This window comes from Protopterus annectens, chromosome 4.part1 (genome assembly GCF_019279795.1).
Source record: "Protopterus annectens isolate FY-2018-M chromosome 4.part1, PAN1.0, whole genome shotgun sequence".
NCBI classification, from domain to species: Eukaryota; Metazoa; Chordata; order Ceratodontiformes; family Protopteridae; genus Protopterus; species Protopterus annectens.
The window spans coordinates 858329030-858401118 of NC_056734.1; positions in this window are offsets into that span (position 1 = coordinate 858329030).

Sequence of the window (72089 nt, forward strand, 5' to 3'; positions counted from 1 at the left end):
ACACTGGTGAAGGAAGGGGGCTGGTTCTTGAATCAGACTGAGTAATTTATATATCAGCGGGCTCTGTTTAGTAGAAGTTTGAGTCTGTTGCGATTGATGGAGGATCCTGCAGTCACATGTGGGAGGCCATATGTTTTGCTGGAAAAGTGGACTTTTTGTGATTTTTTTTCTTGCCTTAGATGTTAACAGGTAGTAGGTTTTATGTCTGATAGCTAGGAGGCTCTTTAGTCTAGCATTTACATAAAAACATATGAGAAAAAATATCAACTTTGAATCAAGATGAGCAACAGATATTTAAATTACCAGAAAGAATATAAGTTATCCCTTAATGCTGAGACAGTAGACCAATTTCTGGTGCCAACCATAGGCATGTAACTGTGCCATACAGTATGATTTCAGTTTTTTTGACATTCAGTGCAACTGCAAATCCTGTTGAAGAGATTAAAGAGTTTACTTCTTTGAGGCACTTTTCAAGTGTGAAGTTAATGGAGAAGTGAGATGAAGCTGAAGTCCAGATGACCATATTATCAATATAAAATAATGATATTTTAGTAAGTGTGGTAATGAAAGTGTTAATGAAAACAGTAAACAGCAAGGGACCAGAGCCAGAGAGAGAGAGAGAGAGAGAGTGAGAGAGAGACACTCCTGGGGGACTTCTAGGTCTAACCCACTAAAGAATAGACAGGAAATTCCATATTTTACCTTTGAAAAAAGTCAACATAAAATAACTGAATACATCGAAGACATTACAAATAGCTAATAATGTGTTAATTCTTGCAACAGAAGGCAGCACATTGAGTCAAAGACTTTGGTCAGCTTAAGAAAGACTGCACCAATATTTTTTTCTTGATCCATGCTAGTGACACTATGGTTAGTGAGGCAGAATGCCACCCTTGAACTACTATGACTATTTCTAAAACCAGGTTGTCAGAAGTTAAGAAGGCCAATGGAGTTAAAATGAAAAGTGAGTAAGGAAATGTGTTCTTTATCAAATGTATGAAAATTGGAAAGAAAAGCTATTGACTGATACATGAGAAAAGGACAAAGTATGTTTGCTTGAGTAGAGATGTTGTGGCTACCTTTCAAAGATGGGGGAAGTTGCCACTGGTTAATTGCTTGCTTATAAAAATACTTTTTAGGAATCTTGAGGCAAGACCATTTGCAAATATTGACCTATAATGGACAATTCATTGACTGTTATTTAAGTTTTGAAGAGTCACTTTTTAAAAGGAGCTGATGAAGTATTTTTTTAAGGTTCAAGACTGTAAAACAGAAATCATTGAATGTGCCAGAAAAAGGCTTCATCACTATTTTTTTCAGCTAGCTTGTGAAGCAGTGTATATATAAAATATATAAATAAAATATCTTAAAGAAAACATTTATCTTATAGTGATTTGTGGTAGAACAGTCAACTCTAGACTCCAAACAGAAAACCAGAAATGCATTCCAAGAGCAGCCACAGTAATGGATGCTGAAACAGCATATCACTGTTTTAATACAAATATGCATGAGCAAAAAACAAAGTTTTGCATGTGGACTTTTGCACAGACACACACATGCGCACACACACACACACACACACACACACGCACGCACGCATACACGCACACACACTCACGCGCACACATGTGCGCACACACACACACACACATATACACACACACACACACACACACACACACACACACACACACACACACACACACACACACACACACACACACATGCACACACACACACACACACACACACACACACATACACTTTGCAATTCACAATAGGCACGTTAAAAAAAAAAATCTCCCCCCAGCAAAGATAATAATGCATAAAATACCCAGAATCTATACTGTAGATAGCTGGAGCTCTGAATATAACCCAAAGAAGCTGAATCTGAGTAGGGAGTTGGGCACAGAATGATGAAGGACCCTGCCATCTGGGGTTGGAGTGAGCAGAATTTGAATCACTCATCTCAAATGGAAAGGGCATCCCGATCTTCTACATAAGTGAATACTGCTGAGGGCTATATAGCAGCACGTAGCACATCTGGGACATGTGATCAGATGCTTCCAAGCTGCTTCAGTGGTACTCTTCCCAAGACAGAAACCTTCCTTGGTAGGTCTTGTATGGGTTGGTGTACATCATCCCACAGCAGTGCAGTATTTTATTGCTGCTTGCATAAGCTGGAGGACATGGCAGCCAAGGGGCAAAGTGTTCAGATCATAATAAAAACTTCTGATGGCTGCCTTCATAATATCCCTCTTGGATGGTTCTCACCCTTGGTGAAGAAAAAATGAATGGATCAACTGACAAGGAGAGGGCTGATGATTGGCAGGCAGGTGAAGAGAAGAACAGAAGAGAAGAGAAGAACCTATATCAAAATAAGTAAAGAAAAAAAAAATAGTACCCCAAATTAATGAATCCAAAACTCCAAGACTAGGGAAAAATAGCAACATTCTAACCTGGGTTTCTTCTTTTGTATGAAGCAGCTTCAAGCACCAGAACACACTGTCTTCTCCACCATCTTCTTGCCTGAAACACTTCCATACCAAATTATCTTTTAAATATTCCCTCCTATCTCAGTGTTTCATTTCTACCTGCCCTGAGCTATTTGAAAGCTCCAGAACTTCATTATTTTATCTGTTTTTATCTCAAAATATTCAGCATGCTATACTTAGTGTATTGTTTTCAGTCTGAAGTCTAGGTAGAATGTAATAGATGAAAAGCATAATTCTCAGCTGTTGATCCCACATGAAGGGCCATCTTTGTAACTGGCTTGTGTTCTCTTTCTCCAATATGCATGGCTGTGGAGTCAAGATAATCCATTCCTTACTCTTCTACCTCCTCTCTGACTCAGTTCTGGGTAGTTCACTTCCTATCTTCCCTAGCTCCATAAAATACTTCACCCTCTGCATTTGCTAAAGTCCCTCATTTCTTCTGTGATACAGCTTTATTCATTTTTATTGCTCGTTGCCTTGTTAGGCCCTTGTAAGCAGATTTTTGCTTATGGTATGCACACTACTGAACAGTGCACAGGCCATATTTATCTCGTATTTGACTCAGTGTGCCCTTCTGATGCACATTGGTCTTCTATAATATGCTTCCCTTAAAGCTATTTCTCCATTCTATTATTCCCTTTTTTCCACCATGATATCCCATAATGCTTAAGGATTGTATCTCTTACTTGCTTCCAGATGTTTAATCATTCCCAGGCCTTATACACAAGACTTTCCTATTGCATTGTCTTGCTTTCATCTATCATTTTGTTTCTTGCAAATTTTTGTTTGTGTAGTATTTATCAAATTATATTCTCCTGGTCATGTTTTTCCACTTTCATTAATTTTGACCTAATGGGAAAGATTAAAAGCTAGGGTTTGTGTAGATGTGTGGAATAACCTGTATCTCCTTCGGATCAGTTTGGTTAGGCTGGAGTTATATTTTCCTTTAGTAAATTCCTCAAGATTATTTTGAATAAATAGGAGCCCATAGTGATTGGGATAAGTTTTTACAGATGCCAAGTATACAGACTGACGATTATGGTGGCTGCATTAATCTTCTCCATTATGATATTGAGAATACGGCCCCTTTATTAGCTGTTGTGTTGCGTTCTTTTTAAGTTCTCCATATATCTATTTATTATGCCCCCATATGTGTGCCCTGCTTCTAATCTTAAATACAAAAAGAAATCCCCTTCATTAATAGCCTCATACTGACTGTTTCCTTTACTTGCACCATTCTAAATAAAATACCTTGCTGTTATATTGGATACATAAAATGTGCATGGCAAAACATGGTCTATATTCTCAGGTAATAGCGCAATCATTCATTTAATGCCTGAAAAGCACTTTATCTATAGTGCTTTGATTGTCATTTATTACATATTTGGACCAGCAAGAATTTAACTTGGGATAATAGGTCAGTTTTGACAGGTACCTCTATGTATATCCCTTTAATGTGAAGTTGCCCATTAACCAATACATCTAAGTGAAGACTGTGATACAGTAGCCATATTCATTTAATGTAACATTTCACTGTCCCTCTGACTCTGAGGTGCTATTTCTTCTGGAAATACCTCTGTGTTTATGCATTTCTCAAAATCAAAACTTCAGTTACTTGATGAGCTAAACAAATTCCACTGTACTTCTCCTCCCATAGTTACCATAGCTAAAGCTGCAGCTGGTGCTTCTCACTTGTACTTCTGCTTAAATAATTGTATTGATAAAGTAGTCCCTGTCCATAAAGAGAAGGAAATCACTGAATGCCTATAAGATGACTCATTCTGCTCAGCATAACAGTACACTTGAACAAACTAGTAAACAGCTTATGGAAATAATCAGGAAGCTCATAATTGAATATGAATGGAAAATAACCACTACGGGAAGCACTAACTAGAAATCTTTAAGTATGTCATGAAGTTAAGAAGTAATGCCCAACAATGCTTGAAAATATAATGTTGCATATTCTGAACAAAATGACATAGATAATATCCTAGCTGACAAATTTAGTGCAAATTTTATTCTACTCATTGTTATAGCTATGATACAGGTTCCACAATACCAGTTACCCCTTTGGTTACTATGAAGCAAGTTATTTCAGCTATTTCAAAATCTAAGAACACCTCATCCATTATCCCCGATCATCATCTTCTTTCAGCTGTTCCCTTTAGGGGTCGCCACAGTGGATCATCTGTTTCTATTTCTTCCTGTCCTCTGCATATTGCTCTGTCACACCAACCACCTTCATGTCCTCTCTCACCACATCCATAAACCTTATCTTAGGCCTTCCTCTTTTCCTGTTACCTGGTAGCTTCATCCTTAGCATCTTTTTCCCAATATACTCAGCATCCCTCCTCAGTACATGTCCAAGCCAACGTAATCTTGCCTCTCTGGCTTTGTCTCCAAACCTTCTAACATGGGCTGACCCTCTAATATACTTATTCCTAATCCTGTCCACCCTCGTCACACCCAGTGCAAATCTTAACATCTTTAACTCTGCCACATCCAGCTCAAACTCCTGCCTTTTTGTCAATGCCACTGTCTCCAACCCATATAACATAGCTGGTCTCACTACCCTCTTGTAAACCTTCCCTTTTACTCTTTCTGGTACTCATCTGTCACAAATCACTCCCGACACTCTTCTCCACCCACTCCATCCTGCCTGTACTCTCTTCTTCACCTCTCTTCCACACTCACCGTTACTCTGAACTGTTGACCCCAAGTATTTAAACTCATCCACCTTCGCCACCTCTACTCCTTGCATCCTCACCATTCCTCTATCCTCCCTCTCATTCACACACATATATTCTATCTTAGTCCTGCTGACCTTCATTCCTCTTCTCTCTAGAGCATATCTCCATCTCTCCAGGATCTCCTCCACCTGTTCCCTACTCTCACTACAGATCACAATGTCATTTGCAAACATCATAGTCCACGGAGACTCCTGTTTGAACTCGTCTGTCAACCTGTCCATCACCATTGCAAATAAGAAAGGGCTCAGAGCTTATCCTTGATGTAACCCCACCTCCACCTTAAATGCATCCGTCACTCTCACCGCAGACCTCACCGCTGTCACACTACCCTCGTACATTTCCTGTACCACTCTTACATACTTCTCTGACACTCCTGACTTCCTCATACAATACCATAACTCCTCTCTACGCACCCTGTCATATGCTTTCTCTAAGTCTACAAAAACACAATGCAACTCCTTCTGACCTTCTCTGCACTTCTCCATCAACACTCTCAGAGAAAACATCGCATCTGTAGTGACGTTTACCGGCATGAAACCATACTGCTGATCACTAATCATCACGTCCCTTCTTAACCTAGTTTCCACTACTCTTTCCCATAACTTCATGCTGTGACTGATCAATTTAATCCCTCTGTAGTTACTACAGCTCTGCGCATCACCCTTAATCTTAAAAATCGGTACCAAAACACTTTTTCTCCATTCTTCAGGCATCCTCTCACTTTCCAAGATTTCATTAAACAATCTGGTTAAAAACTCCACTGCCATTTCACCTACAAACCTCCATGCTTCCACAGGTATGTCATCTGGACCAACAGCTTTTCCATTCTTCATCCTCTTCATAGCTATCCTTACTTCCTCCTTGTTAATCCATTGTACTTCATGATTCACTATCCCCACATCATCCAACCTTCTCTCTCTCTCATTCTCATCATTCAGCAACTCCTCAAAGTACTCATTCCATCTCCTCAACACACTCTCCTCGCTTGTGAGTATGTTTCCCTCATTATCCTTTATCACCTTTACCTGCTGCACATCTTTCCTAGCTTGGTCCCTCTGTCTAGCTAATCAGTGCGGTCCTTTTCTCCCTCCTTAGTGTCCAACCTTTCATACAACTCTTCATACGCCTTATCCTTAACCTTCGCCACGTCTCTCTTTGCCATGCACCTCATCTCCTTATACTCCTGTCTACTTTCTTCATCTCTCTGACAATCCCACTTCTTCTTTGCCAACCTCTTTCTCTGTATACTCTCCCGTACTTCCTCATTCCACCACCATGTCTCCTTGTCGGCCTTCCTCTCTCCAGATGTCATACCAAGCACCTTTCTAGCCGTCTCCCTTACTAGCTCTGCTGTAGTTACCCAGCTATTTGGTAACGCTTCACTTCCACCCAGTGCCTGTCTTAACTCATCCCTGAACTCCACCTCACAGTTACCCTTTTTCAATTTCCACCATTTGATCCTTGGTGCTGCCCTCACACTCTTCCTCTTCCTCTTGATCACCAATATCATTGCCTGACTAGCAATATCTAATTTGGACTATTTGAACCCTTATCTAACTTCCTTGGTTTTAAGCTCTCTACTGGTCACATTCATGATGCCTGGAAAATAACCAATGTAAAGCTGTTACACAAGGGTGGCCCAGCCGTAAACCCTGGAAATGACAGAACCATAAGTCTTACTAGCCCATATCTATAGCTATAGAGTCTATTACCTCATGTCTCGTTAATCCTGGCACTGAAAACTCTTTAACCTCATTCATTTCTTTGAAAAATGGACAAATCAGGTGACATAATTTGTATGTCCATCTTAATAGCCTGTCTAGTTCAAGTCTTACTTCTTTGAATATGTTCTCTGCAGAGTCTATATCATAACTTATTACCCGACTCATGCATTTAATTTCATACAAATAACAAAATTGCCCACCTTCAATGCCCAATGGAAGCATGGCATTGTTTTATTCACACTTTGTGTAAAGTCTGGCCTCTGGGACACCAAGATTGAGATCTCTTCCTGCTTCAATAATGCATTTGCAGTTCTTGAAACATTTTGCTTTGTATCATTGGTTATGCCACCAGCAACTTAACCTCCCACTCAATCAGTTCTCTATTCTGTGCAATTTCATTTCAGGAAGAATGCCCTCACTTCCCCTCATATGGGAGTACTATCCCATTCCCATCTCTCATGCTCTGCCTTAGTGCATCACCCAGTTTTGTCAGGGTTTAAATGTTTTTACTGTAAAAGACATTCTAACAAAAAAGGAGGAGGTGTTATGATACGGATTGAAGATAGTTATGAGACCTATGATTATTACATGTTCAGTGATAACACCAACACTATAGACTGTGTAACTGGGACAATAAAGACAACCCTGGAACATATAATAATTGTTGGTGTGTATAGACCACCAAAGTTCAGTGCTGATAATCTAGAGGAATTCATATATTTCTTGCATGAAACAAAGAAGGGAAAAATAATATCAGCTGGGGACTTACATTTACCAAAAACAGATTGGAATAATATTGACTCAATAACATTAGTAAGGAAATTATTTACAACATATATTGAGGAACAACAATTGCTTCAATTGCTTCAGACTGCAAAAAAAAAAAAAAAAAAAAAACTACCAGGGAACGGAACATACTAGACATTGCTTGTGTTCCTAAAGAAATTACTGTCACTTCAAGTCATGTTTTACTACTGCTGATGTGCAGAGATCATAGGGTTATAAAGGTTAACCTATTGCTAGATAATTCTGCCAAACTGAAATCTAAACCAATGCCCAGAAGATTAATTGCAGATTATACGGAAGCAAAACAGTCACTGTAAAACTAACTGGAGTGATGTTTTCAGTAGAAAAACTGCAGAAGGAATATGGAAAGTTTTGAAAAGAGAAACTGAGTGCAAAAAATCAAAAAAATGTTTAACATCAGGAACTAGGCGCATAACATCCAGGGGTTATATTTCCAGAAGAAAAAAAGACACCTTATTAAGGTGAGAGACAAAAAAATATAAGAATCTGAAGGCAGGTCAAGGTACAATTTTGAAAACTGAAATAAACAAGCTGGACAAACAAATTAAGCATAGTGTGAGGCAAGATCAAGAAAAATTTGAAGAAAAATTATATAAAGGTATTGAGCATAATAGGAAACCTTTTGCACAATTTTTGTGATGTGGAACATCCGAAAGCAGGGGTTATGTTTGGCATTCCTAAGATCAAAAAAAAACCTAACAACCCCCCCCTTTTTGGCCAATCATTTCTGCTCCTAACTATGTTACTAATGGTATTTCCATGATGGTTGATGCAGTGTTAAATCCACTTGTCAAAATGAAATCATTTTTAAAAGATTCTTGGGATTTCTTGAACAGCATTAGAGAGATCAATGAAGCACAGGCATTTGACCCAAATCAGCATATCATTTTCATCATCAATGTCGTTTCCCTATACACATCTATACCTCATGACAAAGGCATTGATTGTGTTAGAGCGTATTTACATCAGTACAGTGATATGCATAACACAGCAGTTAATTTTTACTGTGATGCCTTAGAAGTGCTACTTGAAAACAATTTCTTTGTTTTCAACAAAAAATATTACAAACAAACAAAGGGGGGGCTATGGGTTCCCCAGTAGCCCCCGCCTTTGCCAATATAGTGATGGGGTGGTGGGAACACATTATTCTAGAACCTTTGATATTTGAATTTAACATTATATATTATAAGAGATTTATAGACGACTTGGTTTTTGTATTAAGTGGGGGACATGAAGAAGTCAATTCGTTTTGTCACAAGCTAAAGGAAGTTTCTGACTTCTTGAAGTTTGTTTTGGGAAACAAAGGAAGTTGTATTGATTTTCTGGATGTCACGTTAACATGGAATGAAGCAAGTAGAAAGTTTCAGAGTAAGATTTTTTGTAAAAAAACCTTTAAGAACAACTATGTGCATTCAACCAGTCAACATCCTAGTTTTATGAGAAACAACATACCTAAAGGGCAGTTCATTAGAGAGAGCAAAATGACTAGTGATGACTAGTTTTTTTGAGGGTATTAGCAAAAAAGTATTTTGGACCAACGGGAGACTAGATATTCCCCCATTTTGATTAAGGGCTTAATGCCTAATGTAAAAAAGTCTTGTAATAAAGATGATTCCTTGTGTTTTAATATGAGCATGAATGTGGACAATATGAGTATACACAACATAATAGAACACAATTGGAAAATTATTGAGGTAATTATGACCTGTCAGTAGCCATAGGGGGTAGACTCAGGTTTATATACATGAATGATTATAATTTCAAAGGGTTATTTGAAAAAGGTAGGGACAAAAATAAAAATGTTATTAGTTCATCCACTAGTCACAAACCTAGGGGTATGTACAAGTGTTTTGACTGCACTATGTGCAGGTATATCTTAGAGGGACCGTACATTCAGTTGCCACACATCCCTTACACTATAGGAGGTCCAGGCAATTTTTGTTGTAAAACAAAAGGGGTGGTTTATATCGCAGTATGTGACAAATGTCAAGCTTTCTATGTTGGAATGACTACCAGGAGTTTGAATGCAAGGATGAGAGAACATACATACAACATAAAAAAGAAAGACAAAAACCAAGCACTTTACAAACATAGTTCTGAATGCTCAGGTTTCAGAAAGTTTTTGTTTTCCATCTTAGAACAATGCACTATAGACATCCGGGGAGGGAATTTTAAAAATTATTTGGAGCAAAGGAAAGCTAAATGGCAGATCAAGCTGCAGGAAGATCAGAGGCCTGGCTTGAATGATGCCATTAATATTAAGTGTTTTTTAAAAGATCATAAATTACAAATTAAAAAAATTATAGTGATTTTATGAGTCTTTTTATAAATTTTACACACACACACACTATATATATATATATATATATATATATATATATATATATATATATATATATATATATATATATATATATAATATTTTTGGATTATATTTTGTTTCATACAGTTTTTAGATAAGTTAAAATAGCATAATTGAATAATTAATTGTTATCAGTTAAAGTGTAGATATATATTGTGATGTATTTTTTATTGTCATGTGGTTCTGAAGAACTCATCTGACGAAAGCGTTAATTAAAGTGGAGGTATGCTATCCCTTTGCTGTTTGTTGTTTTAGCCTTGGATTTGGTGTTCTTGTTTTTTTCAGTACTAGTTTATGTATTTTTAAGAACGGCCTGGACACGTATTATGGGAACAAGTGTTTTGGTATATCGGCACACTAAAAGGGTATTAAAAGCTCCTGCTTGAAATATTTGCATGTATGTATCGATCAAATTCAGCCATGTATTAAAAGGTCAATTCCAGTTTTCCACTCCACTGATTCACTTCTGTAAAAACAAAATCAAAGTTAGTTTCCCCAGAAAAAAAAAAACATTTTAATTTTAACATTTGATCCTCTGCATTGCATACATTCCTTCATGCAGCCCAACAAAGCTGTTAGCTTTCAAAGTGACTACAGAAAATTAAACATCCTAACATTTAAAGCAATCAATAAATATTGCAGCAATAGTTCATTACGAAGTTGCTGTTATTTAAATCTGATGAAAAGAAACAATTGCTCTGCATTTTTCTTCAGTCATATTATTATTCTTACCTGCTCCCTATAATTTGTGGCATAAGGAAATAGATTTTGCCTGTGACTTTCTAATGACATATGACAAGGCCCCAAGAAAGCTAATGTGTTATTTGATGGCTCTAAGTCCCAACCACACTGGCAGAATTTGTTCACGCTATGCACAAGGACCCAATGGCACACGTATGAACAGTGTTCAGTGTCACGGAAGGGTTCCCAGTTGGAGTGGGAGTCATTCAGGGTTCAGCTCTGATCCCACTGCTGTTCATATTGGTTATGGTCTACATTATCAAACGGTAAGAGGGGATAGATCAACACAGCTGCTGTATGCAGATGATGTGGCATTACATGTAGACTCTGAACAAGAACTTCAGCAAATGATAAAGCAATAAAATGCAACATTGAAAGCACATGAGATGAAACAGGTAAGTACAGATTTTAATGGCAGCAATTGCTGGAAATCAGAAGAAGATGAAAATTGAAATATAATGAAAATAGTAGAACAGATAAACAGCTTCAAGTAACTGTGTGGTGTTTTTATTATTTTTAAGTTCACAGTGTATTAAAAGTGTATGTAAGTCATCAGGCGATGATTCCTTTGTGTCTGTGCTTTTATCGAGTGGGGTTGCTAAGCAAAAGGAAAGTCTGAATATGGAAGTCAAAGCTAGAACCAGAAGGGATATAGTCAACTGACACAGTGTGTGAGGGGCAGTATGTAACAGAAGAATGCAATAGAAGTTGAAAAGTAAGATATATAAAATAGTAGTGTGGCTACTGCCTATGTGTGGTACAGAAACCTGGGCTAAGAAATCAGATAAGTTGAGTAAGCTAGAGATGATGGAGATGAAGTGCCTGCAATTAGTGGTAGGAAGCATACTTTCAGACAGATGAAGAAATGAGAGCATCAGAGCTGGATCCTAAGTAGTCCCAATTCAGAGTAGGTCAAAGAGAACAGGCTATGGTGGTTCAAGCACATCTGCAGGAAAGCAGAAAACAATCTGGTGAAGAAGATTTAGGACAGACAGGGAGAAGGCAAAAGGAAATGAGGATCTTCAGGAAAGAGATGGATGGATTATGTGAGAAAAGATCTGCAACAGTCAGGCATGACTTCGAAGAAGGTAGTAGAATGTTACTGAATTGAGAGAGATGGTGATAGTTGACATGACACCCCAACCACAAGTGGAATAATGGTAACAAGGTGTTGATGATGATTGCCAAACCATTTGCCCAGGATTTCAGATGAAGATGGAGAGGTTCTTGCAGAATTAAAGCTGTTGTCAAGTCCCAGATCACACATGCCATATTCATTTTGGGAGTCGGAGTCTGATACACTCTCTGCTTACCAATTGTGCTCTGCTTTCTTGACCTCTGCTTTTGTATCTAATGTGTTCTTCACTTCTGTGAATGATGTCTGCTTCTTGTTAGCCCTGGTTGTCATGGACTTTTGACTGGGAAATAATCTGTCTTTTAATGGTGTTGTCTGTTTCAGTCTTATGCCTTCTCTTAGACCACCCAACTGATATTGGGTTGGGATTGGGGTGGGAGGTTGGCATAATGGTTAAGGTTGTTACCTTACAGACTCAAGGTGCAGCATTTGATTCTCACATGGGGTAATTGGCTAGGCTTGAAATGGCCCACAATGGCAGTTAGTCTAGTACTAACCTATGAAACCTATATGACTGTGTCTCTTGTATTTGCGGCACCTGTTCCACATTTTGTGACCTAACTCTCTTTCAATTCACCTGTGAACTAATCTGCTCTTCCAATCGCTTACCATTGCTAACTTCCAGGACCATTTCTTTGCAAAAGATAATATGGTGTAAACCACTCCAATTCTCATTAAACTTTTTTTTCTGATTCTTTCTTGAAGAAATCTATGCATTGGCTTAGTTTTCAGAATGGATTACTCTGTTCCAGAATGTGACCCGGATGGTTGTGGGATGTACCACTGTATCTGGGTAACCTTTGGTTATTGTATACTTTGCAGAAAATGCAGCCTCCCTTCTTTTTTGGTACAGCTGAAGCGAGTAATCTTCTGTAAACATTTTGTTATGACACTTCCATAATATGTCCCTTTGTTACAAACAGGCCTGCACTATCCAGTTCTTAGCATAGAAAGATGCAAGGACCATATTTATATGCCAAGTGAATGTGTTGTCTGGTTTTTTTCTCAACACTCCATATTATTTTCCCCTTCACAGATTCTTTCTGTCTCCCTAGTTCAGTGCACCTGTAAGTGCAATTATTCTTTCACAGCTGAAGTAATGAAGTGACAAAAATTGTCTTTGCTTACTGCTGACAGGAGATAACGATCCTTATATTGCAATGTTGTGACCTATTCTATAGGTAGACTACCTTGTCTTGTAATAATTGTACCAGTTTTTCCACGGATAGTTGTCATCAGTTTAATTTTTAAGTAACGATTTTTTAAGTAATGATTTTTGAGTATCACTGTCCTTTGTGAGTTCTGTAACCAGATGTGTTTTATCTGACTCCAGATTCAGCTGTTGCATAACACTTCCATGTCATGGATAAAGAAGGCTTATTTGCTGTTATAAAACCACCATTTTCTTTTCTGTATTGGCCTCATTGAAACGCTAAAGCAAGGTATTGCCCATTTGCTCACCCATGCTAAATATATATTATGACTTTTATTAGCGTCATTACTGGCTCATCTATTGCCCAGTGCCATTTTCTGATTGGGCACCCCTCAACTTTAATTTGAGAAGAAAAAAAAAGGCCGCTCTTCTCGATCTGGTACCCCTCAATCTTCACTCCTAAGCAGAAGTGCCAGGTCCGTGCTACTCCTCTATGACATGAATCTCAAGTGAGAACCAAAAACAAAAAATAAAGGTCACAACATTGCAATATAAGGATTGTTAATCTCCTGTCAGCATATTTTGCAATTCTGAAATTCCATCCGAAAATGTCACTTCACAATCTGACTGTCAGCCGGCTCCATGATGTTAAGGGCTAGCATCCTGACTATATACCAGTTGCTTTGGGGTCATATAGTGGCCCAGGCATTGGAAGAAGGGAGAAGAATGAAGAGGCAAAGAATGCTATCGAGAAGGTCATGTTGCTGGAAATGTCTTCTGCTAAAGTATCCCCTTTAGAGACCAGAGACCTAACAAGACCTATCCACTGAACAGAGTGTGGCACATTGGCACATACCTTCAGGAGTACATCACTAACAGAAATAAGTGACAGCTCCACCCTGCAGCCATGAAACAGTAAATGCGCAGGGGAAATGGCTAGGGACCATAACAAAATCTCCTGGATGGCAGCTTCACTGTGATTGATTCTTGTCTAGTTAGAGGCACAGCAATTAGTTAGATGCCTGACATGAGTAAGGGTGCCTTCCCCCCAAAAATGGGCAATGACAGTTAGTTCATGGGATAGGGACTCATACATTGCAGGCTGTAAATCATATGCCAAAATCTTAAGCAATTGTGAAGTTATGGGTGATCATTTTAACAGCAGAATTGTTAATGTTTTAATGGAGCTTTACTGAAAATAATCAAAAATAATAATGTGTTGGTTTATAAAAGAATAAGATTCTTTATACTAATAATTGTGCAATAATTTAAAAAAATAATAGCAAATCACAAACCTACTTTTAGTTTCTTTGAAGAAATAGCAGCTCCTTTCAACTCAAAATGCATTGGATGTCTGATTGCTGTACTTTAAAATGCTATGATTATGCAGTTGGTTTTACTATTTGCCCCATGGGAGCAAACTATTGGCTGCCACTATTGCTTCTTCTCAATGCCAGATGTTTAGAGTCACTCCTGATTCACCTCCCAATTTAATATGAATCCATTTCATTGGCTGAGAGGAGAATGAGGTGTACAGGTGCATCATCATGCTTGTAGCCATGGGGATTTTGCATTTATATGTCCTACCCATTACCCTTATGCCCAGTGTGCAATAATGTAAGGCCTGCACAGTGATGAACACCTGTCAATGCAGGCTCCTGGTGTTTGTAAGCATGGGATGCATGATCCGGGATCAACAACCGAGCTGCTGTCTTTGGTTATTATGCTCCTTCTCCCTGCAGGATAGGTGAGATAATAAAATGCCACAACTTTTCCTGTCCTACCAATTTAACTGATCAATTGCCAGGCTTGTTAGCTGAGCCTAGGGTCAAATCCAAGGTTTTCTTAATCTGCATCTTAGAACTGATGATCATACCTTAATTAAATGTGAAGTGTATCTTTTTTTCCTATAACTAACATAATTATCTAAATAAAATACTACTGACATGTTTAAATTTTTGTACATTTAATGCTTAGTTTTTTCATATTTATAACTTACTGTGCAGTAACCGTGAACATCATATTTCTGTTTCACAGCACAAATATAAACTGTGGAGAAAAAAAACATGCTGTCAAATAACATGCAATTAATTCTCTGTGGCTGTTATTTGTTGTGCTCTGTTGTTGGCAGTCGCTCACTCTGCTACCACAGTTATAGTCTGCTGTTGGTCTCATGAAGGAAAACAGAAAGCGTGAAATGCCATTGGCAGGCCTGGTTCTTTTCAAAACAGTTCACTTGAAAAGACAAGGAAATGTATGCTTTTTTCTTTGGTTTTCTCACCCCTACTTAGGATTTGTGAGATTGATTTCAGAAATGTGTAGCCTTGTTTTGAGCAACTGCCAAGTGTAATTGCTTCACACGCACTCCTTAAAATGCATTTTAAAAGATAGAAACAGATGATATATTCAAAAAACCCTTTCCTGCAGCAATATGTTTAAAGAAATTCATTTGAAGGGAATTAAGTGAAATGGTCTTAGGCAGCAGAAGCTGAATATTCAATTGCAATTTATGAAAGGCATCAATTCAGGCTAATTGAACATTTTATTTACGTCTAAGATGGTTTATGCCATTTCAGAGACCTAAGATTGTGGCTGTGGACTTTGCTGTTATGGAATTTGATTATCACTTAATGAGTAAATAAGTTTAAGCAATTAGCAGTAACACCCAAACACACACACACACACACACACACACACACACACACACACACACACACACACACACAAACACTCACATATATATATATATATATATATATATATATATATATATATATATATATATATATATATATATATAGCCATATCTATATCTATAGCTTATCTAATTCTAATGTGTGTATGTATATATATATATATATATATATAAAAATCACACAGACACACACATACATATATATATATATATATATATATATATATAAAATATAATATATATGTAGTCTAAAGATGATATGCATGTGTGTGTTTATGTGTGTGCAAACATACATGCATATACACACATACTTTTATCTATTTATGTCCTATGTCTGTCAATTTTGATGAAGTCTAGTAAAACACTAAAACACACATCTATTTAATATCATTTATTTTCAATAAAGAAGTATTGATTAGTCTGAAGTCTCAACCATACATCTCAAATGTGCAGACTTTCACAGAATGCCCAGATTTATCCCTCATATTTTTGGTCACAAACTTTGCCATTTTCTGGAAAATCATTGGAGATTAAAGTCACTAAATAATGAGAGAAGTTTGAGTTGCAGACTTCAAACCCTTCAGAAAATGCAGGTTAATGCAAAAACTGTTATCATATCGACTTTCTAAGTTTATAGGAGCAATGTTTAAAAATTGTTCCTGTTTTTAGACCTTTGTCCCCCATTATTTTGGCTTTGCCCAGATTAGAGGTTGAGGTATGGTCTCACCTGAGTTTCTCTATAGTTCATGTCTTTTTTTTTCAAATGTTACAACATGGTATCAATGGAGGTGATGGCCTACCATATCTCAGCTGATGCCCAAAAATCAGGCATTGAAGGCCTGGAAGGATATGTGGAATCCCAGAAATGTGAATTAAAAGTCTTAAAGGATGCTTCTTTAGGACTCAACAGGATGTTTTCTTGAAACAAGAACTATCTGCAGTGTACTCATCTGAACTTGACAATTTATACAATCGAGCCTGGAGGGTGGATGTGCATGTTAAGGGCATCACAGACAATATTCTGTTCAAGGATTTAATGACTTTATTAGGCCACATCAGTAATAAGCTTTTAAAACCTCTGCAGTTCCTAATCTAAATATCAAACAGATTCATAAAGTAGGCTTGCAGAAATGGATGAGTTAAGGGGAAAAAAGATTCAAGATGTTCTCATATCAATGCAGTCCACACAGTCTATGGACTGGTTAATAGACACAAACAGTATGGATGTGGCTATGAGGTTTGTGGCTGATTATTCACAGAGACTCTGTGCCTTAAGAAATTATATACTGGTGGTGAACAGCAGCTTATCTGAACTTGGATATAAATCTTCACTGATGCATCCTGCTTTGGTAGCCATGGAGAAAGGAAGTGTTCAAATCCCTTTGAGAAGAGTAGGGAAGCAATGAAATTCCTTGAGGGAGTGAAATGCTGAGTTAATAGATGCTCAAGTTGAAGGACAGACGACTGATAAGCAGATGGAATGGGAAATGGCTTGGAAGAGAGGGCAGAGTCACAAATTCTTCTGGTAGATGTCAAGCGCAGTGCATAAGAAACCTATAAAGTTCAGCAGCAGCAGCCTTCTCTAGGTTCATGAGGATGGGGCAGACTTAAGACAGATTTTGAGATACTGAGACTGTGTTAAATTAACCTTCCTGAGAGAAAGATAATTCAAGAAAAGATGGCTGAGGAAAAGGAAGGTCTGCAGTCACACCAAAGTATATCACAGCAAGGATGTTGATGTAGATGGAAGTTGATGGATTAGAATGTGTTCGTGGAGAAGGCAAATATTTCTAGCAGTAAAGAGATTTTATCAGCTTCATCAGACTGTGCAGGTTTAGCAAAGATAGACAAAAGTGACCGATGTTTTAGGAGCTCTTTTTTAATCATTTTTTTGGTACAAAATAAGCCCTTGAACTATTGAACATTTGCTTTTCTTGCAGAGTAGTGGAATTATTGTTTCTTCTTTTAGAGAGTATAAAAACAATGCTAACATATTTTTTTCAGTATTTGGCAATACAAACATACATCCATACATAAATACACACAAATATTTCAAGCACAGGCATTAATGCCTTTCTAGCATGAAAATACACCAAAACATTTGTTCCCATATGATGTATCCAAGCTGTTCTTAAAAATATCTAAACTACTACGTGCTTTAATGCAATTTGGTAGTCTGTTCCATGCATCAGCTGTTCTCTCAGAGAACCATTTAGTACACTTCTCATTCCTTTAGAATTTTTGTTTAATTTCATCAAGCCTTTTGGGTTTCTAATACTATGATGAAAATGGACCCCATTCCTAAGTCAAAGTATGATTAAAGTTAATGAAATTAGTATTGGTTCATTCTTTGATGTCAGCCAGAAGTGCTCCTCACAGCACCGGCAATGTGCCCAGTATTGACTCCTTCTGTAATTCGTATAGGGTTACATGTATTGGTAACATATCTAAATACGATTGTAGACTAGTTTTTATAAGACCAGTTGCTCCTACTACTATTGGAACTGTCTAGGTATCTTTCTTCCACATTGCTCTTGTTTTTACCTGCAAATCCTGATATTTTATGACTTTGTGTCTCTCTGTACGCAAGACACTGTATTCACTGGGTATGGCAATTTCATTGATTGAAGTGCAACTTTTTTCTTCTTTTCATGGACCACTATATCTGGTTTTCTAGCATCTATCTTTTGAACTGTTGGTAATGGATGATCCCATATGATATAAACTTCATCATTTTCTATGATGCTTTGTGGCTCATGTTTCCAGTGATTTTCAGCCAGTTCAATACTATAATATTTGCACAATCCCCTGTGCAACAGTCTTTCCGTATTTTTATGCCTTTCAGTGTACAGTCATTCGGCCATTAGTATGTCACAACCAGCAACGAGGTGTGCAACTGTTTCTAATTCTGTTTTACAAAACCTATATTTTTCTGTTTCTCCCACATATTCAATGGACTTTGTAAACCAAAGTATAGGTAGCCCACTATCTTGGGTGACCAATATTAACCTTTCATCTCTTGGTTTGTATTTGCCTGTCCTTAACCACTCCTGTGTTCAATCCTGATCAACATGAAGTTTTCTATATTTGCAATTATATTTATGCATTTTCCACATTTCTTGCCTTCTCATCTGGTCCTTCACCTTATATTCTTTCATCTGTTTTTTGGCGCATTCAGTTGCTGCCTGATTTTTATCTACTTCTGGTTTGATTTCCATTCCTGCTTGATGCCGATATCCTTCTGCTATACTAAGCAGAGAAGTCTCTTAGATTTATTCTCCTCGTGTTTCAAAACTTTCATTACATTTGGGTCTTATGAGGTCATCAGATATGTGCGCAGTCCCACAATTGCAGATTTATACGTGTAATCATTTTCAAGGAGGCCCATCAGAATGAATCTTCAGAATGGAGAATATATAATGTTGGTATGCACTGATTTTTATACATCATATGGTAACCATAAAGCATCCTTCTCATTTTCCTGTCTAATCTAGCCAAAACATTTTGGAGCCAGTCAATCACTCCAAAACTGTAAGTTAGGACAGCAAAAGCAAACTAGTTTATAGCTTGACTTTTGTTCCTAGATGTGAATGCAGTTTTCAGGATTAATTTAAGTCTTCTAAAGTATTCTTTAGTTAGCTTCATACACATTTGTTCATGTTTTATCTTTGATCCTTCATCAGTTCCCAAATATTCTTACACTCCCTCTTGCTCAAGTTCTTTTATAGCACTTTCTTGTCTCAAACTGATGTTTCCCTGGTGCTGCAGTTTTCCTGCTTTAAAGGTTGCTTTTGCACATTTATCAAGGCCAAATGATACTCTTATATCATCTGAAAAAGTTTTGACAACTTGCAGTTGTGCTTTCAGTTCCTCATCTGATGAGCTATATAGTTTTAAATCATCAACAAAGCGAAGATAAGAAGTCTTTACACTTTGTTTTTTCTAGGAGCCAAATTATAGCCATGGCCTAAGCTAATTATCATCATCATCATCATCATCATCATCAGCCCCCTTTTTCCCATTTTTTCTATATGGGATTGAAGTGTCATGTTAACTATCACCATCTCTCTCGATTCAGTGCCACACTCCTGCCTTCTTCAACACTCATGCCTGACTGTCGGAGATCTTCTTTCACACAATCCAGTCACCTTTTTGCTGTATGTCCTTGCTTCCTCTTACTTTCTTCTTGTCTGTCCCAAATCTTCCTCATGAGATTGTCTTCTGCTTTTTTCTGCACATGTCCAAACCACCGTAATCTGTTCTCTTTAATCTTTTCTGCAATTGGAGGTACTTTGGCTTCTGCTCTTATGTCCTTATTGCTTTGCCTGTCCCACAGTGTACAGCCTACCACTCTTCTCAGGAACTTCATCTCCATCACCTCTAGCTTCTTCAACTGCTCTGTCTTTACTGACCAGGTTTCTGTACCGTACAGTAGTACTGGCTGCACCACTGTCTTGAACACCTTACTTTTCAGCTACTTTGGCATTCTTCTGTCATAGACTACACCTGACACTCTATGCCAGTTGCCTGCAGCCCCCCTGATTCTAGCTTTGACTTCTTCATTCAGACTTCCCTTCTCTTCGACCACCCCTCCCAGATACTTGAAGCTGTTTACCTGCTCCACTATCTTCCCTTCTATCTCTGTTCTCAACTTCTTCTGATTTCCCCAATTTGCTGCCATTACCACCATCTTATCTGTGCTTAGTTTCATCCCATGTGCCTTCAATTTTGCATTCCATTCTCCTATCCTTTGCTGAAGTTCTAATTGAGAGTGTGCCTGTAATGCCACATCGCCTGCATAAAACAGCTTTGTTGATCTGCCCCATCCGACCTGTTGCTAATGTAGTCCATCACCAGTATGAACAGCAGTGGTCTCAGAGCTGAACCCTGGTGTACACCCACTCCCACTGGGAACCCCTCTGTGAGGCCAACCACTGTTCATACATGAGTCATTGGGTCCTTGTACATAGCTTGCACTATTTCTGCCAATGTTTCTGGGACTTCAAATCCCTGCAGTACTGCCCAGATCAGCTTTATTGGGACCTTGCCATGTGCTTTCTCCAAGTCTAGGAATGCACAGTTAGACTCTCTCCTCATCTCTAGCTTCTTCTCAAGTATCTGTCTCACTGCAAGCATCAGGTCAGTTGTGCTGCATCCTGATCTGAATCCGAACTGAGCATCTCCCAACTTACATTCAACTACTCTGCGTATCCATTTATCATTCAGTCTCTCAGAACTTTCATGCAATGTGTTAGGAGTTTGATTTCTCTGTACTGTCCACAATTTTGGATGTCCCCTTTGTTCTTGTACACTGGCACAGGTATGTTTATTCTCCAGTCATCTGGGATATGCCTTTCTCTCCACACTGCTATTAGTACCCTCAGGAGCCATTTCTTCCCTATATCACCCAGCATTTTAATCATATCTGCTGTGAGCTCATCTGAGCCTGCTGCTTTCCCTGACTTCATTTTCCTTAGTGCTGTTCTTACATCATAGGCTGTTTCTGGGGCAGTACAGCTTCTGTGGGATATTCTTCATTCACAAGCTGCTGGAAATACTCCTTCCATCTACCATCAGCTTTTCTTATGCACCTTATTTCCATACCTGGCTCGGCCACATATCTTTTTGTAGTCCTAACACATCTTGTCTAACTCAACCTATTTCCTCCTCTTCTTGTCGTGCTAGAGCCCTGAGTAATTCCTTGAACTGTTGCACTTTCTCTCCAGTCAACTTCCAGGTTTACAGCCTGATCTCTGCTGACCTTAGAGCCTTCTCTGACCACTGCTTAAAGCTGACTGTGGCAATTAGTGGTTTATGCTGTGGGCCGACTGTTTCACTGGGGATGACTTTGCAATCATGGACTCTACTCCAGTGCCTTTTTGTTACTAGGAGGAAGTCTACCTGAGCTGCATGTTGGCTACTCTTGTATGTGATCTTGTGACTGTCCCTCTATCTTTCTGAACCATGTGTTGGCTACTATCAAGCAATTTGCCAGACAGAAGTCTAGACTGGCTACTCCTCCTTTATTCCTGTTCCCCCACCATGTGAACCCAGGAAATCCTCATATCCTGTCCTGTCTGTCACGATATGTTCATTCAAGTCACGCATTATCAGCACCAGTTCATGTTTTCCTGCTTTATTTAGTAAATCCTGCAACTGCTGTCTGAATGCACTCTTTACCTCACTATCACAACCCTGCAGTGGGGCATAGGCTGGGATTATGAGTAATGCCCTATCATTACACTGGAGTTTGATTGCCATGAGTCTGTCATTAATTCTGATGATATCCCCGGCTGCCTTTTGAAGCATCTCTCTCACCACAATTCCCATACCATTCCTAGCCTGTCCCCCTCCTGAGTAGTAGAGTCTGGATCCCAAGCCAAGAGTCTTTGCTGCACTGCCCTTCCATCTCATTTCTTGGATACATAGGATGTCCAGCCTCTTCTGTATCATCATGCCATCCACTTCCAAGCTGCATCCTGCCAGTGAACCTACACTAAGCGTAGCATTTGTCAGTTCATGTTTGGCAGGTTGGTTGGTTTTACATCCAGCTTTCGCTCAACAGATCTATTCTGGGTAACCCATGCTGGGGTAACTGAGTAGGTCAGAGTAGGCCGGGTCCTCAACCCACTTATCACCAGTAACTACTTTTGCCCATTTTGGTGACATTAGTCAACATGACCAAATCACCTAGAGCCATAATTTACACCATCAAGTGGCTAGCCCTGCCATGGTGTGCAGTCTGTGACCCATGTCCTCCTGTCTTGAGGATACTGCGTACCACATTAGATGCCCAAAGCAATTGGTCTGTACAACTGTTCCCCCTACAGGGCACCATGATGAGTCTATGCTGCTGGCCACAGTGCTAATCATTGGTAGGTTTGAGATGGAAACACTTATCATGTTTTTTGGACATAGGAGAAACCTCACAAAGACACAGGGTTAATGTGCAAACTTAATCAGGCATTGGCCGGAGGTCAGGATCAAACCTTGTACTTTGTGCATTGGAGGTGAAGACCTTGACCATTATGCCAACTGGTCTCTTCTTCTGATAAGTAGACAACTTAATGGGTTAAGGGTAAGACAGAATAGCAGCAGTGACAAAGAGTCACAGTGGAATATCCCCTTTGAATTTTTATCCCTGGGATAATTATTTGTTCTTTATCATGGCTTAATTGTAAAGAGGTCTGCCACTGTTTCATGGTCACTGTAATGTAATCAGTCAGTGTAGGGTGTATCTTATATTCATCCCATTTCATATCCTGTACATTTGGACTTCTTATTCTTTTTTTTTACTTCTTCTGTCCATTTAGCATCTTTGTTTAGCACTCTTTTATCCACGAATGTTGGACACTATCAAATGCATTTTTGCAGTCAATATATTTCATACTAAGATTCTTCCCCTTTGTACAGTTCTGCCCTATGACTTTATTTAACAACAAATAATCCTTTGTTCCATATGACTTTCTTTTATTACCCTTTTGTTCTATTGCCATAATTGAGTTTTCTTCTAAGTGACTATAAACTCTGTCTGCATCAGTTTCAGTGTATAGTTTATATATCGTTGGAAGGCAATTTATTGGTCTATAATATTTAGAGTAGCTTGCAGGTTCACCCTTAAGCAGAAGCATTGTTTTTTCCTGTAATTAGCCAGGTTGATCATTGCTAAATCTCCATGCAAGTATGTTAATACTTTTAACTAGAAGTTGAGTACTGCATCTGGGTCTGGGGTTTTCCAATTTGAGGCTTTTCTTAACTTTGTTTCAATCTATCTGGCTGTTACTTCATCCCATTTCATATCCTGTACATTTGGATTTCTTATTCTTTCTTTTACTTCTTCTGTCCATTTAGCATCTTTGTTATGTTCCACAGGGTCTTCATAAATACTTCTCAAAAATATATCTATTTCTTCTTTTTTTTGGTGGTCTTTCAGTTCCTTTTACTTTCTTTGCCAATTCTCTATAAAACTGTTTTGGGTCATCGATAAATTGCTTATTTTGTACTTTTCATTTATATTTATCTACATATCTTCTAAGTTTTTCCACCTGTGCTGAGATTTTTAGTTTGCTATTTGCGATAGTGCATGGTAGAGCCTGATCTGTTCTAATACCAAGCATTGCTTTTATCACATCTAGATTTCTAAGTATTTTAGTTCTGTTTGTTTTGTTTGTTTGATCTTCTGCATAGGTTGTCTTTTTTTTTCAAAACAGGTTTATTGTTTTAACATACAAGAGAAATATCATAACAATTTTATACAAGTAATTAAAAATAGATATGATTATAACATTCAACAAAACAACTAAAGTATTTACAAAGACATCCACTACAATCAGATCAATTAATTAAACTAAAATACCATGCTATTGAAATTAGGATTTTTTAACAAATGTTGTAAATTATCCCATACAATATAATAAGATGTTTTTCTAGTTGTTCTTGACCTAATTGTGTTTATTTCCATATGGCACACTATATTCATAACATTTTTAAATTCATTGAATGAAGGAGGTGTATCTGAAATCCAATTTCTGGTTATTATTTTCCTAGCCACTGCTAGAATAGACCATAACAAGGGAAACTTAACCTTTTTAACACTTTGAGGTACAGGTGTGTTGAATAATATAAGAGATTTAGAAATAATGAAATTATCTGTAAAAAGAGCCTGCAAAAATTCATTAACTGACTTTCAGTATTCTTTCAATTTTATACAGTCATAAAACATATGAGCCCAGTCAGCATTAATTTCTACATTACATCTCTTACATAGATTATCTTTATTATTTATTGTATTCATCATCAAAGGTGTATAAAAAGATCTATGTAAAAATTTCCATGTATAAAGTCTCCAGACAATGGAAGACATAGTTCTATAGGCAGATTCCAATATATATTGTTTATCTTGTTGATTTGGTGGGTCCCCATTAATAGAAGTGAAATAATTCCAGTATGTATCTACACTGTAAAAAGTTTCTTGTCTGATAATTTTATGTATGTATGAAAGTTTACCTTTATCAGAAACTTTATGTTGTAAATTTAATATCAAGTAATCAATCAGTGTTGGAATAGATTCTTTAACTGTTATAGACATTAGATCTATTCTATCAATGAGATGTTGTCTCTGCATAGGTTGTCTGATGATTCTTCAGTACTTTTTGATAACCCCAAAAATTCCCAGAGATAGCTGTATCTAAATGTGCTATATACCTCAAAAAGATCTCCTCTTAGATATCTATAAGAGGCATTGTACAAGTTCAGATATTTTAGTCTTTGATAATAACTTAAATTTTCACATCCATGGATACCCTTGGTATAGTTCAGCTGTACTGTTTCTAGTTTACTCATGCTTGTTTTCTTATAAAGTTTCCATATTATTATTCCATAGTCATGTTTGGGTCTAATGTAACTAACAAACAATGACTTCATCATTTCTGATTTCCTATACTTTATAAATCGTTTTAGACAACCTATAGTTCTATAACTATCATTCACCAATTGGTTGATATGATTAGAAAAACTCAAAGCTGGATCTACCCATATACTCAGGTCCTTAAACAAATCAACAGTTTCAATTATTGTGCACTGTATTAAACATTCACCTTTCAATTTATGTCTCCCAAATCTCATATGCCTAGTTTTTTATGTATTTATCAACATATCATTTCCTGTGTCAAAATGGTCAATTTAGTCAAGTTCTTTTGCAGACATGCTTTATCTCTAACACATGTAATCAGTTTACCCAATTTTATGTCATCTGCATATAGACTGTAGAACCCCTCAAATAAAAAATAGGTCTGAAAGATACAATCTAAATAAGTAAGGGCCTAGGACAGATCTCTGCTGGACACACACAGACTATAACCAAAAATTTCACCTGTCCAATTGCTGTATGATACCTGTCATTTCATATTTGTAATCCATGCAACTATCCATCTTATCAAGAGTACATTGCTACCTAGTTGTAATTTATTCATCAGTGTTTTGTGTATGATCCTGTAAAATGCTGAAGTTAAATCTATAAATTACAACACAGCACAATTTTTCTTTCATAGCTGTTATCATAGTATTACAGAACACCATGTTACAGGTGGTAATCATTCCATTTTTAACATATGGATGCTGATATATGGTTTGGAGTCCCAACCTATCCAGTTCTGACAATAACTTATCCAATATTATCTTTGCCATTATTTTTCCACAACATGAAAGTAGACTTAAGGGTCTGTATGACTGTGGGTTAGTCCTTCTCCCTTTTCCCTTAAATATAGGTTTAGTAAGCATGTCTCCAATCTTGAGGCATCTCCCCATATTTATAGGACCAGGTAAATAATAGATATAATGGTACTGTAAGTTCTTGCTGAAGCATTCTCAGGTCATTATTATTAATAACATCTCCTCCCTCTGCCATGTTTGGATCCAGTTTGTGCAGTTCTTTTTCAACATAATCTAATTTGATTCCAGTATCTGAGGTTATCTGAATGCCACTAGGACAACTTATCACCCCCTTTGTGGAGCCAAACTGTTTTGCATACAGTTTTGTAATTATATCTATAATCTGTTAGTTTTGAGAATAAATTTTAGAATCTACACAGAGTTTATCAATTTGTACCTCTTTACTCCTTCCACATCTTATGTATTTATAAAAAGGTTTCCTATTATGCTCAATACCTTTATATAATTTTTCTTCAATTTTTTTCTTGATCTTGTCTCACACTATGCTTAATTTGTTTGTTCAGCTTGTTTATTTCAATTTTGAAAGTTGCAGTTCAACCTCTCTTCCAGTTCTTATATTTTTTGCCTCTCATCTTAATCAGGTATCTTGTTTTTATGGAAATATAACCCCCTGATGTTGTATGTCTAGATCCTGATTTTACACATTTTTTTTTTGTTTTTTTGTACTCAAACAATTTATCTTTCAAAACTTTATACATTCCATCTGCAGATTTTCCAGTGAACATCACTCCAGTTAATTTTACATAGTGACTATTTTGATTCCATGTAATTGGTTATTAATCTTCTGCGTATTGGTTTAGATTTCAGTTTGGCAGAATTATCTAGCAACAAATTAACTTTATAACACCATGAGCACTGCACATGAAAGGTTGCAAAACTTGACTTGAAGTGACAGTAATTTCTTTAGGAACACAAACAATGTCTAGTATGTTCCGTTCCCTGGTAGTTTTTTTTTTTTTTTTTTTTTTTTTTTTACAATCTGAAGCAATTGTTCACGGACATATGTTGTGAATAATTTCTTTACTAATGTTGTTAAATCAATATTATTCCAATCTGTTTCTGGTATATTTAAGTCCCCAGCTAATATTATTCTTCCCTCCTGTGTTTCCTGCAAGAAATATATGAATTCCTCTAGGTCATCGGCACTTGACTTTGGTGGTCTAAAAACTCCGACACTTGTATGTTTCGGAGTTGTCTTTATTTTCACAGTTACACAGTCTATAGTATTGCTGGTATCACTGAACGTGTAATAATCACAGGTCTCATGGCTATCTTTAATCCCTATCATAACACCTCCATCTGATTTTTTGTTAGAATGTCTGTTACAGTAAAACCATCTATCTCCTGACAGAATTGGTTTCCAAAAGATACACTCAGGAGGCAGTAACTGGAAACAAAATCCAACTTTAATGGTGCTTCTGGTACTTCAGCAAACAGCCTTCAAAGAATAACATAAGCCACCAACCATTCCCGTTTTATGTCAAGCTGCTCCAATTAAACAATCATCTCATCACCCAATAATCTACTACAAGAACCTGCTTAAAAAACATAGCCTTAAAAAAGGGGTAAAATATTTTTCCATATATACTAAGTTACAAAACAATATATATATATATATATATATATATATATATATATATATATATATATATATATATATATAAGGCTTGGCAACAAACCAATTTGTCCAGGGACATCTTCAGTAGGGGTTAGACAAATATATCAGTGAGATTTAAGAGGGTGGGGGGATAAAGGGTTAAATGGAAAGAAGGTTGATTGGGAGGAAATGAGGTAAGGGGTGGGGAGGGGCTTAAGGGGCTTAGGCAAGACCAGCTGGGTAAGGAAGCACACGTTGGCATGAACTTGAATAAGAAATAATGGTGACAGTGAGAAGAAAAGCTCAATAAGAGTACGAGGAGTAACGCAGGTTTGTTCTTCTTTCTACACTTTCTTCTTACCTGGTACAGTATATGTTGCAGATGTGTTCTGTATATTAAATCTTGCTAGCTGACCATGCGTGTCCATTTATTGAATAGGTATATATAGAGCTAAGGCTAGGATTAGACATTACTCACATTGCTTAATTGTTGGATGCGTAGCTTCAGATATAAGGTGCAGTGTTGTTCCTTATCTGTTTAATTTTCAGAGGCACTGCTGTCATGGGGAGGGAGGGGTTGGCACGCTTTCCTTGCATGATGGCTCATTGGTCTTTTTTCCCTTGGGTCCAGTTATAGAGTAGAAGGGGAGGTAGAAGGATGAATCAAGGGGAGCAATGGTCACTGTTGCAGCTGCTGTGGTTGTTGTGCAGGATTGTGGTTATTACTTGATTTTAATGGTGCCGTTTTTTTTTTGTTCAAGTCAGGCATAGTGGTGCTTGATTATTGTTATTGGCATCGGGATGGTTTTCCTCCTGGTTTTGTCATTAGTGTTGCTGAGTCGCAGTACAGCTTACACAGCTATTATACAGGATTGTGGTGGTTTTCCCCTCAGTTGGTTTGTTGGTGGTGTGGGTGTAATGTCACCTGGCTTTCTGTGGTTGGATTTATTGGGACAGAGTGGGCACTTGCCGTGGATCCTGTCTTCTTTGTGAAGCAGGGCAGGTATGGTATGTTGGAATGTTGTGCAGACTTTTTATAACAGGTACAATGCTCTGCTGGTGGGCTGGGAAGGCTTGCAGTGGTGAAATACTGACTCATGGTATTGGTTCTGTAGTGGCCAGCTCAGTGGTAATTTCGCGGGCTTTGAGGTACCTGTGAGTAACAGCTGCTTCCGCACATGCGCAGTGAATAAGATAGCTGTTGGGGGAGGGTGAAATGTACCTCGGAGCACATATGATTATTCCAAAAAAAAACCCCAAAAAAATGAGAGTCTGCTAAGGGGAGACCGATATTAATATAAATAAAAATATAGACGTATATATGACTGGCTGTTTGGTCCTGGATGCATGGTGCTTGACGGGCTGATCTTGTGATCGGTTGGGAGGGTTTGTTCACCGGTGTGCAATATTGGTGGCTTTTCCTGATTCCTTCCTACCATTCAGTAAATTCTTGCTACTGCTAATCTGGGGTACCCAGTAGTCATGATTTATTGGTGGCTTTTCAAGGTCACCTGTAATAAGGGGCAGTTTGTTTCCTATAGCCAAACTGATTCCAGCAATTTAGTTAATATTGTATTAATGGTTCATCTTTTGCATTCACTTCCATTTTGGTAATCTAGTATATATATTAAGCAATGTTTCTTAACATCATGTTTAACATAAATTCAATCATCATCGAAAAACAAATATATTCAGTCATTATCAAAAAACAAATATTCCCTATTGAATAATCAACATTATTCATTTATTTATTTTTATTTATTAATGAAGTAAGCAAGCTGGTCATTGGTCCCTTGTTATTCAGCACCACAATCACAAACCAAAGATAATCCAAATACCCTACACTCTCGGAGGGGAGGTCTGTTGCCTTGCGACTTACAAATACAAGCTCGGTGATCGCTATACCTTGAAAAAGAGGAATTACTTCCAAGGAAAAGGCAATGTCAGCGTTCCCCATAATCTTTCTTAAATTCTTGCAGTTCTAAAAATCACAGTTACCTTCTAACTACACAATGGGAACCCCAGTAGTCTTCAGTAAGAAAAGGGTACACTAGCAGGACATAAGTACATATCAGCTACAGATACAGCTTAGGGGTGCACTTTTATTTAAAATCCATTAGAAGGAAGTTGTAGAAGCATTACTCAACTATCGACTCAGACCTTTTAATTGATCTTCATTTCACCACTGGTGTTATACTAGATGATTAGGGATGTCCCTAACTTTGACAGAAATTTCATCTCTGACTCCTTTAGTCCCTCCAAAAGCTGGTGTCTGTGGTAGGAAGGTGGTGAATTACACTTAATAATGGCAACAATTAACAGTATAAATTTCCTTATTGTCAAGTTACATTCTTCAAAAATCTGAAAAGTAGTACCTGACAGATTGGGAGGACATTCTGGTAATTTATTTGGTGACAATGCCAGGTCCAGTTCAAAGTCTTCTGGGTACAAATGTATGGCAGGTGTCCCTGATAGTTTTAACTAGTTGGGTTTTGTCCTGCATTCGGTTGTGACTGGTCCTTGTTTGATGGAGAGTTTAGGGTTCTGTTAGGTTCGTGTGAGTAACGGTTAGCAGTATAGGGCATCCATGCAGGTAATTTGTAGTCTACAGTGGATTGTTCTCAGGGCAGGCCTTTACCCAAACTGTCAAAGGAGTTAGCATGTGGTATAGTTTTAATGGTACAAGTTTTCACAGTAGGTTCAGGGTTAGGTTTCTATCTTGGGCAGTCTTCATGGTTGGGTGGTTTATAGGAAAGTGAAGTAGTTCATTAAAGAGGGAATTGGCAAAAGTTACTCAGGCACATTTCTGTGTTCCTGTTTAATTGCCTGGGAAGTCATAATGGCACTGGAGGGGGGTTGGAGTCTCTCTGCATGCCTCTCAACTGTACAGATTTACAGAATTGGCTAGACTTTTTCATGTTTTGGTGCTGTTTATATATTGCAGATGGTGGATTTCTGGCAACTAATGGCAATTCCACAAGGATGGCAGTTAGAAAATAAGGACAGACTATAATTCAGTTGATACTCTGAGGTGTCAGAGGGTAACTGTTGGGGTTATGTACATACCATTCAACTGTGACATGGCTGCAGCATCTCTAGGGTTTCTGCTCAATGTTTTGGGCTATTTGCATAACATGGTGAGTTTAGGGCAAATCAAGGGTAGTGCATTCAGAAAGTGGGATCTACCATTTGTGTTTCAGCTTTCATACACCCTAAGAAACTTCAATATTACAAAGAGCAAGTGAAAATAAAAGGTGGGTAAATACGTGGGGGGGGGGAATTAAAAGGTGTCCTTATATTAAGGTGTTGTCATAACTTTCAATTGTATAGATTTTCATAGAATATCCAGATTTTGCTTCATATCTGGGTGTGTTTTTCATAGAGTTCTGGCTTTGGCAATTAGTGGCAAAACATTAAAGACTGACATTAGAAAACAATGACAGACATTTAAGTTGCTCACTTTATACCATTCAGAGGATACCACGGCCCCTCTTTTATTTATGCCTTGTGAACACTTATCACTCTAAGAGGTTGAGAAGTATGGGCTTTGTCCACGTTACCCAGGCTAAGAGGTTGAGAAGTATGTGTGTTGCTAGAGCTTTTCACTTGTGTCATTGCTTGCAAGCTAAGGGGAGCAGATGAGCAAAATGTGATACATATACTAATGGAATATTATGGCATATTAACAGCTTCAACGGGGAAGATTTAGCAGGATATATATATATATATATATGTAAAGGGGGAGAGTAGAAGGGGAGCCCTAACTCATAATTACATTGGAAAGAGTTGATGGGAAATATGGCGGTGGGTCCCCTTGATAGCACTCAATGTTAAGATATTTTGGTTTATGGCAGTGCATTAACAGTTTCTTTTCTTTCACAGAGCAATGAGGGATGAGCGCACAGTGGACAATGTGCCAGTAGCTGGAATGATGGACAGTGAAGTCATAGAAGGATGTGCGTATAGGCACATCAGTCGGTGACCTGAAGGTGATAGATGCTGCTTGGCTGGAGTGGTGAAAAAGGAGGGCACAGGTGATCTATCATTAGGTGCTCATTAATCCATGTCAGGCTTGTTGCGGTAGGGAGTAGCATGGAGGCAAGTGAGGCTGAGGTGAGTTAAGGGCAGAGTAAAGGGGGTAGATTTTTTTAGGGGGAGTTTGGAATTGCCCATAGGTGTGGTGGAGTCACAATATAGTTATTATGTATTGGATTTAGGTGGCATGGTAGTTTGAGTGACCTTTCTGTGGTAAGTTTAAGCAGAGGGGTTGTCAGTGGCCAGTGCTACTTTGATTGGATGTGTCATTTGGGGGGCTAGTAGATGCATGTGATCGGGTTCCCCTTTATGGTTAAGTGAAGGGTTGGACAGAGCATTGTAAGGAGGGGAAGGGGGTTCATTGGGATTTGCTTTTGTTACAACTATGACCGGAGGTTTTGGGTGGAGGGTATAATTTGGGTGGGTTGGATGGCAGGAAGGATCATTAGATTATTTTAACCATTTAGTCAACTGGTGTTTTTTGCTAATTATATGAGTTTTGGTTGACAGGGGTCCAGTTTGGTCTACAGTGGATGGGTACACAGAATAATGTTTGGCTTAGTGGTAGGTTGTTGGAAATTTTGGTAAGAGTGAATGGGAACAGCCTGGTCAGGCTTGTGGGCAGACAAGAGGGACAGGTTTGTCCTCTTCTGTTCCCCTTCTGGTGTGTGGATGCTTGTTTCAATAAGTTGGGGAAGGAAAGTGAGCAGTTGGAGGCAATAAGTTGTAAATATAAGTGAGCGGAGGTAAGGATGATGCTTATTTGGTTGGAGGGGTAATTCAATAAATGGTATATGAAGTGAGTTGTTGGATGCTGCTTCATAAGTAAAGGACTTGGTGGGATGTGTAATTCAATAAATGGTATATGAAGTGAGTTGTTGGACACTGCTTCATTTAAAGGACTTGGTGGGATGTGTAATTCAATAAATGGTATATGAAGTGAGTTGTTGGACGCTGCTTCATATAAAGGACTTGGTGGGATGTGTAATTCAATAAATGGTATATGAAGTGAGTTGTTGGACGCTGCTTCATATAAAGGACTTGGTGGGATGTGTAATTCAGTAAATGGTATATGAAGTGAGTTTTTGGATGCTGCTTCATAAGTAAAGGACTTGGTGGGATGTGTAATTCAATAAATGGTATATGAAGTGAGTTGCTGGATGCTGCTTCATATAAAGGACTTGGTGGGATGTGTAATTCAATAAATGGTATATGAAGTGAGTTGTTGGACACTGCTTCATATAAAGGACTTGGTGGGATTTGTAATTCAATAAATGGTATATGAAGTGAGTTGTTGGACTCTGCTTCATATAAAGGACTTGGTGGGATGTATAATTTAATAAGTGGTATATGAAGTGAGTTGTTGGACGCTGCTTCATATAAAGGACTTGGTGGGATGTGGAATTCAATAAATGGTATATGAAGTGAGTTGTTGGACGCTGCTTCATATAAAGGACTTGGTGGGATGTGGAATTCAGTAAATGGTATATGAAGTGAGTTGTTGGACGCTGCTTCATATAAAGGACTTGGTGGGATGTGTAATTCAGTAAATGGTATATGAAGTGAGTTGTTGGACGCTGCTTTATATAAAGGACTTGGTGGGATGTGTAATTCAATAAGTGGTATATGAAGTGAGTTGTTCGATGCTGCTTCATAACTAAAGGACTTGGTGGGATGTGTAATTCAATAAATGGTATATGAAGTGAGTTGTTGGACTCTGCTTCATATAAAGGACTTGGTGGGATGTGTAATTCAGTAAATGGTATATGAAGTGAGTTGTTGGATGCTGCTTCATAACTAAAGGACTTGGTGGGATGTGTAATTCAATAAATGGTATATGAAGTGAGTTGTTGGACACTGCTTCATATAAAGGACTTGGTGGGATGTGTAATTCAATAAATGGTATATGAAGTGAGTTGTTGGATGCTGCTTCATAACTAAAGGACTTGATGGGATGTGTAATTCAATAAATGGTATATGAAGTGAGTTGTTGGATGCTGCTTCATAACTAAAGGACTTGGTGGGATGTGTAATTCAATAAGTGGTGTATGAAGTGAGTTGTTGGATGCTGCTTCATAAGTAAAGGACTTGGTGGGATGTGTAATTCAATAAATGGTATATGAAGTGAGTTGTTGGATGCTGCTTCATAAGTAAAGGACTTGGTGGGATGTATAATTCAATAAATGGTATATGAAGTGAGTTGTTGGATGCTGCTTCATAAGTAAAGGACTTGGTGGGATGTGTAATTCAATAAGTGGTGTATGAAGTGAGTTGTTGGATGCTGCTTCATAAGTAAAGGACTTGGGATGTGTAATTCAATAAATGGTATATGAATTGAGTTGCTGACACTGCTTCATAACTAAAGTAAGTGAGTAGAGGTATGGACGCTGCTTACTGGGTCAGGATGAGTAAAGTCACGGTGTCCTGATTAACATTACAGGGATGTTTATGCTGTGATTAAAATCAGCTGTACTATGTTCAGTTGTAATTAATAACATTGGTTATCAAAGCCATGTTATGGAAGCTTAATAAAGGGCATCAAATGTAATTCAGTGCGATGTGTTTTTATTGAAGGGGACTGGGACAAATGAGGGTTGGCAGTAAACCAATTATTCCAAGGACATTTTCAATAGGAGTTAGACAAATATATCAGTGAGAGGTAACAGGGTGGAGGGGATAAAGGGTTAAATGGAAGGAGGGTTTACTGGGAGGAAATGAGGTAAGAGGTGGGGAGGGGTTTAAAGGACTTAGACAAGACCAGCTCAGTAAGGAATCACATATTGGTATGAACTTGCTGCCCGCCCTCCCTCCCTGTCTTTTTAGAGGATTGGAGGGGTGTGGTTACTTTAGCAGTCTGAGTAGTGCGTAGAAGAGGGACAGGATTGCCCTTTTCTGTTCCCCCGCTGGTGTGTGGATGTTTATTTCAATACGTTGGGAAAGGAAAGTGAGCAGCTGAAAGCAATATGTAGTAAATATAAGTGAGTGGAGATAAGGACAATGCTTATTTGGTTGGAGGGGTAATTCAGTAAATGGTATATGAAGTGAGTTGCTGACACTGCTTCATAACTAAAGTAAGTGAGTAGAGGCATGGACGCTGCTTATTGGGTCAGGATGAGTAAAGTCAGGCTGTCCTGATTAACATTACAGGGATGTTTATGCTGTGATTAAAATCAGCTGTACTATGTTCAGTTGTAATTAATAATATTGGTTATCAAAGCCATGTTATGGAAATTTAATAAAGGTCATCAAACGTCATTTGGTGTCATGTGTTTTTATTGAAGGGGACCGGGACAAACAATATTATAATTTATACATTTAAATTCACATCCAGACTCATACCTTTAGGTTTTAAAGTATTATAATTTAGAATGAACCTGCTTTCCATTTTTAACAAACTGACTAAAAAATCTCCACCCCTTGCAAGAAAAGGTGTAGCCAACACACTAAAGAAGAAACTAATATCAGAACCCTCATATGCATTAATAAAGTGTTCAGCTACTGGGCTATCCAAATTCCTATTTCTAATATGTCCTAGATGTTCATGACTTCTAATTTTTACTATACGTTTTTGTCTGTCCAACATACCACCTCACAGGAGTATACCCACACCCTACAATATAAATCACCCCACAATAAATATAGGGTGTAGGCATTAAAATGGGCTCACATTAGGTGAAACAACAAAGGAAATAAAAAAGATCTCCACTGGCTGTTGCAAGAGTATTTTGATAGGAATCCCATCTCAAGCCCAGCCTCTATAAGGATGTGGGGGAGGTGTGTAAGGCTACAAGGGGTTAGGGTTTTTTTTGATGAAATATGAAAGGTTTAGGAGGAGTAGAAAACAGTGGGAGTTTTGTCATTACAAAAAAATCCTAGAGTTGAGGGAGACCCAGAGGATAATTGTTGCATGGAGTGTGCAGTATGCACAATAAAATCCAGGTGCTGAATCTTAATATTGAGATTAAAATGTTATGGCCTGAAGGCAGTAGACAATGCACACAGCCACCAGAAACGAACAAAGTTAAATATAGTCTTTAATCCAATCAAGTAAAATAACATTAGCGCTTTCATCCTTGATCACCCCCAAGACTTATTCATATGCAACATAATATTTAAGACCACCAATTAAAAACACTATATAAAAGTTCATCTCTGGTCGCATGGCCATATATAAATGTGTGGTCTTAAAGATATATTACCTACATACTTAGAAAATGGAAATTCAGTATCCACACATAAAAACACACAGTACCTACAAACAATCCATAGTAATAAACCATAAAAAATAATACCTCTCAATACCATATGCTTAAATAATTGTTAAATATATTCATAATTTAGTCCACCACAGGGTCCATTACAGACTGTGAGGGACCAGCATCAAACTAATAGAACTTATCAAAATGGCCATGACCCAGGTGGCCAACTAACTAATGCTGGCCCCTGCTGATGAGAGGACTCTACTAATGACCTCAAAGACCCATTACTAATAATCCATCAAGTTTTCTTCTGTCGCAGTGGTCTGACAGACCGAAGGAGAAGAATCAAAGAACTCAGTGGGGGGAAGGGATGGTCAGGGTCTTCTGAGATGGCACCAAACGGAGAACAGGTACCATCCACAACCCCACCCCCATAGAACTCTACTTATCGGTACTGACTTGTGTAGAAAGTCAGGGTGGAAGCTTGGAGTCTATATTATAACATCGAAATCTACAAAGATCGAATGTTATAATATCGAACCCTAAACACCGAAATTCGCAAAAATCGAACAGTCAGAATAGTGATTATTTTCCCCAGGGGAAAAAATCGCTATTCCGAGAAACATACACACAACATAAACACACACAAAAAACAGCAATCCACACACATACACTTAAAATCCTACACCTAAACCTAAACTAAACTTTACATACACTACTAGCTATCCACTTACCCTAACTCAACCCTAATCCTAAGGTCCGTCACTATCGCACACTCACCCCACCCGTGCCCTAACCCTAACTCTCCTAACTCACCCCCAAGACTAACCTGCACACAACCGCACACTTACCTGACCCGCGCCCTAACTCTAACTCACCTAACCCGCCCCCGAACCCTAACCTACACATAATCACACACTTACCTGACCCACCCCTAACCCTAACTTCCACACAACCGCACTTACTTGACCCGCTCCCTAACCCTAACTCACCTAACCCGCCCCCTAACCCTAACATACACACACAAAACAAATGAAAATGGTCACTGCAATTCGTCAAAGAAACAAAGAAGAAAGTCTTAATGAATGATGAATTTATTTGAAGCGCTTTTCGTTTGCTTAATAATGAAACTTCTTCAGAAACAGAATCACCATTTAAAACACATACAATTAGTCACAGCTGTTACTGGTTAACCAATCAAATTGCTCAACTCACTTTACCACATTCTTAAAGGGATATTGGATGTAATAGTACTTTACTCTAAACGGTAAACAAAATTATTGCATGCCTATTCTTATCCATAAATAACAACTGAATTACAAGAATGTAAAGAATAAAAATATAAAAATAAGAATAAAAATATAAGAATAAAAATATATATAACATAATAAAAACATTAGATTCATTAGTACATATAGAAACATACTATCAATATACAACTGAATTAATACTACTAAACTCCACTTAACACTTTAAACTTTTCAGTTTTAAAATACTGCTTATAGAACATGTCTCATTCAATCCTGGATAATTATAAGCATTTAATCTAATCTGCCAGGCTAACTCCAGTTCTTCCAGACATAAAGGAGCAGGGCCACCTCTTATGTCTTGATGCACCCGGTTGATGACCAAAAATTTAAAACTGTGATTTACATGACTTTGAACATGCTTAGCTAAAGCATTGTCTTGCTTCTTCCTTCTGATGGCATAATGCAGGACAATATTGACATTTGACCAAGTAAACCACCATCTTTGAATTACAATTCTACTTTGATTTTAATCTGAAATTAAACCCTCCCACTATAAACAAGTTTGTGACATCCACAAACTTGCAATAATTGCAATTTTGACATTTATACATCCCTGTTATTTTAGGGAAAGTCCGATATTGTTGTTCAATTAGTGCTTTCAAGTTTTTGCCTCTCCTAAATATAACTCTAGGCCTTTCACCCATTTTAACACAAATGTTAGGGTTAGTTCTAAACAAACCCCAGTTTTTCTGGATAATGTCCATACAGGAATAACTGTGTATGTTAAATGTAATAATGAAACTCGGCACAACAGAACCAAAGATAGCTGAAGTGTGCTTTATATTATTTGACAAATCTAATTCTAAATTTGTTAGCTGCTCAGTAAACCATTGTTTAATACATAATAAGGGTTTATATATACTGTTGGATCTCTTGTATTTAACTTCATCTATTAAGTTGTCTATCAAGCTTTCAGGGTAAGCCCTATGCAGGAACATACGTTTCAATAATTGACATTCTTCCATAAAATCTTGGCCTTGACTGACAATACGTGCAGCTCTCACCAGTTGACCCTTGATAACGGATCGCTTCTGGTGGTAAGGATGACAACTTGAGAAATGTAAAAATGAATTAGAATATGAACTTTTTCTATAAATATTAGCTAGAAAACATCTTTGTTCACTGTTCTTAGATAACCAAATATCAAGATATGCTATTGCTTCTGTGTTGTATGTAGCAGTGAACTGTAGAAACTGAGTTGACCCATTGAATTGATTCAAGATGGAATTACTTATCTCAGCATCCCCATTAAGAAGGATGAAAATATCATCCAGATAGTGGGTGTAAAAAACTATCTGGTCATTAGGACCTGTATTTTTAAACACGTATTCCAGTTCTCAGTAAGCCATAACTAAATTTGCTATACTTGACCCACATGGCGACACCAACCTTTTGAAAGTAAATGTTGTCACCAAATATGAAACAATTGTTGTCAAGTATAAGCTCTAGCAATTCAGTAACTAATGCAATCTCATTTATGGAAGCACCATTTTTCTTTAATACCAAGTTAACCCAATCAATCCCTATATCATGAGGAATACGTGTATATAAATCCTTCACATCTACTGAGAGGAAATTATAATTCATATTAAATTCCAAAGCATCTATTTTCTTAAGGAATGACCATGAGTATTTATATGTGTGATTTTCCTGAATCAAGTATTTTTGTAGTATTGAATCGATAACTTTGGCACATGAATATGTTGGGGACCCTCAACCATCCACTAGAGGTCTCATGGGAGGATTTGTTATATTTTTATGGATCTTTGGAATACCAAGCATGCAGGGGTATCTAGGGTATAATGTGGACATATAGTTGTAAATACTTTGTTCAATTCTACCCTCTATAAACGTCTTCAGTGCTGTTCTTGATTAAACTATATACTCTATTAACTTCCGACCGTGAGCTCAAAATATAGGCAGGGTTGTCAAGTAATTTTTCCATGCGCTCGTAATAGTCTGTACTGTCAAAGACTACAAGACCACCACCTTTGTCTGGTTTACAAATACGAATGTCTTGAGTTTTAATGTAATCAAGGTAATCATGTTCAGTTTTATTTATATTCTGGTTGCTGTTTGTACTAAACCCTTGTTTCAAACCTTGTCTAATGTCCAATTCACATAGCTGTTCAAAAATTTGTAACAACGGGTGTAAGGGAGGGTTATAAGTACTTGGTATATTAAATTGGTCGGTGCCAAGTTCATTAGTACCACCACCCATCATTAAATTAAAATTTAACTTCCTAGTGAAAGTTTTGATGTCAATGACTGTTTTTACTAAGTCAAGCTTTTGTGCTGGAACACAAGTATACCCTTTAGATAGAAAATCCACAATGTCAGAAGAAATAACCGCTGATGAAAAGTTATGCACTTTAAAATCACCTGCTGTGTTAGTAATAATGACAGGTTTAGCAATGACTGGTCCAACAGAATGTTCAATAAATTCACTACAGGTATCCAGGACAATGTGGTCACCTTCAAGCAAGACTGGGTCTAAGATATCAGTTCTCAAAGATAAGCAAGGGTCAGACATTGCTACAGAATGGTCAATTGTAACAAAAGTTATGTCTTGCATTTGTTTAACTTTTGTTGAGACTTGTTCAGTTGGTAATTGCTCTGTTGCTTCGGTCTTGCACCCGTATGATTGACAAGCCGAAAATTTTCACTTTGGTTTTGATTCAGTTGACCACTCTTAATCTGTCCTTGGTGAAGGTTTTGCAGCCTTTCACTCCTCCTGATCTCTGTTTGTCCATCTGAATTAACATTGGTATATAGATTAAAGTTACTGTGATTTGGGGCATTAAACAAAGGCATTCGGTTCTCCTGTAAATGCTGGTTATTATCTACATTATTAGCAAGGGCTGGCAAATTTGGCACTGTAGGACCTTGCCAGACTTGAGCCACCGAGGGTACAGGATAAGATGTGCCCTCCTGGTAGGCCTTACAGTCATGATCCAGTTTTTTGACTTTATTGCCTTTTAATTTAGCCAGATACTGATCAATACTGGAGAAGACACGGACGTATTCATATTTGTACCTAGAGAATTCTGCATCTAGTTTAATACTAGTATCCAGTTCATTTACTTTAACGCTTAATTCATTGACCCAAATAGTGTAATACTTGACCAACGGTTCTAAAAGGTCAAAGCCTTGACGGTCAAATAATTCCACAAGTTCATTATGGAATGCTGAGTTAATAACTAGCCCAGTTGGAAACTGATAATGTCGTAGACCTTTTGGCACTACTTTCTGCATTAAACATTCATGGAAATATGATATTTCAAGTTGCAGTTTCTTTAATTTGACTAACTGGTTATCTAATGATTTAAGTTTAGCCACAATATCAAAGTACAAGCTGTTTTTAATTCTGTTTTCACCTTGTAGTTCAGTATTCAAGTTGGTAGAACCAGAAAACGAAAAACCTTCGGAAATCCAATTCTTTAATTCTGGAAGACCAAGTGTACTATTGCCACCACTGAAAGGCACATTAGTTGAAGGACGAGGTAAATGAGTTTGTAATCCGCTTAATACATGGTTGTTATTGTCACCTGGTAACATACCGGCAATTAAAACAGTGCTACCTACTGCCACAACCGTGTTTCCACTCAGTTGAACAGTGCCCACTGTTACCGCTAATTGTGTTTGTTGTCCCTGTTGTAATGGAGCTAAACTCGGAGCTCCATCTGTTCTCACAACTGCTGGTGCTGCCCCTAAATTGCCAATGTCCACAGGAGGCATAGTGGTAAAGTTTGAACGTATCAAAACTGGTAACGAGTCATGAAGCTCTCGTTGCTGTGTATCCAGCCGATCCAGTCTCGAAAAAATAGACTCTATCATGGATAAAGCACTTCAAATAAATTCATCATTCATTAAAGCTTTCTTCTTTGTTTCTTTGACGAATTGCAGTGACCGTTTTCAGTTGTTTTGTAGTCTCTTGAGCTTTCTTGGTTTTGGTTTGTTATGGCATCTGGTACGGCAGCTAGTCAGAGCAGTTTTAAGCCTAGTGCAACACCAGAGTTATTAAGGGGCTGTAATAGAGCGAATTCCGAGGCACCAGCTATGGACAACACTCCGATGAATATTAATACATTAGACTCTCTATTATCCAGGATGGAGTCTATTTTTTGAGACTGGATCGGCTGGATACACAGCAACGAGAGCTTTGTGACTCGTTACCAGTTTTGATATGTTCAAACTTTACCACTATGCCTCCTGTGGACATTGGCAATTTAGAGGCAGCACCAGCAGTTGTGAGAACAGATGGAGCTCCGAGTTTAGCTCCATTACAACTGGGACAACAAACACAATTAGTGGTAACAGCGGGCACGGTTCAACTGAGTGGAAACACGGTTGCGGCAGTAGGTAGCACTGCTTTAATTGCCGGTATGTTACCAGGTGACAATAACAACCATGTATTAAGCAGATTACAAACTCATTTACCTCGTCCTACAACTAATGTGCCTTTCAATGGTGACAATAGTACACTTGGTCTTCCAGAATTAAAGATTTGGATTTCCGAAGGTTTTTCGTTTTCTGGTTCTACCAACTTGAATACTGAACTACAAGGTGAAAACAGAGGTAATAACAGCTTGTACTTTGACATTGTGGCTAAACTTAAATCATTAGATAACCAGTTAGTCAAATTAAAGAAACTGCAACTTGAAATATCATATTTCCGTGAATGTTTAATGCGGAAAGTAGTGCCAAAAGGTCTACAACATTATAAGTTTCCAACTGGGCTAGTTAGTAACTCAGCGTTCCCTAATGAACTTGTGGAATTATTTGACCATCAAGGCTTTGACCTTTTAGAACTCATGGTCAAGTATTACACTATTTGGATCGATGAATTAAGTGTTAAAGTAAATGAACTGGATGCTAGCATTAAACTGGATAAAGAATTCTCTAGGTACAAATATGAATATGTCCATGTCTTCTCCAGTATTGATCAGTATCTGGCTAAATTAAAAGGCAATAAAGTCAAAAAACTGGATCATGACTGCAAGGCCTACCAGGAGGGCACAGCTTATCCTGTGCCCTCGGTGGCTCAAGTCTGGCAAGGTCCAACAGTGCCTAATTTGCCAGCCCTTGCTAATAATGTAGATAATAACCAGCATTTACTTGAGAACCGAATGCCTTTGTCTAATGCCCCAAATCACAGAAACTTTAATCTATATACCAATGTTAATTCAGATGGGCAAACAGAGATCAGGAGGAGTGAAAGGTTACAAAATCTTCACCAAGGACAGATTAAGTGTGGTCAACTGAATCAAAACCAAAGCGAAAATTTTCAGCTTGCCAATCATATGGGTGCAAGACCAAAACAACAGAGCAATTACCAACTGAACAAGTCTCAACGAAAGTTCAACAAATGCAAGACATAACTTTTGTTACAATTGACCATTCTGTAGCAATGTCTGACTCTTGCTTATCTTTGAGAACTGATATCTTAGACCCAGTCTTGCTTGAAGGTGACCACATTGTCCTGGATACCTGTAGTGAATTTATTGAACATTCTGTTGGACCAGTCATTGCTAAACCTGTCATTATTACTAACACAACAGGTGATTTTAAAGTGTATAACTTTTTATCAGCGGTTATTTCTTCTGACATTGTGGATTTTCTATCTAAAGGGTATACTTGTGTTCCAGCACAAAAGCTTGACTTAGTAAAAACAGTCATTGACATCAAAACTTTCACTAGGAAGTTAAATTTTAATTTAATGATGGGTGGTGGTACTAATGAACTTGGCACCGACCAGTTTAATATACCAAGTACTTATAACCCTCCCTTACACCCGTTGTTACAAATTTTTGAACAGCTATGTGAATTGGACATTAGACAAGGTTTGAAACAAGGGTTTAGCACCAACAGCAACCAGAATATAAATAAAACTGAACATAATTACCTTGATTACATTAAAACTCAAGACATTCGTATTTGTAAACCAGACAAAGGTGGTGGTCTTGTAGTCTTTGACAGTACAGACTATTACGAGCGCATGGAAAAATTACTTGACAACCCTGCCTATATTTTGAGCTCACGGTCGGAAGTTAATAGAGTATATAGTTTAATCAAGAACAGCACTGAAGACGTTTATAGAGGGTAGAATTGAACAAAGTATTTACAACTATATGTCCACATTATACCCTAGATACCCCTGCATGTTTGGTATACCAAAGATCCATAAAAATATAACAAATCCTCCCATGAGACCTCTAGTGGATGGTCGAGGGTTCCCAACATTTTCATGTGCCAAAGTTGTCGATTCAATACTACAAAAATACTTGATTCAGGAACAACAAATATGAAAATACTCATGGTCATTCCTTAAGAAAATAGATGCTTTGGAATGAAATATGAATTATAATTTCCTCTAAGTAGATGTGAAGGATTTATATACACGTATTCCTCATGATATAGGGATTGATTGGGTTAGCTTGGTATTAAAGAAAAATGGTGCTTCCATAAATGAGATTGCATTAGTTACTGAATTGCTAGAGCTTACACTTGACAACAATTTTTTCATATTTGGTGACAACTTTTACTTGCAAAAGGTTGGTGTCGCCATGGGTTCCCCATGTGGGGCAAGTATAGCAAATTTAGTTATGGCTTACTGGGAACTGGAATACATGTTTAAAAATACAGGTCTTAATGACCAGATAGTTTTTTACACCCACTATCTGGATGATATTTTCATCCTTCTTAATGGGGATGCTGAGATAAGTAATTCCATCTTGAATCAATTCAATGGGTCAACTCAGTTTCTACAGTTCACTGCTACATACAACACAGAAGCAATAGCATATCTTGATATTTGGTTATCTAAGAACAGTGAACAAAGATGTTTTGTAGCTAATATTTATAGAAAAAGTTCATATTCTAATTCATTTTTACATTTCTCAAGTTGTCTCCCTTACCACCAGAAGCGATCCGTTATCAAGGGTCAACTGGCGAGAGCTGCACATATTATCAGTCAAGACCAAGATTTTATGGAAGACTGTTAATTATTGAAACGTATATTCCTTCATAGGGCTTACCCTGAAAGCTTGATAGACAATTCAATAGATGAAGTTAAATACAAGAGATCCAACAGTATATATAAACCCTTATTATGTATTAAACAATGGTTTACTGAGCAGCTAACAAATTTATAATTAGATTTGTCAAATAATATAAAACACACTTCAGCTGTCTCTGGTCCTGTTGGGCCGAGTTTCATTACTACATTTAACATACACAGCTATTCCTATATGGACATTATCCAGAAAAACTGGGGTTTGTTTAGAACTAACCCTAACATTTGTGTTAAAATGGGTGAAAGGCCTAGAGTTATGCTTAGGAGAGGCAAAAACTAGAAAGCACTAATTGAACAACAATATCGGACTTTCCCTAAAATAACAGGGATGTATAAATGTCAAAATTGCAATTACTGCAAGTTTGTGGATGTCACAAACTTGTTTAGAATGGGAGGGTTTCATTTCAGATTAAAATCAAAGTATAATTGTAATTCAAAGATGGTGGTTTACTTGGCCAAATGTCAATATTGTCCTGCATTTTATGTTGGCAAAATGGAGCCGAGGCTCTGTGAAAGAATGTATGAACATCAGTATGCCATCAGTAGGAAGAAGCAAGACAATGCTTTAGCTAAGCATGTTCAAAGTCATGTAAATCACAGTTTTAAATTTTTGGTCATCGACCAGGTGCATCAAGACATAAGAGGCCGCCCTGCTCCTTTATGTCTGGAAGAACTGGAGTTAGCATGGCAGATTAGATTAAATGCTTATAATTATCCAGGCTTGAATGAGACATGTTCTATTAGCAGTATTTTAAAACTGAAAAGTTTAAAGCGTTAAGTGGAGTTTAGTAGTATTAATTCAGTTGTATATTGATAGTATGTTTCTATATGTACTAATGAATCTAATGTTTTTATTATGTTATTTATATTTTTATTCTTATATTTTTATTCTTATTTTTATATTTTCATTTTTTACATTCTTGTAATTCAGTTGTTATTTATGGATAAGTATAGGCATGCAATAATTTTGTTCACAGTTTAGAGTAAAGTATTATTACATTCAATATGCCTTTAAGAATGTGGTAAAGTGAGTTGAGCAATTTGATTGGTTAACCAGTAACAACTGTGACTATTTATATGTGTTTTAAATGGTGATTCTGTTTCTGAAGAAGTTTGCTTATTAAGCAAACGAAAAGCGCTTCAAATAAATTCATCATTCATTAAAGGCTTTCTTCTTTTTTCTTTGACGAACTGCAGTGACCGTTTTCAGTTGTTTTGTAGTCTGTTGAGATTTCTTGGTTTTGGTTTGTTATGGCATCCTAACCTACACACAATCGCACACTTACCTGAACCCGACCCGTAACATTCCAACATATAGAACACTGAAAACAGCGAAGCCACAGCAACAGCCCACCAAATTCTTTCCCTGGGAAAGTATTCGGTGTCCTGCACCTTCGCTGTTTTCAGCATTCGACAAAACTGGTTCGGTATTATAACATTCAAACTTTATAAAATTCAATGTTATAATATAGACCCGGAAGCTTGGCAGTTACAAAAGAACAACGTCTGATTGTTATTACTAATCAAGGTGGAGATTTTAAAATATATAATTTTTCTTCCTTTTTTAAAGACACTGAACTAGCAGACTTGCTCTCTAAGGGTGTCTCTTTTATTCCTGCGAGGACAGCTAATACTGGTATGGTAATGATGGACGTTAAACAATTTGGGAGAAAACTAATCTTAATGCTCTCTCTAATTAACAAACACCGGTGGTTTCTGATTTTAAAACAGCAAGTATCTATAACCCCCCTACTGGATCCAGTATTACAAACCTTTGAAAAGGTTTGTAAAATGGGCAGCAGGTTTACTTAGATACTAGGGCTTATAAACAAGAGTAATTTATCCCGAGGAAAAAAGAAAAATAAATGCTAGATGACCTAAAATTGCAAAGTCTAAGAGTGATGAAACCAAATAAGGGGGGAGGTTTGGTTATAATAGAATGGAAGAGTACATCAAGAGAATGGAGACAGGTCTTAACACTGAATCTTATTCAGTAGTTAGTAGGAACAAATTAAATCAAGCATGCAGGGGAGTAAAACGACAATTGGAGGTAATTTTTATTGATGGCAGGATTACTATAGATGAATTTAATTTCTTAACAGTTCCATCTCCTGTTATACCTGCTATTTTTGGTCTCCCCAAGATCGACAAGAGGCTAGTAGATCCACCAATCAGGCCTATAGTGGATGGGAGGGAAAACCTTACTAGTGCTTTTGCCAAGCTCCTTGACTTTACCCTAAAACATCTCTTGGATGATGAAAACAAGTGTGCAAAGATAGTTGGGATTTTTTTAGAGAAAATCAAACAGATAGAATTTCATGAGGATGATCTGGTGGTCACTATTGATGTTAAGGACATTTATTCCATTATCCCACATGAGCAGGGGATTGAATAGTTTTGTGAATTTTTGCAAGATAAGAATATTGAGCAAGAGAGAATTAACCTTTATGAAGAGTTTCTTGAAGTGATATTAAAGAACAACTATATTTCTTTTGAAGGTAAAGCCTATTTCTATTTAAAAGGGGTGGCCATGGGGTCCAGTGTTGGCTCATTGTTTGCCAACATTGTAACGATAAAATGGGAAATAATACAGTGCATGTTACCTCAATAGGAATAAAGCTGTCATTGTTGTCATTCTCAAGTAAAGTGAAGGAATTTTGTCCTTGAATGAGTTTAGATCCATCTCCCTTATTAACACTGATGCAAAAATCTTTTCAAAGTTCCAAAAGATGAGATTGGATTTATTAATCCCAAGAATTGCTATGGAAGGTCAGAATGATTTTGTGAAAAGAAGGGATTTGGATGATATTTGGTGGAACATGGTAGAATTCCTTAGGGAGTATGGTAAGTGTAGGAAGGGGGCTGATGCAGGGTTTTTATAATTTGATGTCTGCAAAGCATTTGACATAGTAGAGTGGTCCTTTCTGTTTGAAGTACTTGAGTAAAGACAATGTCTGTTATTTGGTTAAGATCCCTATATACTAACCCAGTGATGGTGAACCTATGACACGCATGTCAAAAGTGACACACGCTATGACATTTTGGGTGACATGCCAGTGATCAACACCAGAGTTACCAAAGACACTGCTTTTGAATTTGTTGCTCATGTGAAGTACACCGAATTATTTTGTGTCAGGAGCTTTTGAAACACCAAACCCAAAAGGTTTGCCATCAGTGTGAGTTGGCTAAATGGGGCCTATCTCAACCCCATAATGTAAAACAAGGCACCAGAAACAAATTACCTTTATCTCTAGAGCTTTTCTTCTTGGTGATGGAGGAGCTGGCTATGAAGGAAAAAGATTATGTTTTAATGATGGAGGCTGAAATGGGATACATATTTCATTTCAACTTTTGTCTGATGACTGTGTAGTGATGAGTACCAATATCCTGGAAATTTAGCAGGGAGTAGTGGGCTGTTTTCAAGCATTTGGGTAATATCTGCCTTGTAATGTACCATAGAGAAAGTGGTTCTTATGAAGTGTGGGGACGACCAGCAGGGCAGTAGACATGACTCTGATATTTTTTTCCTATAAATACTTGGGCTTGTGGATGGAAAGGTCACTTTCAGACACAATAGGCATCAGTCTGTATATACCCTTTAATAAGGATATAGGTCTGTGTCAAATTCTGAATAACCTTTACATTGTATCTGGTAAAATTAGAGCAGTCAATCCAATAATACTACTGCATATCATATTTTTATTTTGGACCTTGCCAATATGTGAGAACTATCCCCATTTTAATACGGATTCAGGAACATAATGATAGCAAGGTTTACAAGACAAAGGTAGGAGGATTTCAGCACTGCTTGGCTATACCCACCAGTGTTTTGGATGATAGTGCCTTCCCCACTAACCTCGGTATGTCCTTACTTTCAAGTTTAATAAGAAGAGAGGCACAGCTGAGATGGGCAGAGACAGCATACAAGATCTCAAGTGAAATGCAGAGCTACTGGGGAGATTGTGGTGTTTTAATTAGAGCACTACATAAAGAATATGTGGAGTTTGGGAATATGAAATGGGGTAGAAGTCAGAGTGATTGTATATGGGACACAAATCCAGAATGTGGGTCTAAAAGTGACAGGCACAACTGGAGGGCTAAAGGGATATCTTTTAGGACCAGGGTCTCTTTGTACTCATGGGGAAGGCATTTAAGCTGTTATCAAATTTTGCAGGTTGTTTGGCATTGATGAGAAAGATTGGTTGCCCTATCTGCAGGTGTGATTTTGACACATTTACTTCTCAGAAACTGGACATAAGACTATGCCACGGCAAAAATGAAGTATGCTCAGTGTGGGAAGAGTGGAAACAATATAGAGAGAGACTTATGCGAGCATAAGGTCATGGCCATGAGAAAACAGATGGTAGATAGATGGATGGAAAATGCTGGAGCAGATAGTGTTCAGTGGGGAGGAGTGGAAAAACCTTTAGAAACCCCCAGAGATGCTTAGCTGATGGCTCTCATACAAGAATTAACAGCTATGACTGCTACTTAGATAGTAGTATATGCCTGCTAGGCAAGCTAGGATTAACAACACTTAGAGACATCTGTGCTGGAGATGTGATCAGCAGAAAGCTGTCAATTTGCACTTTTTCTAGGAATGCTCATGAATTCATCCAAGATGGCTGCTCTTGAAACACACAGTAGAGTGTGCATGTGATCTCTTTAGAGTTGGGATGGGAGTTTTAGGTTTTTGGCCAGATAGGTCCTAAGCAGAAAGAAAAAGTGAATGTTTGGGGAGAAGTATAGTTAGCATTAGAAATCAAGGGTAATAACCCCAATAAGAGCATTTGGAGTGCCTTTTCTGACAACATCTGGGTAATATTATGTACTCCTTAAAGAATGCCTCTCCCCACACATTACCTGTGCTTGGAGACAATTGCTCGAGAGCTATGGTCTGTTAGAATAGCCTTGTGTTTTCAGATTATGCATTTGTGCTATGTGATAATGTAAGTCATTAGATCCATCTTTTACAAAAGTGTATCTGATCTGATTAATTTTTGTAAATAGTTGTATTGCTTGTGTTTATTAGATTTTTACTTGTTATTTTTTATGTTTATGTTTTTCAAATGTTTAATAATGATCAGATAATAAATAAATAAATAAAAAGAGCTCTAAAGAGGTCACAACAACCAGGAAATACTACCCTAATGGAATTCCAGTTCCAAAAGACATGCATCTCTCTATCTTATATATTATAACACTGATGAACCTTTTTCCCCTTAGAAAGTAGCAATTATTCTATAAAAAGAAATATAATTGTAAAACCATTATCATTGTATATAGGTGCATAATTATTTACAGTAATACTATACATGTTTACATAAATTTAAAGTCATTAATAAAGGATGAGGAAAAACAAGCGCACATAGTGATGCATCACAGATATGCAGAACTACGATAATGACAGACCAGTATATATGGGTTTCAAATATGCATTATATGAACATTATCAAGATAAATAAACTAGGGTTACAGCCTCATCAAGAAAGACAGAACATCCAGATAATTCTGTACAACACCCACAGCCACCAAAATCCATCCCCGTTAATATAAACTGTTGTAGTGTGGTAACTCCAACAGGCAGCCACAAACAGGTAGACTGGGTCCAGTGTCAGTAGGGCAGTTTGCCTCACTTGCACCAATGTATGTCCATATGGGGACGATGTACTTAATTGACACAAAAGCATCTGGAAAGCTAGTCCACATTAAGGACATTAAAACAGAGTAATGAGACCCGCCTCCCATATGCCTGCATTCTGAAGTTACAGGAGAGAATGTGATTGAGTAAGGACTTAGTTTACCTGCACTGTACCACTGGAACTTTATAACTTGCTGTTTCATTACTTCCAAGGTGTGGAGAGACTTTGTATTGAAGTAATATTGTTTAAGTCTATGAAACCAGAGATGAGGGTTTCCAGTTTTCGGAAGAGAATGTTTTGCATCAAAGACTTTTCCATTGGGATTGCTCAAATATTCCAGTTATATCACTAAACAATGAAACTCTGCTTACCAGAACTTAGATCAACAAATAAAACTGAAAGCGTCAAAATAAACCTGAAACAACATCTGAACAATAACATGTTCTGCACATGCTCCACTTCAGGTTATTCTAACTACTTAGTCACAACACCTGTAATGTAAGTACTAAAGAAGAAAGGAGAACATTGAGAACTGAGGTTACAATAGTGAGCTCAGGCCAGCCTAAAGTATGGAAAAATCTCTGCAGAAAGGGAAGGTTGTACCCATATAACAGTGGAATACACAACTGAGCCAGCCAGTGACATTTATCTAGACAAGACACCAGGTTCCAAGAACCCCAAGTAGTGACAAATTCACAAAATGAGGCTTAGGTAAAGGACACAGTGAGAATCTCGGAGAGCATGTAAAGCTTCAAAACAGAAAGTTAGTGGGGAAAGGCCCTTGGAGAAAACTGTGGTACACAGCTAGAATAGCGGAAAACAAAAGAAGGGGTGTGGGGCTTCAAGGAAAGAGAATACTGTGGAAACGTTCCTCAGGGTAATGGACTGAATTACCTTTTCTCAAAGGTAGAGTTGCATTTAGAGGTCTCTATATTCCCAACCTGCCAGGTCCTGGGGAAGAGGAAGGATCCTAGTCTGTCTGACCTTAAGCTAGGCCAACTAAGTTTCTAAATTTCCCATTAGGAAGATGAAGTCCTAAGCCATGCAAGAGAGAATGTTTTCTGGATAGTGGGAGAAAAATCTGTCAAGGGGCACACACCAGCTTACATTATTTTGAATTATATACTGATCTTCTGTACAGCATAAAGAGTGACTGGAAATCATTTGAGAAATACTGGTACCAAAGTTGTGCAGACAAACAGATTTGAGCATGCATCACAACCATGTTTTTTGTGGCCATCTTGGGATGGAAAAACAAAACAAAAAGAAGAATCTTTGAGTTTTACTGCCCAGGCATTGTAAAAAAGGCAAAAGCTTCTGTTCTTGATGCATAAGTGTCAGTCAGTGACCCAACTCCATGCTTCTGGAACACTTTATTCTTATACCCATAACTCAAATTCCCTTCAAGAGAATTGCAGTGGACATTATAGGGCCATTCCTCAGGACAAGCAGCAGACGCCACTATATATTGTTGGTGCTTGACTATGCCACTCAACTTCCCAAAGACTTCTTAAAAAGACTAATTCCTGAGCAATCTCCAGAGAACTATTTTTTTGTTTTCTTTGGTAGAGATTAATAATGCAATTCTGACAGACAAGAGGACAAAAAAGGGTGACAAATATGTACCAGAGTTTACAGGATAATCATCTAACAACATCAGTGTATCATCCCCAATTGAATGGATTAGTGGAGCAGTTTAATCGATACCTGAAGTCTGTGTTGAAAAAGATAATTGAGACAGGTGGTAATGACTGGAATCAGCTATGCTTTATTTAATTGTTTTAATTTGAGATGTATTGTAGGCTTCCATGAGTGTAGTCATTTTTGAAATACTATTTCGCAGAAAATTATGATGCTCTTAGAATCAGTGAAAGAAACATGGGGAAAATAAAGGGCACATTAAGAGTGTCACTGGATACTAAACAGACTTCAGAAAAGAAGGTTATAGTGTACAAAAATACATGAAAAGTGATCTAATCAAGTGATAACTATCATACTACAAGAATGCTTAAAATGGGGAGTTTCATTTGGGAGGCCAAGTACTAGTTCTGGTCCTCCCAGATGAAAACCAATCCTCTGGAAATGACAGGGCCCTTTGAAGTTAGAAAAGTGAAAGAGGTGAGGTAAACTTCAAAATTAGGCAACCAGAAAGGAAACAAGTTGAACAAATACATTACACAAAAGATATGAAACACTGTATGGGGTACACATTAGCATAATGGCATTGCTTTAAAGATGGAGAATGTGAGAAAGAAAATTGTGTACTCCAATTCCTCCAATAGCTGTGCATGAACATTTCTCCATATTTCAAAACCAGAGCATTCAGGAGATTTCCTAAAGGAGAGAAAGGATATTTGCAGAATTACTTGGAGCAGCAACTCTTATTATGCACCATATAGAGATATTCTTGAAGGAGAAAATCAGCTGAAGGCTTTACTATGAAACAGAAGCTCCAAAACAATTTGTGAAAGAAGATACAAGAAAAATGCCAATACTATGGACTATTGAGGAATCTATTAGTGAGTGGAATAATATCGCTTTAGTTGCAAAACCTGATGGCATAGTCTGGTTTTGCAATGATGCAAGAAAGCTTAATATTAGCTAAATACCCAGGATGGTACAGAATATAGGGGAGATTAGATTTTTGACCAGCCTAGGCCACATATAAGAGTAGTGGCAAAACTCTTTGACTGATGAGTGTAAAGGGAAAACAGCAGTTTTCCCATATGATGAGTTTCTCCAAAAAATGGTTTAATCATTTACCCTCCAAAGGGCTGGCTCTGACCATTTTTCAGAGGCTGATGGACAAAGTGTTAAAACTTCATCAGGCCTATACTGCAGCTACCTGTATGATGTTGTCATCCATTCAGAAGATTGGGACTCTCATCTCCAAAATGTACAGGTAGAGTTTAATTTGCTGAAGCAGGTAGCATACCGTTAATGCCCCTATGTGCTGAATATGGATTACTGAATAAAGGTGCCGCAGATATATAACTGGAAGAAGTCTTATCAAGCCTAAAATGGAGAATTATAGGAATCATAAAAAGTTCAGGGCTTCCGAGTCTTACAACTATTATGCCTTGGCAGTCCTCCCCACTCCCAAGGAGAGGTAGGCCAGTCAAAGCTGGGGCAAATTTATAAATACACATCCAATTACCAGATTCTGCTTAAAGAAGATAGTGTATCACATTGTTTAATCTCCAGAGAGAGTCTATTCTAGAGTTGTGGGAAATGATGAGTAATATGAAACTGTCTCTCAAACTTGTTTTATAGATCTGCAGAGGCAGGTTTAACTCCCTTGTTCTGCTTTTTGTGGGACAGCTTGATCTGTGAAGGTACAGGAGATCCTGGACTACTGGGACGCTAATTGTTCAGAAGGCAAGACAAGACATAGGTCTCCTGAAAGGAAACAAATTGGGAGGAAATTTGATAAATGAGGCAAGGTGCTGGTGAGTAGGTGATATAGTTTAGTTAGCATTATTTCTGATTATACCATGGACAAACATGCAGCAGCAGTATCAGTAGCACAACATGTAGCACATTTGTCTTCATTATAGAAGGCTGTGTGTTCTATCCCTACATCTGGCAGATTGCTGACACAGTAATGCAGTATGAGGTGGCGCTGTCCTTTAAATGAGATGGTAAATCAAGGTTCTATCTGCTAGAGATGTTGGTAGTTCAGGGTTATGCAAAAAGTCACATATCATCTATTGAAAAAAATCAAAGTTCATTGCTGCCCTGGCTAATACCACCTTAGGTCTCCCTGAAAAGAAGCTACTCAACAAAGAATAAATAAATTAATTCATTCCTTAACTACAAGCAAGCTGCTGCTAGCTTGTTGCTTCTGCAGTGCTACTATTTTCTGTTGTAGCAGTTGACGTGTATATCACAACACTATTTGTCTGCTTCTTCTTCCCTTAGTCAGTCCAGCCAATGTGCATGCAAAATAAACAAACGTAATTGGAGAATATACTTTTCACCTCAAACTACTACACAGGAGCGGAATTTGTCTTCTTTTGCCAAATTACATTTACCAAACCTATTGCAGGTAGAAATATTTTTGAACAAGAGCAGATGATCGTACAACCATCACATAATAAAGCCACAGGTAAAAATGACATCCAAGTGGAACTGTATGGAGTCTTGAGGGCCTAGATTGAGAACGTTGTTGACCCAAGTATAGTGAACTTCAAGCGGGATATGATCTGCCAATTGTGATTTTATTTTCCCAGCATGCCCAGAGGACAATATTGTTCTAGTGATACCTCTTGCCACCTAGTTGTCATTCAAAGTAAGATCACCCTAACTAGGAGGCACGACTTGCAACTCAGTAGGAGAAAAGAGTTCCCAGTAGTGAACCAATACCCAGCGTACAACTTAGAAATATATGATGATGGGAGATATGTTATATGAGAGAAAATGCAGAGAAAGGATACAGTATATCAAAAATACACAGCAATGTGTAATTTCAGATGGAACTTGAGCAAAGTGAGTTGAAATTTTCTAGTGAATTAAAAAGGATAGTTCATAGAAAGGAAGACAGTGCAGCTATATTTTTTTCTTTTGTGGCATATCGGAATAAGTCAGTTCAACAGTGTATCTGGAATTAAAGAGAGGTATGAACCTTGGTGGCATGATGTCTATTAGTAATGGAGTTAGTCTATTTTGAAAAACTGCTGCTTTGGGTATACTTTGATGCTGTGTTGCAAGCAACTAAACCCAGAACAGTAACTATAAAAAATGGATGCTTTGTACTGCACCTTATCAGATGACAAAAGAGAATACATAACATTAAAAATAGATGATGAAAAATTTTTCACATTTGATTTCCCAGATATAAGTGGTATTTTTAAGAATAGGTTGATGATTGCTCTTAAAACTTGCTGCAAATGTGCTTTAACACTCATCTCTCACCCTTACGGTATCAGGCGGTAACCAAGTCTTTCCTTCACTCTTCTTACTGAGATAGTATTTTTAGCTTATAAATTTATAAGTTTGGAAGCAGATATGATGTATAACGAATATTATCTATTTCTTTTTTTATCTTATGGCCTGCTTAGCCTAAACATTGTGTTTTGTAATCCAGAATGTACTGCCTTTTGCTGTTCTTAAACATTCTTGACTTCCATTACTGTTTCTATCTCAGGACCTCATCACAATAACAGTTAAATATATACTTTGCATTATCCCTGAAAAGACACAGGGACAAACTCATGAAAAGCTACACCAAGTGCAGCTATCACGTAACCGCTGCAGCTCACCATGCGCATGATAGCATAGTATTTGATACTCATTAAAGAGTTCTACACTTAGTGCAGAGCCTCAAAACAAGATTAAATGGCAAAATATGCTAATTAAAGCATAAGTAGCCAAATTACATTCTAATTAATGAGTCCTACATAGCAGAGTTATTCAGAAACCTATAAAGTAATTGTGTGCAATCACTATAGCCTTTTGTTCTGAAATCCAACACTTTTTGGATTACTGCCATGATTACACAGAGATAGAAAATGCTAGGGTTTATTGCTGCTGGCAATAACCTGTAAGTGCAACAGGCTTGAATTCAAGGTGCTACTGCTGATGCCAGACCTCAGCCAAGAAGAAGAATTGTGTTTAGACCCTGTTTGACTTAACAAGGACTGCATGAGACAGAAATTGTAGAGTGACACCAGGTGGACAAGGAAACACTAACAGAAGTTGCAACCTCTGCCATCTTCACCCTGAGGCCCTAGGGTAATCATGGAGAATTCATCCCAATAGAAACAAGGGTATGTCTGTCTTTATATATACTAGCTACAGTTGTTTTCCAGACACCCAAAGGGGTCCAGAAAGGAATTTATAAAAAAAAATGCTTAGAGGACAAACATTTCTGTAACTCTGTAGCACAATGAACCATTTAAGAAAATTATGTATACCTTTCAAGAAAAAATGGGTAACAATTTTCCGTACTATCTACTTCTGTGTAGGGTAGCCAAGTATAAATCACAGGCTTAACACAATTTTATGTGCTAATAATGCAAAAAAATGGCCTTGTTAATAAGTAATACAACAGTCTTCTGCACTAAGTGGTCAGCTTCCTAGTTTAAACTTCCTATTAAATATCAGGTAACATTATGTTGAAACATTTTTTATGGCTATGCCAATAGTTAGTAAGAAAAATGCAGACAGTAAACCCCTAGGTTTATTGTGAAATGCAATCCATCAGTAAGGTTAAAATAAATCAGTATGTAAAAAAAAAAAACAACATACCTCTGTAGCAAGTCAGTTATTAAAGTAGAAACAAGTTTTAAAGCAAATAGCAGTGTCAAGCTCTCTAGATCCAGTCTCCCCTACTACAACAGAAGTTCCTTACCAACATGATTACCTTTATAGAATACAGATTCAGCCTTCTCAGCACTGAGAGTATGCAAATGAGGTGTGACCTCATTAGCATTCATGATGTCCACAATTTGCAGTAAGTGCAGACTAGGAAAACATTGTGTTAGGACCTACACAATTGCATGCATGTGCTCCAGCAGTGCAAGGACAGGCATTAAGAAGTGTTATCTGCTAAGGGCTTGCAAGTGTGAATACTTAGTCTGACTGGAGGAACAATCAGGGTTTCGTGATCAATCCTTTTTGATGTACACTTACCAAGCGTGTGTCAGGGAGAAGGGACTTACAAGAATGTCTGTGAGTACATTGACTAACTTAGGAGAACAACAATCCTAACATTTTGATGAATTGTTTTTGACAACACATTGTGCTTCTGAATGAATTTTGTCTGCAATTCTAAAGAAGTGCATTGCTCATTAAAATATATATCAACAGCAAGGCAAATCACAAAGTAGTCTTGCTGCAGAAGCAAAGATAAGAGAATAAACAGAAGAAAAGAGCTGCAGTTTTGCAAATTTTTATTTTATGTTATATTGTGTGAGGAAAGATTACCATTAATGTTGCCAATATTACAGGCATCCACACATCTGCAAATTACACAGGACAACATTCAGAACTTGGTCCTGTTGCACATGTAATGTCGATTGGTACTATGTTACATCTTGAATATATATAATATACTTTTTTCTTTACAGTATAGGTATGTGTCTGTGGCACATATTGATAATCTCAAGTGTGTTTAGTGAATGCCATAGGGTTCAAATCCAGACAGACTGCTGTTTGTGGGAACATACTAATGTTTATGGAGAATATATACATGTTGAAAGACAGCAACACTGAGGAAACATCAGAGCTGTAAATTTTAACTAGTTATTTCAACAGGGTTCCTATCACATCATCAAACTTTTACAAGTTCGAACAACATATGCTTGAGACCATACATTCGAATTTGTAAAAGTCTGAGTGTGTGAATGGAAATTGCCGTAGGTGGAGGTTTCCATTCACTTCAATGTGGTGCGATCTCGGAGTTGGTATATTTAGGTAGCGGGGATGGGGGGTGCAGGGGGGCTTGCCCCCCTGCTTATAAAAGTTCATTTTGTTGTCCGTTGTTTTTTTTTTTTAGGTAGTCGAAGTTATGTAACTTGGAACATAATGTTTCAACCATTAGGTGTTCGAAGTTACGTAACTTTGACTATGTGATATAGATGCATTTCCAAAGGTTTCCTCTAAGGGATCTTCTTTTCTTTTCTCTTTGTCATTGGCTTGTCATTTGGCACCTAGCACTGTTGACTTTAAGTGGTCCCTAGCAGTGAACAGCAGTTCACTTCCGAAAGAAAAGAGTTAAACATTGAATTTTAAACATCTTCTGAGGAACAAATGGGTCTAATGTTGTTGTGCTTCTGTCAGCACTCTGGATAATATTCAGTGAATACATTCCACCTATCAGCTCTCTTTCTCTATGGCAGAAGGTGGAAATTAAGTGAAATGAGGGCACATAATGATAAGTTCAAATCCAGATTACAGCTATCTTTTATGACTGTATTCAGAATAAATACTGTCACCCAAAACTGACTATGAAATAAACAGGCTAAAGTCTGTGATACATGATAAAAATCTTACCTGTAGTCCATGTGAATTCAGTTTACAAAGGTGTTGTAAACTCACCTCTTCTCATTAGTAATAAAAATATATGCTATGGATGTTGTGACATATAACATTTTGTAGAGTGTGTTAACACAAAAGCAGTAATGAATTAAAAGCTTATTTTCTCAATTCCAGAACCTGCCCTTGCCATGACCCTACCTAGTCTTCCTTTCCTTTATGTACCCTCAAAAGGACCATACTTAGTACCTCATTACACCTCTCTCTCCAATGTGTCTACTATGCATTTGCACAATTTTATACAAACAAAAATGTTTATTGTTGACCTATTGAACTATATCAATGTAAAATTGTTACTTAGGTTCTTTTTAATGCAACTTTAACTTTATGCATGTATCCCAACATATGTGAATCATTTTGCTATAACTGCTATTATATCAATATTGTTTAAAATTGTACTTGTTTTAAAATGTATTACTGGGGCTTTTCTCCTCGGGTCTCCACTGAAAATGGGCCACAAGCCCAGTTGGACAAACCCGGTTAACAAATGTCAATAAATAAATAAATAAATAAATAATATAGTAATGTGAACAATGTGGATATATCTGTCATATATGCTGCAGAACTTATTCATATCTCACAAGAATTCATCATGACAGTTATACAATATATTGCAAGCTTTGGTCTCATGAGCAATTGTATGTAATGTGGCAAAAATGACCCACTGTTATTGTGTGCCCACTTTTAAAGCAATTGTCAGTACATAAAATTGTTACAATACGTAACCTAAGTGCCATTTGTGGTATTGCAAGCAGATGTGTAAAGAATTAATGTGGCATGTAATGCTATAACTGGTGTGTTCATTGCTACAGATATCCATTCTGTAATACAATGACGTTTTTCTAATGCCTTTTGCATTTGCTGTCCACTAAGCAGCATGCAAACATGGTTCACTTCCTAAGGAAAAAATGGAACATTTTAATTTTGTATGCCTTCTGTAGCACAAAGAAGCCTGGTAATGGTGTGTGGCTGTCAGCTCTCTGGATAGTATTCAATGAATAAATTTCACCTGTCTGGTGTATTTCCCCATGGCACAGGCACAAGGTGTAAGTGCAGAGAGCTTTGACAAAGAGGATAGCTGATTCAAGGTTCAACTTCAGCTTACAAATAATTTTACAGATGGAGGTGTGAATATATATTGACACACATTTTGTTTTATCATTGTGTTGTGGTTTGAAACTCAAATATTCTCAGTATTGCTAACAACATGTGAGCTGTTATCCATCCCCTTTCTCTTTCTTTGCCATTACATAAAGTCCTGATAATGTATGCCACACATTAAAGTTCTGATGTGGCAAGGAGGTGTGAGAAGGATGAATGTGTCACTTTATTTCCATCTTAGTCTGGTCATCGCTAGGTTTACCCTTTGATTGAATTCACTTTCCTTTCAGCTTTTTTCCTGTCAATTTTTATTTATTTTATTAATTTCTTTAGCATTTGCTCTCCAGTTGGCTGTGCACAAACACTGTTCACCTTCTAAGGAAAAAAGTTAAAAATTTAATTTCAGATGCTTTCTGTAGTGCAAACAAGGCCGGCAATGGTGCATGGCTATCAGTATTTTGGATAGTACTCAGTGAATAAATGTCATGAGTTAAGTGAGTCTCATTGTGGCATAAGGTATAAAAGAAGTGAACTAAAAGACAGTGAACAAGTAGTTCAGGGTTCAAATCCCATTTACACATACTTTTAGAGGGAGCAGAATGTCATTTGATTAAGAATGTAATAATAAATCCAGATGAGTAACATAACTATGTTTTTTGCAACAAATGTAGAGCAGTACTATAAATTATGTTAAACATGACAATAATCACATTTAAAGTAGAATGCACATGCATATGTATAATATACACAATATTTTTGTTATAATTCTTATGAGTTATCACATATCATAAGTATGTGTTTATGACAGTATGTCTGGTAAAGTATGCAGGTAACCTAACCCACCATGTATTACTCACTTTATACAACTGTATGCATCTGAAATGAATTTACGATCACAAATAATGCCTTTATATAGAAATGCAGTCTCATGACTAACTAAAGTCATAGACATAAAGGTGTGTCTGAAGTACATTACAAATCATTGTTACGTTACTTTACCTTTGATAACCATGTTAAATAATAAGTTCTCCTATGGCACTGACAATTCACAAAAGACGTTTATTATGAAATCCTTTTTTTTTTCTCTCTCATGGGTTCGATTCCCAAATGAAAATTTTCAATCTTACCAGTGTATAACTCCCAACAAGCCAATATGTAAAATTAAATACCATTTGTCCTCCAACCAACTATGATCAGAACAAACCTCGTAAAGCATTTCATTGTTTAACACTGGAATGTTTGTCAGTAGTTTGAGCATCATACATGGCCAAATCTCACTGCCATATTTCATACCTTCTGTGCTTTTTGATGTAATCAGTACCAATGTGTTTGCCAAACCATTATTGTGCTTTCAATTGAACAAATGCAGCTGGTAAGGCTTTGTGTCTTTGCACAAAAGCTGTTGTACATGAGATCTAAACTGATACCCTCTAGCCTGGCTGACAATAATAGGGACGGTGTTCTATTTAAAGGTAAGGTGTTGAGGAGTCCAGAATTTGTTTGGCTCTACTTCTGAAGTGTTACAGTGGAGGCTGCCATAGGGCAGCCATACTAGGTCTCAGGACTGAGGTTTGGAATAACATGGCCAAGGCTATCTCCAGTGCAACTGGCATCCCATACACTGGGGACCAATGTCATCACCACTGCAGTGACATATAGGGGCACAAGTGGGACCTCCTGAGCCAATGGAATGATGAATTTATGATTGCAAACAACCATCAGTTGTCAAAGTATACTGACCCATCACTTGACAATGATATGGCATTAATTAATACAGTTATCCAATATGCTTTCAGATATCTTTTTTTTTCTTTTCTCTGCTCTACAGCTGCAGCAGAGATAACAGAAAGAAGTAGGATACTAATCAGGAGATCCTAACTTACCTCAAGGAGGCACGGAGTAACTATGCATCAGGTCTGATTGCAAGACAAAGAAGTATTCTCAGTCTATCATTCTATATCACCTTGAGCAGGCAAACCTTAATTTTGATATCAAGCATGCATGCCTGCTCCAATAGTGCTTGGTAATTGCATTACACAAAGAGTACATAACCATAATTGTGTGTTGGTTCAATAACAAAAAACACGCATTCGATTTTTTGCAAGATAGTACATATAAGATATTAACTGCAATACTGCATGATATTAATCGTTACATTTTTGCAGATGTAATTATTAACTTTGAAAACCGATAACTGATATGGCATAGTGAAATTCATGATTCTATTAGTCATGCCATAGCATTATGACTTACTGATTATTTGACACATTAATGCCTTCCCATCACATATGAATGTGGACAACTTGTACTTATTTATTTCTTATATTACTGTATGTATTGAAATAATAAACTAATGTTACATGCCATTAATCTATTTCATTCTTTATCTCCCCCACCCCCTCTCTCTATATATATTATCTTTTTTTAGTTTATTTTGCTTTTCATATATAAGTTTTTTTAAATACATTGCTTCTGATAACAAAATGCCATTACCATAGGGAATTAGACTAACTATTGCAGTTTGGCTCACCATAGCTGCACAGGTGGCTGTGGTGGCACAACCACAGGCAGCACAGAAACCCAACACATCTGAGATGAAACTTGTCAGGGTTCTGTCCTGCCTGTACAGCATATTTCAGGTAGCTCTGCCTTTGCTGCTAGTGCAGTGGTACTGTCCAGGAGCAGTAGCAATGGAGGTGGAGATTTTGTCATCCATCTGGAGCTGACAGGGCTGATGGAGGACATAATTAAGAGGGTCTTCAGTGCCCAAATTGGCAGGGTTTAAAAGGTCCTGTTCCGTATTGCCAAAATGATGCCTCATCCAGCTCTACCCCAGGCAACAGACACAGAAGACAGTACTGACAGTTCTGATGGTGAGGACTAGATTCTAACTGTTTTGAAGCTAGATGTAGATGTGCTTCTGAGGTCCCCTGCCAATTTCTAGTTATGGTGTCAGCCAACCATTTGTGTCCATCACCCTCACTTTCCATCTTGTATATCCTGTATATCTGTGCTTGCTTCCTAATCTACTCTGTCTACATGACCATCTCATTCTGAAGCACCTTTACCAACATTCCGCTGTCTCCAAAACAAAAAAGAAAAAAAATGAGCAGCTATCCCAGAAAAAAAATAAAAAACTTACACCCCATACTTAGCAATCCACTTTGTCTACGTACTATCTTGACACACTTGATTTGGTCCAATTGGCTATACTACATTGTTTTGTTGTTACCCATCCCTGATGTACTGACTCTATAAAGCCATGCAGTTGTGTGTGCAATGTACAATACTACAGTTATGTAATGAATAACTAGATAGCTGTGGTGCTCTCCCACCACCATGCTGCACTTCCTGTATTTTTCTCCTGTGTCCTACCATCTGTTTGTCACCCCCCCCCATTTTACCACTTTCGTATGAACCCTTTTTTTGCTTATTTATTCTAGTGAAAAATAGAATCTCACACAATAAACATGGGCAGAAATGGCCTATCAAACGCCCTTCACTTTTTGTCTTTGGCATGTGTGCAGAGGTTGGCATTGTGCACCAAAGTTTACTTACAGGGAATGGCATTTAATGTCTATGGCAAAAGCTGAAGATTTAAATTTCAGCAGGACTAGCAATGTTCACTTCATGTAAATGCACTTAAATCCACTGTGCTATAGGAATATGGGGTAAATGTGGCATAAAGGCATTACTTTGAAACAGTTCCTCTAACAGTTGTTTAGGCTGTTGGATATAATGAACTAGAGGTTCCTATATGGTGTGCTGACATAATTTCACTTGTCTGTAGACTGATGTTTTTGCACAGTGTCATGGATTGATTGCAGCTGTATGCCAAATTATTATTTCATGACATTTTAGATTCCTACCATATGTTTAACTGCAGACATCTGTATTTATCTCTAATTGCAACATTTCATTAACATAGCATTTGAACAGTGCATCAAGAAAACATTTGCAAACATATTCTATCCCCCAACAGGGGAATTAGTAAACCACCCTTATCATGCTCTTGTCATAATATTATTTTAACTCTCCTACTCCTTCTCACTCCTTGTAGCAAGCATTTTATTGTGCAGAGCATGTCAGATTAATAATGCGAAATACCCGAGCAACATCCCATAAAGATGGTCCAAAATGTACCATAAACAAAACAGTTGCTATTTCTATCTCTCTCCATCTATCTGTTTCTACTCACCCCTTCTGCATCAGTGAGTTTTCAATGTCTCTTCAATTGTATGATTTAAGGAGTGCAAAGTAAGAGTTCCTTTGTGGCATGCTGCAACGATGCTTAGATTTATAGACTGATGCTTGCATACTTTGTAGGGTTCTAATCCAGACATACCAAAATGGTTATTGACTTGTAGTGCACTGTTTGATGTGTAACTATCACCTGCATGTTGTTGTGGTCCACCATTATCATGATTCTGTTATAATGTACTTGTTTCCTGTGTCCCTCTCGCCTTGTCTGTGTATGTTCCCCTTTGCGTGTCTTCACTCAGTCTCATCAGCAGTTGCACTGCCTGGTGCCAATCAGCACATGTACCTTATGCAAATAGAAGTACACAGCTCTTGGAAAATCTTTTGAGGTGTTGCCTTAGGCCATATTACTCTGGTGCTTGTTTGTGCCATTGTTCTTAGTTTTGTACAGTCAAGTTAATCTTCTCTTGAACAGGCTGAAGTGTTGAATGTACACCATATAGGATGTTTCAGTTTCAATTATCATTAGGAAAACATTCAGCACTGGATCATTTAGCATAATTCTGGCTGTAATTTACACCTTATGTAATGTTAAAATTGCAGTTACTATGTTGAAGCCTCATTCCTGTTTTCTCTCTTGCCTCAATGCTTTGTGACTGCTCCTTCATATCAATAAAATTAAGGTTTTGTAGTAACATTTCTTGTGTGGTGTGTTAACATAATTCATGTCTGTGAAATGCTTTAGGCATAGTGGCAAGGGTTCCAATCCAGATATATGCAGAAGTTGTATTTCATGTTTTATTGTTATTATTATGTCTTCAAGTGATGTCTACATATATACCTCATCATTATCCAGCTTATGTCTTAATATCGTTTCCACTTTTTTACTCCTATTTGCTCCCTTTTTGAAACACTTGATTGCACATAGCATGACAGATTACTTATCATGAGGAAAAACAGTAACACACCCCAAAGATGTTAAAATGCCCCCAAGTATAATGTTCTTTGTGTGCTTGTATCCCTGTGTCCATGTCTCTATCTGTTTCCACTTCAGTATCATCCCTTTTTACTATTTCATATTTATTATGCTAGTGAATGTCATGCACACATTATGGGATTTTAAAATTGTTATGAGTGCAATGAGGAGTAATACATACATTCTCCAGTGCTTCAATCTGTTGTCATATCTGAAGTGTGTGAAGTAGGAGTTCCTATGTGGTGTGGTTAGATAACACTCATGTTTTGTCAACTTGCTTTTGAATACTGTCAGGGTTCAAATCCAGATGTTAACCAAAGTGTTTTTGAATGTTTTGTATGGCTGCTGTAGGTGTAAGTATTGGCTACACATTTTTATAGCACACCATTACTCTACTGCTGTATTAATGTGCTTGGTCCCTTTTTGGAACACAGTCTTGTACAGACCTTGCCTGAATAATTATGAAGACAAACTGAAGAGTAACACAACACAAATATGTGCAGTAATGAACAATAAACTTATCTCTTAGTATGTCTGTATGAGTATTCTTGTTGCAAACTGTCCACCTGTCCCACCCCTTCTGTGTCATTTAGAACTGTTTTCATTAGCTATGTTTCCACCAGCAATAGCATGCTTTGTCCATTATGTATTTTGTAATCCACATGTCAAATGCATGTGCATATTGTTTATTGGAATGAAGGCTGGTACAGAGCACCATTAAATACTAATTTTCAACCCCTCAAGATATGATTATGCATGGACAAGTACTTTTCTATCAGGAGTGCAATTGAGCTTGCCAGTGCTGTACTTCAGGGAAATTACAACAAAGAATTATGGTAGTATTTTGTACAACTTCAGTATGTGTTACTGGAATTTTGATACCAGGATATCTGGATATCAGAGTGATACTAGCTTAATTAATTCAGTCTGTTAATTTATTCCTGCTGTCCAATAGTTTCAACTTGCAGCTTTATTATAATGGGTGTAAACTTTTCACACATAATCCATAACTGTTATTCAGAAGTGCACTATCATATTTACAAAGTGTCTGTTTGTATTACCAATGCACATTGTGCAAGTATGAGTCAAGACAACTGATAATGACACAATAAATAGTTGCTATTTGCATGCGGTCTTCTCAGGATGAAGTGTCATGAATGTTTGCTTGACATGCAATGTTTTATAATTGTGATTACCATTGACACCCCTTACAGTGGAACAGGTACATGTCCCATGCAGTAAAGCAAAGTACATGAATGTCAGTATATAGATGTTATCAGAGAAGTATGTAATTACATGGGACAAGCCCAGTGCTGTTACACTGGCCTGTGCAAACACATGCATTTGTCATAAAACATGTGATGCATAGTAACTGATGTTCCAAACTGAGGTTTTAATATTTTTAAATGTGCATTTTCACATTATTAAAGTCAGACTTCCACTGTGGTGCTTGTGATTCATACTGTATACTCTGGACTATAAAACTGGTTAGGTAGGTGGTTCAAATCTGACAGCAGTGAACCTCTCTGTGTGTGTGGTTCTAGTGACAGGTAAGCAAAGCCTCACAAACAGATGCAATGTGCCCACTTCCACTAGAGAAAAAATAACTTTGGACACAGCTCTCTCTGCACTTCATCCCACTTTTAACACAAACCTGAGAAAGCACTCCCCCATCAGCTTATCCCACTTTTCTACAAGCATGCTTGTTGCAACACACTGCTGTGCAGTTTCTCATTATAAAAGGCAGGCTTATTCTGGGTTGCTTGATGCTAATACTGTCTTCTCTGCATTGTGAATTAAATAAGTGCAAGTTTCAAATCTCACATTGGTAAACTTGTGTGTTTGACTTCAATGACATGTACTTCTAGCTTCCTGAACAGACATGGTGTATCTTCTTCCACTCAAGAAAATAATTTAACTTGGGAGAGGACTCACCTGTCCCCTTTTCCCAATTTTAGCACTCAGGAAAAGAATTTAACTTGGGAGAGGACTCACCTGTCCCCTTATCCCACTTTTAGCACAGACAAGTTCTATACAACACACTGCAGAGATCATCTTTTCAAACATGCAGAATGTCACTATAAAAGTAAGACTTTTCCTGTAGCACTTGCGACAAGTGCTGTGCTCTCAAGATTGTGAAACTTCATTGGTAGGGGTATCAAGTCCAACACTGGGTAACTGGTGCAACTGTGTGCAGTGTCATGTATAACTTGGCTCCTCCTCTGTAAAGTTCCACTTAGGAGCTGCATTTTTACTGGCAGAGGGATACCCTAAAATGTCTATTACCCCCAGGCAAGACCCAGTGGTTACCTCATGGTTTCAAAAATGTTGTAGATCACAGTCATAGTATGACTTAACCTCTGACAGTGGCTGTTCATACTGTGCTGTCTAGGCTCTGTAACTAAATATGTCAGAAGTTTGAATCCTGCAATGATTGAATACTGTGATGGTGTGTTTGTCTATCATGCTGTGTAGGGAAGGCTTGTAATGTATATAGTTTGTGTAGTTGTGCATTGTTATTGTGTTCTTCAACCTCCTTCTTACCTTTTTAGAAAAGCATCACTGTATTAAACAATGGTGGTGTCATCCATTCAAATGTGCACTGTCACAATTGTAAACCAACATCTCATATGATGCATGCATTTCAGCTAGTTTTCTGTCCCTTATGATCTTAGGTAGTCTGTTCAAATCCAGTCATTGTTCCTTACACTTATTTGTGTTAGCATGACTATGGATCTATATATAGGTAACATTGTTGACACCCAGTTATCTGCTGTGTACATGTATGACTGGGATTCCTAGTACAAAGATTTCTCCTCATTTCTCACATAGAAATGATTTGATAGCATTGGATGAAATGTAGCTTTCCTAAGAGAACTACGAAGGCTTTTCCTGTGATGTGAAGAAATGAGATAATGTTCAGTATGTTGTTGCCTTAGTAAAGCATGTGTTCTAATCCATGATTATCCACACATTGTGCATGATTGCCATTCTCCTGGCACAGTGATGACTGCATTACACATCATATGCTGTTTGGTGTACAGGCAATGTTGTGCGAGCTTTTGCTGATTAGCGAGTGTAAAAAATAAACAGAAAAAAAGTGTATGTGTGCATGTATGTGTATGAGTGTGTTTATATTTCTGTCTGGGTGTGTGAGTGAATGTGTATATGTAAGCAGAGTAGACTGTGTGAGAGAGAGACTGAGAGAGAGAGAGAGTGGTCTCCTGTGAGTGAATGCATGTATGAAAACACAGTAGACTGGGTGTGTGTGTTTGAGAGATCAAGAGAAAGTGAGAGCTTTCTTGTGTGAGTGAATGCATGTATGAAAGCAGGAGACACTGTGTGTGCATGAGAGATAGAGAGAGAGAGAGCAGTCTTGTGTGAGTGAATGCGTGTATGAAAGCAGAGGAGACTGTGTGTGTATGAAAGAGATTGAGAGAGAGTAAGAGCGATCCTAACATGGGTAGGAAACAGATGAGACTGTGTGTAAGAGATCAAGAGAGAGAGGGCAGTCTTGTGCACATAGCTCTAAAGTGTCCAAATTTTCGCAGAATGTCTGGAGTTTTGCCTCATATTTTTGGTCTGTTCCTCATAAAATTTGTGGTTTTCTGAAGTCTTGTGGCAAATCAGTGAGGAGTGCATTCGCTAAATAATGACAAGTATTTTATATCTTTCAGAAAATACATTGTTGCCCATTATTTTTGCTTTGTCCAGATTTTTTTCTGCTAAGAGTTTGAGAGTTATGCTTGTGTGAGTGAATACAAGTATGAAACCAGAGGAGACTGTGTATGTGCATATGTATGCATGTGTGAAAGTAGAAGACACTACGTATGAGAGAGAATGGGCTCTCTGTAAAATTGTTTTACTTACTTATTATTTTTTTTAAATATTATATTATTTTTTTCTATATACTTTTGTTGTAAAATGCTTCCTCCAACACCATTAACATATAGTATAGAAATTTTGAAACATTAGGGGAAGGAACTATTTTACATCAAAAATATATATAAAAATAATGTAGTACTTAAAACACAACAATTTTACAGAGAAACCATTCTCTAAGCATGATAATGCCCCCCAGGAAGTGTGTTAATGTGTAATTAACTCCCTTCCAGGGATGTAGAGGCCCACTGCCTCTGTCATCGGGCCTCATAACACCCCTAGGTAGGTGTTAAGTAGACATTAACACACATCCTGTCAGGCATTATTGCTTACGTATAGCATGTATACACAGATAGCACATAGTTCAATTCTGGGATGGTGTGAGTACAAAATAAAAGAAACAGCTTCCTTGGCTGAGAAACACTGATATTACACTGCTCTCAGTTATATGAATACTAATATGGTTACCTCCTTGTCATCTTTCTGACATATTATTATTGTACAAATAATCATCAAATGTCCTTTCTTACTTCACACATTAAATTCAGTTATTTGTGACCAGACCCATTACTATGCCCTGTGGCAGAAGCAGTCAATATACAGCTCTGTAAAGTGTGTAGAATGATAGGCAGGGGTTTGAATCTGGTAACATCAGTCTGTGTAAAATAATTGGGTTAGACAGAAGTGGCTCAAACAAAGAAAGTAGTTATAGCACAGAGGGCAACATTTTTAAGGCATCATTCTGCAAGGTAGGGGATCCATTCCCATTACAAAAATAAAGTGCTGTAAGCCCCTCAAGTGCATTTGTCAAGACACACATAGTATGTCTATTTCTGTCATATCAGAGGTTGATACATAGCTTTCTGATATCTGTCTTGGCATGTATTCAAGTCTGGTAAGATGTAAATGTTGAATATGTCATTGATTCCTCACAGGCATAAATTAATTTCAAAATAAGGATGCACTGCATTGCATGTCTTCCTCCAAATGTATGTATTACTGTAATTGCTGTCTTGATACTGTACAGCTTTATAGGACATAACTACTTACATAACATTTCTTACTGTATGGCATGATGCCAAATCATCAAAAAGCGTGATTGGGCCTGTGTTCGGACACTTTCTTGTGTGTTTGTGTGGTTCACATGCTGTCACAATACTGTTCATTGTAATGTCTTGCAAGCACACTCAGTTTAATCATCTAATAGAAGTGATCCATTTACAGTGATATTGAACAACTGAAATGTCATCAGATCTGAGTAAAGATACCCTCTTGTGCTCTGAAGATTCCATTCAGGCAGTTATAAGAACCTATTCTGTTGTTCATTTTCTTTCAAGTATATATATTTATAGACTGTTTATTTGAAAAAATGATATACTTAAATTAACATTACTTAAAATCAGAGGGACCTAAATAAATGTGTGCTAGCCAAAAACAGTGTGCCAATTTATATGAGCAGCCTGGATGATGGAGAACATCTAGAAGTTAAAAAAATATGTATATTCTGGGCTAAAAAATATCACTGCCTCTTCAAATGGATCATTTCTTCCATGAAGAATATGATCTTTATCACATGAATTTCTAACATAACACATTTGTAGCAGAAAGCAGCAATGAGTACCAAAGTGTTAAGCATTGTTCCATTACAAGCCAGTGAGACAGTATAATAAGAGGAGAGGTTAATGATAGTGAAGAAGTCTATAGTTTCCTTCTGTAGCTGTGACATTTATATCAATTTTCACAATATGTAAAATTCATAACAACATTATTAACTACCAGCATGGTAAATGTCAGGCGACGCTATTTGACAGTGTGATAAATTAGGATATTCAGCCAGGGTGCTTGCAGACTTATTTCTGCCTTTGTAATACCTTGGCATTTCCTGTAAACAAATTGGAGATGGGTCTGAATTCAGCACAGTAATTCTGAGCATAAATGTAAACTGTTAGAATTATATGGAATTTGCAAGTGACCTCATGTAGAATATAAACAGACATTGTTTTTTTTTAAATAACAACATTCTTTACGCTAGAGATTCCCAATGTAAAACGACTAAAGCATTTCACATTTTTCACACAATCATTTTTACTACTATTTTATATCACCATTCATTTCATTCAGTAGACTTTTTCAGATTTGTACATCAGGTTGTGCACATTATCAAACGCTTTCCTTGTTAGTACCTGTGCCATAATAACAACGAGATTCTAAATAGCATTCATTTGAAACATGATGGGATACTGTTGATGACACAGCAATACCTTTTGCTGCATCTACCTCTTTACAGGTTGAGTCTGCACACATTATATTTTCCACCACTGTTTATCAACCTAGCATCTTAGGGAATATAAAGAAACCTGAAATCCTTCCCAATGTTCTTCTCTCTGCTCACAGAATAAACTGATCACCTGAATTCTAGTATAAGGTTCAATACCTGCCCTAAACTCGTTTCAGTCTGCTCAGTGCTTCTTGGAATTTATACTAACTTGTCCATTTTCTGTGTGACATTAAGGCTGTCCTTTTCCCAATGTCTCTTTTTCGCTGTCTTGCCATATTTCCTGTTCACTGTTATTTTTATTTTTTGCCATGGTATACATACTGGATAATGCTAATTCTACTTGTACCCAAATACAAAAGCATCAAGTTTCACTCATTCATCTGCCAAAGTATGTTTCTTCAGTTCCTTACAGTTCTTTCTGCAAGTTTAGCCATGTGATACTTCCAAAATCTATATAACATTGAGAGTTGCAACTAGGTTGAGGCAAAGGGGGTAACTTTTAGGAGATGAAATTGTGCAGGCACTGATGAAACAGACGTGCAGAACTGCCATTGCTTTATGAGTATGCAAGGATAAAGCACTTCTTAAATGAATGCCAATAATGCATTTAGTGTCACAGTTGTGTTGAAGTGCTGAAGTGCTCAGTGTACAGCATTTAACTGATTTAACTGTAGCAAACTACCAGTTATATTTGTATCAAGCAGTGTGTGTGTGTGTGTGTGTGTGTGTGTATGTGTGTGTGTGTGTGTGTGTGTGTGTGTGTGTGTGTGTGTGTGTGTGTGTGTGTGTGTATGTGTGTGTGTGTGTGTGTGTGTATGTGTGTGTGTGTGTGTGTGTGTGTGTGTGTGTGTGTGTGTGTGTTTCTGTGTGTGTGTGCATATGTGTTTTTGTGTGAGTATGTATATGTGTGTTTGTGTTTTGGTCTTCAATTTCCTTTCTTTCTTTTTTTTTATTTTAAGATGGTGCCAGCTTTGGGAACTGCACAGGACGTCAGCTTGCCTTGCTATAATTCTGTAGCATCTAATTAACATTATTCCTACAACTACAACACTGTTCAGGTCAGGAACCACCTATGTAACATAAAAACTTGCTGGTTCCATATAGCTTGCCATCTTTTTAGACTCTGACAGCTCTTCCATATAGTTCCCTGTTCCTATTACCCAAGTACAGCAATCTCTTCATCATCTGTACACAAGAGCACAGGTGATGTTTTTCCCCACTTCTCTTTAACTCATCGGCACGTTTGCATTTTGTTCAGTTGGTTCCTTCATCATTTCATCCTGTTGTCTACCCTGTTCCATCTCTTATTTTGTTGAACTTAAAAAAAAAACATGTACTTTCACCTAATGGGCAGGCAGTTGCACCTTTTTAGTTGCCCATTCCTTCCATCTCTGACCTTTCCCTTTATCTCATCAGCTGTCATCCCCCACCTATCCCTTTAGGTCTCACATAAGACCAATAGAGTGTGTTTAAGCCTTTATCATCCAACATGTCTCAGGCAGCTCTTTTATATCATAGGAGAAGTTACAACTCCATGTCTTTCCTGCTGCTTCAGTCTCTTTTCTGCTGCTACTTTGTTTATCAGTATCTGGGTGATCTATGGTACTTTGGCTTTGTCTGATCCAAAACTTTCAGTTGACAAATGGTGCTGTCTCTTGTCACATT